General features: G+C 37.8%; 3 protein-coding genes and 1 non-coding gene across 7 annotated transcripts; 2 read left to right on the forward strand and 2 right to left on the reverse strand.

The window, feature by feature from the left end:
* Nucleotides 1-6,296: 6,296 nt before the first annotated feature.
* On the reverse strand, nt 6,297-6,464 carry LOC137057092 (U1 spliceosomal RNA). The gene has a single exon (XR_010900429.1). It is a non-coding gene; the product is annotated as a U1 spliceosomal RNA (small nuclear RNA).
* Nucleotides 6,299-13,183, forward strand: stk19 (serine/threonine kinase 19). 4 transcript variants are annotated; one of them, XM_067429277.1, is made up of 6 exons: nt 6,299-6,521; nt 8,332-8,480; nt 11,019-11,254; nt 11,890-11,987; nt 12,766-12,913; nt 12,992-13,183. In XM_067429277.1, exons 2-6 carry the CDS (start codon nt 8,373-8,375, stop codon nt 13,044-13,046), a joined length of 645 nt encoding a protein of 214 aa, XP_067285378.1. In that variant the 5' UTR covers nt 6,299-6,521; nt 8,332-8,372; the 3' UTR covers nt 13,047-13,183. The 4 variants fall into 4 exon arrangements, with proteins under 4 accessions (XP_067285378.1, XP_067285370.1, XP_067285353.1 ...); XM_067429269.1 differs by having other exon boundaries at nt 8,335-8,480; XM_067429252.1 differs by lacking the exon at nt 6,299-6,521 and adding an exon at nt 6,893-7,251.
* Nucleotides 13,184-16,302: 3,119 nt separating this feature from the next.
* rac1b (Rac family small GTPase 1b) lies at nt 16,303-41,031 on the reverse strand. The gene is made up of 6 exons (XM_067424556.1): nt 40,776-41,031; nt 33,061-33,132; nt 30,232-30,349; nt 30,005-30,067; nt 22,020-22,179; nt 16,303-17,928 (listed from the first exon to the last, which is right to left on the reverse strand). The coding sequence occupies exons 1-6, from the start codon at nt 40,808-40,810 to the stop codon at nt 17,798-17,800; spliced, it is 579 nt and encodes a 192-aa protein (XP_067280657.1). The 5' UTR covers nt 40,811-41,031; the 3' UTR covers nt 16,303-17,797.
* A 724-nt stretch (nt 41,032-41,755) lies between these two features.
* LOC137055490 (small integral membrane protein 10-like protein 3) lies at nt 41,756-50,479 on the forward strand. Its single transcript, XM_067429291.1, has 2 exons — nt 41,756-42,104; nt 49,850-50,479. Exons 1-2 carry the CDS (start codon nt 41,937-41,939, stop codon nt 49,868-49,870), a joined length of 189 nt encoding a protein of 62 aa, XP_067285392.1. The 5' UTR covers nt 41,756-41,936; the 3' UTR covers nt 49,871-50,479.
* Nucleotides 50,480-52,037: the final 1,558 nt, after the last annotated feature.

Consider the following 52,037-nt stretch of genomic DNA (forward strand, 5'->3'; position numbering starts at 1 on the left):
AAAATATGGCAGGACTTTTACTTTCTGACCCCTGGACTTTCCACCTCTGATCAGGACAAAGACTAGCGTTTTCTGCTGGCTAAAAACGCTTTGGTGGACACACGGCCGTATGGTATAATATTATTGCAATAAATATATATTTGGTCTCCCATAAACCATGTGTATATTAAACTAACCATTAATCATAAAAATGCTAACATCAAGAAGAAACGCATCAATAGTGTGTATTATGTATAGTATCTGTAACTCACCTTTTAAAGGGATGCCCTGGTGTTGAGACTTGTATGGCTTAATATAACATAAATGATGTCTCTTACTGAATTATGTAGTAGAAAACCCATGAAAGATCTACATTATTTAAAAAATCGATTTTATATTTGGACCATGGGCGGCGCCATTTTGTTTGCGTTCTAGGTTGATGACGTAGAATGGTTGCACTCCTCAATCAGCTGGCGCTACCCGTAGCTATTTTTACCACAACGCAACTCGAAAATTGTTTCAGAGTTAAACAAAACCAATGAATTGCTTTGTAATTGTACTTAAAACACACTCAAACATACATGTGCACACAAACTCACCTACACAAGTCACAAACATATCGGCGGCCGGGCACACACACCTGACAGACTGCGCTGTCTCAATCGAGATGTTGGGCTGCTCAGTCTCCACGACAGGGGCTGAATCCGAAATCGACCCCCTATACCCTGAAATAGGGCATTATTTGAAGGGACGGCCATTTGTAGTGTTCTCCGACACCATAGTGGACATGTTCGAGTGCAGTCATTCAGTCTCACGTTCACCGCAATAACGAGTGTACAGCCGATTTACAAACAGCTGTCCGACTTCACGCACCCAAACATACATGTGCACACAAACTCTCTCGCTCACACAGACTCACACACACCCCAACAGATCGGCGCGAACACACACACACACCCCAACAGATCGGCGCGAACACACACGCACTGCGTGCGCGCATACATAACCCTCAATCACTATTCCCTGTGTTGATATCTAGACTGTTGATATGCAGTAGATTAACTGTAATGCCTAATGTATCCAGCAGAGGGAAATATCTAGGTAGGATGATGGGATAAGTTAACGTGAGGAGGAAGAGAGGCAGGATGTTTTGGTGATGATGCATGGGATTGTTTGTGCATTAAAGTTTGAGCACAAGCTCAGTGAATTAACCTCAAACTTTCACTTTTAAGACACAAATTACTTTCGCTACTTTTGTTCACTAATACAACTTGAAGGAGTTAATGAAGACGATCGAGTGCGTGAAGTCGGACAGCTGTTTGTAAATCGGCTGTACACTCAGGGCCGGCGCGTGCCTATAGGCGAACTAGGCAGCCGCCTAGGGCGGCAGCTCAGCCAGGGCGGCAAGAGAGAGAGAAGGCGAGAGAGCGAAAGCGAGAGAGAGAATTTTTTTTATAAATTTATTTGTTAGTTTTACATTAGGTAGGTTACAATTATCGCACTTATATCAACAACATTTTTTCCCACTCCATTAGTATGAATTTAAATTAACTTTAAATTTAGAATAAAAATTCCCGCCCGATCGCGCCCCCACCTCACTTAGAGCAGCATCGATTAGTATATGCGTGCAAAATACTCTCGACTGTGCCATCCGTTCCGTGGAAGAGCGCTTTCCGCTGCTTCGAGACCATGGGCGCTTATTTGGACTTTTATATGACATCGCATCTCTCAAAGAAATAGGAGAACAGCCTACAATAGTTCTTCAGGATTGCTTAAGACTGGAAAAGTATGGCGTTATTTCCCTGTCAAATGTCGAGAGCGCAAATCTCTCTCTGCTCGCACGCGGAATGTAATGTGCGAGCGCGAATCTTCCTGCTCGTGCGCGAGAACTCTGCGTGCGCTCTCAGATACGCTGCTCTTGTTAGAAATGTTTGTCTGGGCTCACTCAGAGAATATGCCTGCACTTAAAACGATTATGCAATGTTATTATGTTTGATTATTTAATTTCTGTACCTGAATCACTGTGTCCTGCAGCTTCAACTGTTCACTTGTATTCAATAATGTTTTACATTTATATTATTAGGCTGAGAATTGTGAAATTTCACTGATATCTACTGTTGTGGGTGCTTATTTATTGTTACATATTTAAGGTTACATTGGTCAAAACAATGAAAACAAATAAGTATAACACATGATATTCACGGTCTCTGGACCACCAAAGCAGCCGTGGCCACCCCATGTATAAAAGTCTTGTTCTGCCACTGCCAGTGGATTATTTAGAAATGTATGCCAACTTTTGCGGTGAAAGATAACTTAACTCACAAATTGCAGTAACATTTTCCCAATAAAATGGATTTCATTAATTTAGTAGTCAGTATTTTTAATTAGTTTTATTCTGTTGCATTTGTGTTTGATGCAGTTAGATATATCATAATTTTACTGGGGCATTTTGCCCACGTATCTATTATTACATTATATATGCTTATATTATATCTATTAGGGGGCATTTTGTTCAGATTTTAATTATTTTTGCCTTTTGGAATCTGAATTCGCGATTGCACTGGACACGTTTTAAGTGCAGGCATATTCTCTGAGTGAGCCCAGACAAAACATTCTAACAAGAGCAGCGTATCTGAGAGCACGCAGAGTTATCGCGCACGAGCAGGGAGATTCGCGCTCGCACATTACATTCCGCGCGCGAGCAGAGAGAGATTTGCGCTCGCGCACTATATTAATGTACTTTCGTGCTACAATAATGCGCTCTCGAGTTTGCAATCTTGTGGTGCATATGGTACGCGGTTTTTCGCGTGCATATGATATGCACTTTATGGCGTATTATACATACGAACCGTATTATTAGGGTTATGGCGTATTATACGCATAAAGTGCGTATCTATTTATACGCATGACCATGAGATTGTGTTGATTTTTCCAAATGTTTTTATAGCATTGAGAGTGCTTCTCACTCTCCCCGTCACTGTGAGCTCTGGAGAACGCAGTTTCTCAAAGCTTAAACTGATTAAAAATGATCTCCGAGTCCGACGTACAATGACAAAAGACAGACTCAATGGACTAGCAACAATTGCAATTGAGCATGAACTTGTAGAAAAAGTTAAACTCGAGGACGCAATCAAAGCGTTTGCCGCTGCGAAAGCCCGACGCGCACGCTTCTGAAATGTAGGCTATTATGTGAATCAGTGAATGTCTGTTTGTGTTTATCAGTCAAGAAAAAATCAAAACCTCCAATGAGCTAAAAAGTTGCGTGCATCAGGTCCGTGTATCATCTGATCATTTCATTTCCTGTTAGGAATGGAATAATGAGAACAGATAAATCCGCTTGTTTATTCGTTTTTTTGTTTAGTTTAAAAACGAAAAATTAGATTTTGGCTCGATTTTTCATATTTCGTTTGCGGTTTATAAAACGGTTTATGGGTTCGATATTTCGTTCGTACTTTTATTCTGCTGTGCTTAACTGAGGAAGAGCAGTTACCGCCCATGTGTAGAAATCGAATATTCAAGCTGTTTATTCATTTTCTACCTCTGAACGAAAAACGACAAATCATGCTGAATTCTTGTTTTTCGTTTTGTTTAAAAAATGAAAAAACGAAAAAGGAGCCGTTTTTTGTTTTTGAATACCCGTTTCTTTAAGGAAAATCGAATGGCCAAAATATACACTGACCTATGTTTAGTTTTATTCGGTACACTGTCTATTATAAAACAGAAATTGCAGCTGTAGCACTGTGTACTTTTTTCACGTTGCAGAATGAAAAATAAAATCTGAAAACATGCTTGCATGTTTTTATTTTAGTTTAATTTTATAGATAAAGAAAATATTAATTTGTATGTACATGCATCTTAAGGATACCTAATTGTGAGTGGGGCGGCACGATCGTGCTCTGCCTAGAGCGGCATTTGAGCTTGCGCCGGCCCTGTGTACACTCGTTATTGCGGTGAACGTGAGACTGAATGACTGCACTCGAACATGTCCACTATGGTGTCGGACAACACTACAAATGGCCGTCCCTTCAAATAATGCCCTATTTCAGGGTATAGGGGGTCGATTTCGGATTCAGCCCCTGTCGTGGAGACTGAGCAGCCCAACATCTCGATTGAGACAGCGCAGTCTGTCAGGTGTGTGTGCCCGCCCGCCGATCTGTTTGTGACTTGTGTAGGTGAGTTTGTTTGCACATGTATGTTTGAGTGTGTTTTAAGTACAATTACAAAGCAATTCATTGGTTTTGTTTAACTCTGAAACAATTTTCGAGTTGCGTTGTGGTAAAAATAGCTACGGGTAATGCCAGCTGATTGAGGAGTGCAACCATTCTACGTCATCAACCTAGAACGCAAACAAAATGGCGCCGCCCATGGTCCAAATATAAAATCGATTTTTAAAATAACGTAGATCTTTCATGGGTTTTCTACTACATAATTCAGTAAGAGACATCATTTATTTTATATTAAGCCATACAAGTCTCAACACCAGGGGATCCCTTTAAGAAGATGATCATGTGCGTTTAGCGCCATCACTCGACAACATGTACTTGAAACCAAGTAGAGGTAACTGCAGACTGGAGCAATGGGCGTACCATGAGGTCGGAAAGAAATGGGGCGTGGCGCGAGGTATGGGGCGTGCCGCGAGGTCTTCTCGTCTTTTTACAGTCTATGACCAGGACGCGAAAAGCTTCCTTTATCCGCATAAAAGCGGACTGAATCACTATAACTACACAAATAATTATACAAGACAAAATACATTTCTTTCACTCTAGTGAACTAGGGAGCTGATTGAGACGCAGGGTATGTTACCTTCGAAACCTTCTGTATGGCGCGGGTTACGTGACGTCATCACCACCGCGACTTTTTTAGTCAATCATTAAAAAAACATTCATACTGTTTGTGATAAATGCACTTTTTTAACACATCACTTGAATATATTAAACATTTATTTTTGTATTGCCCTTTTTCTATTTCAAATTGGGACTGACTTTAAAATAGATATTCCTAAAATAGAAATTCCAAGTATTAGATTTTAGAACTTCATGGCATTTTACTTTGTTTCCTAAACCCGTATTTTTCTGGATTTTTTTTAATATAATTAAATTATTTTGCTGAAGTTTTATAAGCATGACACAAATGAAAGAACCCTTCCTATATTACCTTTTAGAAGACTGATCTCACACTTTGAAACGCTTTCAAACATGAGATCACAAGACAATAATTTTTCTACCTTGATTCATAAACTTATATTTGTGTATTTATTTGTATTGTTCATTTTATACTTGTTATTGTTATTCTCTGATTTACACATTTTGAGCTGTATTTACAATGCTTTGTATTCATCGTTTTTATTGCATTAAACTTGAAATGTCTGTACTTGAACTAAATAATAAATAAAAAAACTAATTAAAAAACTAATTATTATTTTAAAGATAAAAATGTCTCCTGACACTATTAAAGTCATACTAATTTTTTACTTTCATTTAAAGTAGGCTACATACAAACTAAAAGTAATATTATTTTTATAATAATGGTAAAGCAAATGTTTTTGCTGTATAAAGGTATATATATATATATATATATATATATATATATATATATATATATATATATATATATATATATATATATATATATATATATATATATATATACATATACATACGTGTTTGATCAAGCACTCATCATATAATATAAAATGAAGTAAAACCGGTTTAATAAACTACTTTTAAGTGACATTAATCAAGTAAGCAAAACAAACAACATTTTATCCAAAAAACATTTATTCAATAGTCATTTTTACAATTAAGTTTTTTAAAATGTCAGTTGAATTTGTCATCAAAGGCTTGTGTTCAAGTCAAAACTCATTCCTCCACCTCCACTGATTCATACGATAGTAAAACTAAGGTTACTGCTGATTGGCCAACGCAGTCGCCAGGAGGAAGCTCCTTTGACCAATGAGAAACCTCTCACCACGCCCCTACCTCCTGCCACGCCCCTACCTCTTGCCACGCCCATTACTCCAAGCTGCAGCTACCCCTGTCTCCTTGAAATTATGTATTGGTAATCGATACAGAAATGCAGGTAGACACGAAAGTCATCACTAAATATGACTAAGTTGGACGGCGACGCTAAATGTGTAAGAGGATTTTAGGAATTCGTGTCGGAGAGAAAATAATTTATTAATAATTGACAGTAAATTAATTTGGTTTCTTAATTTATGCTGGATTCTAAGTGAACGGAGTCAAAATATGATTTAAGTTTATTAGTCAACGTCTGAACTTCTTACTTATCCTCAGATTCTATTTATATTACCGCATGATGAGGGGAGAGCGCGAACGCAGTCCCCCACTACCATAAATTGTGCAGTCGAGATTCCCACATTTGGGGAATTCGCAGAGGTCAGCACACCGCCGATATGTGCAATGGCGGAGCCTCACCCTGGGCGAACCACCTTCTTGATCATGGGGTCACCCCTGCCAGGTAAGTATGAAACAAGCATGCGCCCGGAGAAGAGCTGACTGCGGGACACACGAGTCTCGGTGACGGTAAGCCCAACGGTCGCTCCGCGCGAGTCAACACCATACACACGAAGATCCCGTTAACGATGGTTTTATTTCACAGTCTCGCCACTACTCGAGCTTTAAACGCAGCAGAAACAACTAAACATTTATCGCTTTATTTGGTTGCGGACACTTTCCCATAATGCAACACAAGCGCCCACCAACCAATAGAACAGCAGATGCTCAAAATCACATTTAAAGAACTCAGTTATACGGTTATTAGAACCCAAGTCGAAAGAAAATGTTAAACAATTCTCATTTTTTAGGGTACATGGTTTGAAATATATTGTTTTTCGTCGGTTTTATTCATAGGGTTTTATTAGTAAAAAAGAAACTAGATCTGTCATTTTAACACAGCCCGCCAGAGGGCAGCATATGCACTCGGTTCATCCTCAAATCAACGAAGAAGACTCAGAGTCAGCTGTTGTGTTTGATTAACTGTCTGTGGAACTAACAGGCGAATTTATAATAGCAGACTTCCTTAAAATAGAGTTTGAGGGCAAATCGTGTCATTTCAGCAGGGTACCTTATTACGTAATGTTACCCATATAATCTGCAGTTTTGCGCTATTCTCAGCATTCATAGCAGCTCTATGAGGAGAAACAGACACATGATCTGTGTAAACAACGGTCAGACATGAGCAGGAAGCGGGCGCTGATCGCGGACACCTTCTGCTTACCGAAGAGACGCGCGGCCGGTACCGAAGACAGTCACGGTAAAATCCTGGCGTCATTACCTATCGCTGATTTATATCCTTCAAAAACACACTTAACATTAAACAGACCTTATGAAGTAACGTTTCAGTTCGTGCTCCTTTTAAATATGACTTCCTCTTGGCTCCAGATATGAATTCATGCAATCGATTTCACATTCTTTTCACTGATTGTGTACACTCAGCTAAAATTGTTTAATCTCAAACTTTTTTTGTGACATTTTGAGTCCTGTCACTCACTTGATGTCGACCAATAGCAAACCACCGCTATCCAATCAAGCCCCGCCCTACTTTTGTTCTTGTTCGAGAGGCCGTTTCGGATCTACTGGTGCATTTAATGCCGCCTTCACGCACGGGAAATTTGATAATTCTCACTTCTGAAGGCGTGATTACGAGATCACTGTATTCAAGTTTAAAATGCAATTTTAAACTGCATTCCAGTGCGATTTTTACCTTGTATTAACGATAATTCTGAGAGCATGTAAAGGTAGCACAAGTCATGTTGTAAAGATCGAATTTACGAGTTCAATGCAGATGAACGGCACCATAAAGTCGTAAATACCAGTGGGAAGCTCGGGATTTTCTTTAAGCACCGATCTATACGAGTTAAGGGCGTGTCAGTGAGAAACATGGCAGCAGTGATATTGGCAGGCTTTTATATTTACAGCGATAGCATATGATACCTATGATAGCATTATAATATAACAATATAGCCTAATATATAAGAATAAAGTTTACAGTGACTTCATACACTTTTGATAGAGACTGACCACTGCAGACCGGGAACAGCCCACAAGAGCTGCAGTTTTGGAGATGCTCTGACCCAGTCGTCTAGCCGTCACAATTTGGCCCTTGTCAAACTCGCTCAAATCCTTACGCTTGCCCATTTTTCCTGCTTCTAGCACATCAACTTTGAGGACAAAATGTTCACTTGCTGCCTAATATATCCCACCCACTAACAGGTGCTGTGATGAAGAGATCATCAGTGTTATCCACTACACCTGTCAGTGGTCATAATGCTATGCCTGGTCTGTGTCTCTCATCCAAGAAAGGAAATAACGGTGCCGTGTGGCGTTTGTTCAGCAGATGGAGCCGCTGATATCCGCTCAAGCTTGCAGAAGCTCATGACACTGTTTTCACGCAAACTCTTCAACGACAGCCTGCCTCCGGTGGTCCTAAAGCACCAGCTGTACAGCTTACACAGGGACAAGACCTCAGTGGACAAGCAGCTGGTAAGAGCAGCCTGTGTCAAAAAAAGCAAAGTAGACGCTGTGATTTAATTAATAGATGATTTAATAATGACCGTAGCACATTCATAACTTCTGTGGCCAGTTGCAAATAAAAATAAAAATGGTTATGACATTAGGTAAGTTACTTAAAGGGATAGTTCACCCAAAATGAGAATGTGATGTTTATCTGCTAACCCAAAGGGCATCCAACATGTAGGTGTGTTTGTTTCTTCAGTTGAACACAAATGAAGATTTTTAACTCCAACCGTTGCTGTGTGCCAGTCATATAATGCATGTCAATGGGTAACAACTCTATGAGAGTAAAAAAAAAACATGCTTAGACAAACATGCATAAAAAAAGACCTGTGGCTCATGACGACACATTGACACAAAACGATCAGTTTGTGTGAGAAATCGAGCCGTATTTATATAATTTTTTACCTCAAATACAACGCTATAGCCAACAGTCTGGAACGAGCTTCACTTCCGGTACGGTCAATATACACAATCTGGTGTCGTGTACAAGAATCACTTCTGGCGTTGGTGTAAACTACGCCAGGTCACTAACATAATGAATATATAGGCTAACATAATGAATATATAGGCTAACATAATGAATATATAGGCGAATATAATGAATATATAGGCTAACATAATGAATATATAGGCTAACATAATGAATATATAGGCTAATGTAATGAATATATAGGCGAATATAATGAATATATAGGCTAATATAATGAATATATAGGCTAACATAATGAATATATAGGCTAACATAATGAATATATAGGCTAATGTAATGAATATATAGGCTAATATAATGAATATATAGGCTAACATAATGAATATATAGGCTAACATAATGAATATAGGCGAATATAATGAATATATAGGCTAACATAATGAATATATATGCGAATATAATGAATATATAGGCTAACATAATGAATATATATGCGAATATAATGAATATATAGGCTAACATAATGAATATATAGGCTAACATAATGAATATATAGGCTAACATAATGAACATATAGGCGAATATAATGAATATATAGGCTAACATAATGAATATATAGGCTAACATAATGAATATATAGGCAAATATAATGAATATATATGCGAATATAATGAATATATAGGCTAACATAATGAATATAAATGCGAATATAATGAATAAATAGGCTAATATAATGAATATATAGGCTAATATAATTAATATATAGGCTAATGTAATGCATATATAGCTAATATAATGAATATAGGCTAATATAATTAATATAGGCTAATATAATGAATATATAGGCTAATATAATGAATATAGGCTAATATAATGAATATAGGCTAATATAATGAATATATAGGCTAATATAATGAATATATAGGCTAATATAATGAATATATAGGCTAACATAATGAATATATATGCGAATATAATGAATATATAGGCTAACATAATGAATATATATGCGAATATAATGAATATATAGGCTAACATAATGAATATATATGCGAATATAATGAATATATAGGCTAATATAATTAATATATAGGCTAATGTAATGCATATATAGCTAATATAATGAATATAGGCTAATATAATGAATATATAGGCTAATATAATGAATATATAGGCTAATATAATGAATATATAGGTTAATGTAATGCATATATAGGCTAATATAATGAATATATAGGCTAACATAATGAATATATAGGCTAACATAATGAATATATAGGCTAATATAATGAATATATAGGCTAATATAATGAATATATAGGCTAATATAATAATATACTAATATAATATAGAGCATATATTTAGTGAAAGAGTTTTTCTCTAGTGAAGAAATGTATCTCTCTTAGTTTCATTAACATCTTTCCGCCGCTGAAACACTGATTGAGTTGTAATGTATCCTTACATCCCTTAAGACATTGATTCTTGTTTATTCTTCAGGAAGAGATGATCGCATTCACTCGCACACCGCTTGAACTGACACGTCCATACTATGATCAGTCACGTCACATTAAAGAGCGTCAAAACAACATTTACAGTTTGAATTGCGTGATAAAATGGACTGAATACTTAATGTTCGTGCAAAACAAGCCAACTGATAAAGATTGCATTCGGTACCGTTTACACACATGCACCGTACCGGAAGCCCTGAAGCGAACCGGTGCGGTACGAATATGTGTACGGTTACACCCCTACTTTTTACGCATGCGAGTAATGGCCTTAACCGCTTGAACCCCGATAATTGCTGCTCGCAACTATATTTATTATTATTTTTAATGCGACAAATTGGATTTCTCCAACAGAATTTTGTTGTATAAACATATGCAATGACATTAAAGACCTAACCTAATCAAACATCAATTGGGATCATAAAGACACAGAGTAGCACGTAAGGGTTAGACAGGTAGATTGGTCTAATTTGAATCTAAAAAGTAAGACTGGTTGACTAACTGCTACTTGAGACTAGTTCTTAACTGTGTTTATGCACTGGTCTCTGCGTTTCTCCTTCTGCTGCTCAGAATGAGTTGAGGGCGAGCGGCGAGCTGCTGATGTTCCAGCTGGGCTTCGACTCCGAGGCTTTCGCGTTGGTGTTTGCTGAAGACTACAGGGCCAAAGTGCGGCAGGGGGAAGCCGGTCGAGAAACGCTGGAGACGGTGGAGAAATTCCTGTCTAAGCTCACTCCCGGCTGCTCCGATCTGAGTTTCAACAAAGAAAAGATGCTGAAAGAGTTCCTCTTCACGGACTCTGAGATCACGTAAGAGGACCCGTGAGCTGGCGTGTCTAGTCAACTTTATTTATATAGCGCTTTTACAATGACGATTGTTTCAAAGCAGCTTCACAGTGTCAAACAGGACAATATTGCAACAAAATTAGATTTGGCTGTACAGTTACTCTGGAGAAAACAGTGATGTTATCAGCTTATTTTAATTTATCATATAGTGACTATGTTGGCAAATCAGTATTATAGTTTATAGAATTAAATAAGACCTAATTAATTCATTTTATTTGGATGTTTAGTTGAATAACTTTGAACTAAATTTTAGTGTCCCCAACTGAGCAAGCCAAGCCAAAAGCGATTCGGTTCAATAGCTGAGTAAAATCATTATATGTCCATATATCACTATGTTTTTAATTTGCGACATGTTGGAACATTATGCCAGATAATAATGTCTAAATGTGTATGATTATGCCAGTAAAACAATCACTTTTCTTTAAAACAACAACAACAACATGGACAATAGGCTGGGTATATTACTAAACAGATACTGGAAAATAATAATTCAGTGGACATTTCTGCTCCTTTATTCATGAATACCATAACAGACAATGAGTATTAAACTTGGCTGTGTCGTCCGTTGTCTCGCTCTAAAGATGGTCTGTGTCTTGCAGGCAGCTGGTGAAATCGGGCGTCCTCACGGTGAGGGACGCGGGCAGCTGGTGGCTCTCCATCCCAAACTCCGGCAAATTCATCAAGTACTTCATTAAGGGTAGGTGTGTTTACCACAAGACTCAACAATAACAGTCTCTACTGGATTATATTGAGACAGAGCGTATTTAGGCCACATCCATACGGGGGAGGCAGGGCATCAAATGCTCTCCATTGACTTTGCTCTCCATTGACTGTATTGCGTGAAGCGGTCGCCTCGTCTTTTCTTACTTATAACAAGAAACAGAACAATGTCTCAAAGCTGATATGTGCAGCAAACACGCTTAAAAACACATAACTATGTTTTTATAAGCTCTTGACCCCAAAAAATGAGCGTTTAAGGAGACTAAAGTGGATAAAGACAATAAAATGTGAAGCTTTAGCCGGAAGAATGGGTCCGTTTTGGGATCCTGACACTCAGTGTGGCTCAGTATGTCTACGTGTGCAGTAAACATTTGGTAAAATATCCAAACGTCAGTTTTATATATTTCCTGACGCTGATGACTTTTCCCCTCCAGTGGGCGTAACGTTAGTTCTCAGTGTAGTCTTGCATGTCGTGCTCTGTCTCATTCACTTTTGTGTCCTTAAACGTTTGTTTTTTGGATCAAAAGCTTATAAACACTTCTGGGTTCTTTAGCTTGTTTTCTGTACACCTTCTCACATATCAGCTTTTAGACATTGTTAGATTTTTTGTAATAAGTCAGAAATGACAAGTAGGGCCATTTCCCGCAGTAGAAAGTCAATGGAGACGGTTGATTTGTTTTCCCCTCCAGTGGGCGTGGCTTTCAGATTATGACACGTGTCGCTCTGTCTCTATCCGATTCACAATTTTAAAACAGGCCGCAAAGCTGTTCTTGGCATGGTGAAGAAATCCAAATACGGTGAAATCCTGAAAACTGAACTTGAGGGACGGCGCACGACTTCACAGGTCAAATTCCAGATGAAGTATCACATTCATGATATAGTTGGAGCAGAGCTAGTTGAATGGTAAGACCGCTGTATAAAACTATACATGTGAGTTGTACTCTAATGACTAATTGATGACTGCTTTGTGTGTGTTTGTAGCATACAGACAACATCAGGGACGTTATTACGATATGTGGACGGGAACATCAACTAACGGCTTCACTCGCTTGCCTTGGATTGTACAGAATTCAATAAACTGTATGATGTATTTATGGCCATATTATTTTGGTCACAAACAGCACAAGTAATGGTTCACAATATATTTAATAAAAGTTTGCCAAACTGCATAAATTGACTTTTTTTTTGCATCACAGCTCAGGACAGTCTCACTTGTGAGAGGTTTAAGACTGTGGTTGCGTCTGAAATCAAACACTTCCCTACTATGTAGTAGGCAGGAAAAAAAGTATGTGACAAAAGTAATATGTGTCTGAATTACTTCTGGTGAGATTCTGAAGTGTGGACACTTTGCTATCCCATGAGGCCACAGGAGAGGATTTATGAATGACACTAAAGCGACGCAATGGATGCTAGTAGATCACATGATAATGACAAGATGGCGGATGTAGTGTATCTGGATTATATTCATACTATATAACACACTTTTTTAGCCGTCGTGAGGTACTTATTCCAAATAATGCTCGAGAGTATGTGAAATCTACTAGGGCTGCCCTCGACGAAAGTTTTCTAGTCGTTCATATAAGCAATTAGTTGACTCATTTATATTAATATGCCAATAATGATGATAATGAGCCTTTAAAGGGTTAGTTCACCCAAAAATGTAAATTCTGTCATTAAATACTCTCCCTAATGTCGTTCGACACCCGTCAGACCTCTGTTCATCTTCACACACAGATGAAGATATTAGTGTTGAAATCCGATGGCTCAGAAAGGCCTTCATGACACCAATGTCATTTCCTCTCTCAAGACCCATAAAGGCACTAAAGACGTCGTTACAAAGCCCATCTCACTACAGCGGCTCTGCAATCATTTTATGAAGAGACGAGAATAGATTTAGTGCAACACAAAAAAACTAAATAACGACTTACAAAGTGATGGGCCGATTTCAAAACAGCTTAATGAATCAGTGTATCGGTTCATGATTTGGATCGCGTGTCAAACCGCCAAACTGCTGAAATTAAGTGACTTTGGCGATCTGAATGGTGCAAAAATTATTTCCATATTTTCAATATTTTATAAGTTGAAATTTAGGGTTTGAGACAGCCACCTCCTAATTGAAAATACACAATAAATTATGATTTATATACTTTGAGCTTACAGATATTTTTTAAATGATTGTGGATTTCAATTGTGTGCCGCATGAGTCCTGAAAAGTGAAGCCAAAACCCAGGGCTCCATGTAATCCAACACGAGACAAACTAAACCTAGCCTGACAAGCCAGAGCCACATCAAGATGTTTGGTCCGGAAACTCACCATTGACAGGGCTCAATCCGAGGGGCGGATAAACGGTTGTCTTTCAAACTCCCTCTGCACGCGATAGGATAGCGCTACACCAACCAGAGCAACGAAGGTGAAGCAGAGCTAGTTGACAGATTAAACATTCGCCGTATCCGGTCGGCTAAACTCTGAACACATCTTCCCTTTTTAAGAATGACTTCAGTGCCGTTCTTTGTTCTTTTCTCAGAGAAAAACTTAACTCCAAGTCTTCCAGAGTCACGGTCAAAGCTGATTCGAAAGACCGCTGTTCGCCAGTTTCTGTGTTTACTAGAAGCACACAAACGCAACTCGGCCGTCATTATGGCCCCGCCCACCGACTCTATACACGATGTGATTGGCCCGACCAGAGTTTGGCGTTTACAGCTCAGAAGTGTATTGAGAGTTGCTAGACGACACTCACGGCAGATTAGATTTGCTGCCGCTAGGGTGCGTCTAGATTTCTAGGCTAAACTAAACCAATTACACTTCAATAAATAATTTATTTTCAAATATGGCATGTCATTTTAGGTAGTTTTAATCACACTGATTTCATTTCAAGTGTTTGTTTCTTTAAATAAGTTTGGTTTTAGTTATGTGATGCTATAAAAAGATTGAGATTGACGGCTTCTCTGAGTGAAGCAGTCACTGAGGCACTAACAGACGGGAAATTGGGGCTTTAGCTTTAATTTCTACATTTCCATAACTATTTCACAGTAAGGTCAGTGGCGTGTCATTGATTAGGCAGGAGTGTGGGCAGGACCTTGATATCGCGGCTCCACTTCACATTCACTATTGCACAGACTCGAGACCCAAGATGTCAGAGCCATATCTGAACACTTGCGGCTTCCCTTACGTCAACAGAAGATAGTGAAGGCATGTCGTCCATCTTTTTACACGTGTTTTTGGTTGTGGGAGAACAGTTTGCACCAATTCTGTAGAATGATCCATCTGAAGGGAAGTGTTCGATTTCAGCCGCAGCTTGTGAGCGTCAATCACATGTTTTTTACGGTTCAGATGATTGGCTCAATTTGCAGGTCCTGCACCAACACCACAATCAAATTAACCAAGTCTTTTTAAAGGGGTCATAACACACAATTTCTGCAAGTCTCATGTTAATCTTGAGTATCTGTTGAGTAGTATTGCATCCTTCATACTGTATCTCCAAAGTCTTTAGTTTTATCAGATTTATAAAAGATAGATATGCTGTACCGACTCTTTCTGAAAACAGCCGAGCTCGTGGAGGCTTGCAGTGGGCGGAGCTAAAGAGTCCCAAGTGCACACACACACACACACACATCATGGCATTATCCCTGGATAACTCAATTCATTTTAAATTCATGTTGTTCACATTATATGCACTTACACGCCAATTGCCAACAAAACACACATTTGATGCAGTTTCACCCACCGCCTGCGGTTTCCACTCATGCCCGGGAACAAACACACACTTGCACACTGCATCCACTGTTCCCTTAACGCTGGGTTGTTTGTGAAGCTGAACAAGGTTATCTTTCCCTCACACCATAAACACACTTCTTTAGTGACATTGTTGATTTCGCATCTAAAAACAAAATGACAGCGGCGCCGACGGCTCCCGTAACCCGAACAAAGCTCGTTCATGGGCAGCTCTTGCTCTGGTTGATGTGTGTGTCTGTGTGTGTACTCACCTGGAAGTGCCCAAATAAGGAAGTCTGCTCTTTTATAATTTCATACAGGGCCATACTCTGAAAAAAAAACGTTTGAATCCTGAAGGAGTGAATTTGCCACAGAAATACTGAGTGTAATACATCCAAACTGTTTTTTTTTTTTTTAAATGTTGTCCATGTTTAGCATGAGAATCAACCTTTTAACAGTGTAAATAAGGGAGAATGCATGAAATAGCACTAGTTGTGTCACAATGTCACATTGCTCAGTTAAAACAGGTTGTGTGCATGTGGCAAACTTTTTCATGTCCACCCTATAATTAAAACAAAACAACTTTCTAGGGTTTGATCTAAATTTATTAACCATAAAACAAGTGACATTAACACCCCTAAAAACAGGGTTACAATCTGGCTATAACTGTGCAGACAGAAATCGCTCGATAGGGTGAGCGCGAACAACGCACATTCTGTACCTGTGCCCCGGGACAGTTCAAGTAGGTGCGCCACAATACCATGATGAATCAACAGACAGACAAACGGTAACGTGTTAGTACAGTAAGAAATGTTAAAAATATGAGGACTATAATGGGAATAAAGCGGCTTCACGCAAATTCCTGTAGTGTACGATCTGACAGTAGTCTGTTGCTTTCTGTTACGTTAGCAAATATAAAAGTGTCAAAAAGAATAAAGTTTCTAAAAATTTGTTAAGAAAATATATATATATATATGGCTGTAGAGGGTGAATTTTAAATGCCGAAGAGCATAAAGTTGCTGATATAATGATATATTGAGATTGACACTACATGTCCCGCAGGATCCATTCGATAATTCAGACATCTACAGAGGACGCCGAGACCACAGGAAATCCCCCCAAAAGAAAGAATATATGGAGAAGATAATCTGAGTAAATAAAACAAAGCCTGTTTTTAGGATCATATTTAGGTATTGAATTGTAGTTGCAATTAAGCCAAAAAAAAAATCACAATTAAAGTCCTTGTATATATATTTTTTTACTTGAATAGAAAAATATACATATTAAATTATTTATGGGCCACTTAATTTTGTGAATATTTGTTGTTCTTAAAAAAGTAGTTTTAAAATTATGCTTAGGGAGATTTAATTGTGATGAAAATGGTCCTAAAAACAGGCTTGATTTTCTTTTTATGCAAAATTACGCACATTTCCGATTATGCAAAACATGTTTTCTAAGATTCAGAAGTGAAATGTGGCGTGTTTTTGCCTGGCCTTAAGTTTTATTATAACCCCCCACAACCCCACCACCACCACCACCACCTCCACCAAATGGCAAATAGTGTGCGCACAACCCCATGATGAAGAAATCTTTTGGGACGCCTCATCCAGGTTTCAGAAACAAGCGTGAGGTGACTCAATATCCCTGGCTTCACGTCAGCCAATGGTTAGCTCCGGTCGCATCCCTTTAGGGGGTCGAAAGCAATAAATGTGGTGCGGCCCCATGCTAACGTAGTGCTATTTGGCAAGATCTTCATTTCATTCAAACAAAGACTGTAAACAAACATTTAAGGGGTTCTCAATGGAAGGATCCAACTTCAGGATACGGTTAACCGTCTAAAAGTTAATATCCATTAGTCAAAGGCCGCAGCTCGTCCAATAGCACGTGTCTGTCTAAGGGAGACGGGTCGGGGAAATCAATATTTTACTACTTTATCTCTATTGATAAAAGTTAAGGTATAAAGTTGTACTGGTAATTACAAATGGAGGAAGTGAAAAAATGAAAAGCACGGTCTCATTTCTAACTTCTCCCCTGTAGAAATACAGTTTGGATCGCAGCAATCTTTCGCGGTGGCTCTAGAGGAGGGAGCATTTCCGGCCCCTCTTTTTGACCGGAGGGGGGCACAGGACGGCCCGGATGGCCTCGTCGAACACCGTCTTCAGGCCGCGCTGTGTGAGCGCCGAGCACTCCAGATACTTCACAGCCCCTGGGGAAACACAGACAAAACTTTAGCCCAAACCTTTTCAAATACAGCACATTTTCGGCACTGCAAAATCAATGGCACCAAGTTGCGCATTTAAACTGTGTAATATTGGAATATCACACAAAACGTTTACAAATAAAGCAGCGTTTCCATCCACAAGTGTTCAAGAGAACAAAAGCATTACTTTCTGGAAAACTGCTGCAAAATAGTTTGCAAAAGTTACTGCGATTGGGGAAGTGGTTTGTAGGCCGAGAGAGAAGGGGGGAACTTTTTAAGATGCCCACCCAGACCTCTGCAGCGATTTCTGCCAACTCTGTGCTGACCTTATTTGAGTGTTGCGAGTACGATGTAATGCCCTGGTAGATTTGAAAGTGTGAAATGATGATTGATTGATTTAGGGTTTGTTTTTTTCCTTATGTTTCGTGTTAAAAGTTTCCCCACTGTATTCAGTGTCTGTTTTACCTTGTGTTAATCAAGCTTTTTATTTTATTTCATTGTGCTGTTAATGCATTTTGCATGCATTTATGTGAGTGAGATGCTCTTATTATATTATATAAATGAAGTCAGATGTCCATGTAGGCCTGTCACAAATTTTGCTGGACGATAAATTGGCCAAGAAATTATTGCGATAAACGATAATATTGTCGTTCTGAGACCATTTTCATCTAAAATAATGATAATGGCATAATAATGCAGGTACAGCTTTTCAAAGATCAATAAACTTTTATTTCTAAAGACTATTTAACACTGAAACCGTAAAAAAAAACATTTCAAATATCCACAATAAATGAACAAAACCAAAAACAGTCTGTTTACAAAAAATGCACTTGAATAAATACCAAAAACAATAAATAGAATGGATGAAAACTGCAATGGATGATTATGTTTTAGGAGCATATTAGGAGTGGCACGGTTCACAAAACACACGGTTCGGTTCATGCCACGGCTTCAGGGTCACGGTTTTCGGTTCTGTACGATTCTCTTAATCGTTGACACTCCAGAAATTTACTTCAGCATACGATATATAGCTTAATTATTCACAATTTAGGATACAGTATTATGAAAATGGTTATATCTTGTAATGATGCACAAACTTGACCATCTCTGAGGAAAGCACCAAAGAACCATGAGTTCAGGTGAATCTGGCCAAGCATGACGTCTCATCACACCGGTTCCTTGTCTGCACGTCGAGAATAAACACCTCCCCAAATGAGACGTGCAGTCAGTGAGAGAGACGAGGAAAACAAGCATGCAAATGGAAACTATCGCGGCCAGAAAATTATCAAGCTAATTTTTTTACCGTGTGATTAATTGACTATCGTGACAGGCCTAGGTGCATGTGAAGTCATTTTAGTACCGACTCAATGCGGAAGCACAAGAGCACGAGTAATTATGATGTGGAATCTGTTGACCAATCAAAATCCAGCGGGAGGAGTTCTGTGAAGCTGCTTTGAAACAATCGTCATTATAAAAGCGCTATATAAATAAAGTTGACTTAAACACAATGGATCTCATATTCTGCAATGAGAGGCTACTGGAAGAAACTGTGGCTCTTTTTCCTCCATCATAAATGAGTTGCGCCTCAGAGCAAATGCTGCCGTGTTATACACTCCTGAACAAAATCTTAAGACCAGGGGATTCATTGCTAGTTTTACAAATTTTGCACTAGTGGATCATAACCGGGTTGTAAGCGCTGCTTCAAAATGCCAAAAGAAGAAACAGAAGCAAGAGACAAAAAAATAGAGAGTAGGCAATTTAGTGAAAACTGCATTTAAACTCAAACAGGCCGTTCATCAGCTGATCAAAAGTTTAAGACCATAGCCCAAAAATAAACGCACAACAGTACTAAAAGTGTCAAAAAAGGACTCAGTAGAGAGTAGCCCCACAGTTCTTGTTGATCACTTCAAAAACTCGTTTCGGCATGCTTGGTGCGACTGTTTCCAGGAGGCTGGTGGGAACGTTGCTCCATGTGGTGAAGATGGCTTCCCAAAGGGCATCCGCGGTCTGGAACTGACATCCATTTTTGTAAACTTCCCTTGCCATCCATCCCCAAATGTTCTCAATGGGATTTAGATCAGGGGAGCACGCAGGATGGTCCAAAAGAGCAACGTTATTCTCCTGGAAGAAGTCCTTCGTCAGGCGGGCTTTGTGAATTGCAGCGTTGTCCTGTTGAAAGACCCAGTCATTACCGCACAGACGGGGGCCCTCGGTCAAGAGGGATGCCCACTGCAACAGATCCACATAGCCAGTCGCCGTTTGACGCCCCTGCACAACCTGAAGCTCCATTTTCCCATTGAAGTAAAAAGCACCCCAGATCATAATGGAGCCTCCTCCACTGTGCCGTGTAGAAAACATCTCAGGTGGGATCTCCTTGTCATGCCAGTAACGTTGGAAGCCATCAGGACCGTCCAGGTTACATTTTTTCTCGTCAGAGAATAAAACTTTCTTACACTTTTCAATGTCCCATGTTTGGTGCTCCCTTGCAAAATATAAACGGGCAAGTTTGTGTCGTGGGAGGAGACGCGGCCTTTGAAGACGTTTTTTGTTCTTGAAGCCCTTCTCTAGCAGATGACGTCTTATGGTTATTGGGCTGCAGTCAGCATCACTAAGGGCCTTAATTTGGGTTGAGGATCGACCTGTGTCTTCACAGACAACCTGTCGGATCCTGGAGCTCAGTGCAGGTGAAATCTTTTTGGGTCTACCACTTGACTTTTTTGTCCCATAACTCTCAGGATTTTTTTAAGAAATGTAAAATGACTGTCTTACTGCGTCCAACCTCAGCAGCGATGGCGCGTTGCGAAAGGCCTTGCTTGTGCAGCTCAACAATCCTGCCACGTTCAAAGAGAGAAAGCCTTTTTGCCTTTGCCATCAGGAGATCTTGACAGTATGACTGCTTGAAGGACAATGACATGAAAGCCATATATTTGTGCAGATTTGACCTTTTTATGGCTATGGTCTTAAACTTTTGATCAGCTGATGAACGGCCTGTTTGAGTTTAAATGCAGTTTTCAATAAATTGCCTACTCTCTATTTTTTGTCTCTTGCTCCTGTTTCTTCTTTTGGCATTTTGAAGCAGCGCTTACAACCCGGTTATGATCCACTAGTGCAACGTGTAAAATGCAGTGCATCCCCTGGTCTTAAGATTTTGTTCAGGAGTGTATTGCGTTGGGATGCCGGTGTTTGGGAACAAAATTTACACGAAACGTTTCTGGGGGGAATTTAACCAAATCATTCTGATGTCAGACTTTGCCCCCTTTCACACAAACAGTCTTTACTGGTAAATTACCAGCAATTTCAGATCACGTGTGAACAGGAACTTTTTTTTAGGGCTGGGCAATAAAACAATAATGATATTCATGTTATCTATTGTATAATTTTCCTCAATAAAACCAAATCAAGAGTTTGATAAATGTTTAACACCAAAAGCAAAATGGAACAAACGGTTGAACCGCGCCACACGGACCATTTAACGGTGAAGCACTGAGCTTGAATTGAGATGCAGATAAAGTGAACTTTTATTAACAACAGTAATGTGTACAAAACCTCATGTTTATAGGGGAAATGTAAATATTCTGCTCTTGTTACTAAGTGTGAGCTCCATCGAGAAGCGCTTGAATATATCAAATATATCGATGATTTAAACTAAAGCCAGATGAAACCGCTCTGACAAACAGGAGAAAAACTGCACAGTAGATAAACTGCACAGCAGATACAGTCATAAGGCTTCTCAATTCACAAATCACCATAATTTACCATGGATTTACTGTGGCAGAAATGTGGGAAATACATATCGTATTATAATATATTATTAATGAAGACATGCATTAAAGTAGTAATTGAATATAATTACAGTATTTTTTGTGATTAGGCTATAGCATGTGCATTTATACTCAATTAGCATAATGTAACCATAGTTACATTTTACCATATTGTTATCATGATAATGGATGGATGATCAGTGGTTGATTTTAATCACCTTATTTTTATATGGAAAAAGTTAAATATTCGGAATGTTGTGTAACAATTGTTACAGATTTTTTTTTAACGATTGATTTCAAAGTCCTCCTGTTTTCATGAGGTGTTCAGGCACCTACCGATCTCTTTGGCCATGGCCAGGCCCTGAGGGTAGGTGATGGGAGTGAGCTTCTTCTCCTTCAGTTTCTCAATGGTGTCCTTATCGTCCCTCAGATCCAGCTTGGTTCCCACCAGGATGATCGGAGTGTTTGGACAGTGGTGTCTCACTTCTGGATACCACTGAACACACAAGACATCTCGCATTCAATCTCAGCATCCAGCACAGGTCAGAAATGGACATGCAGTGTTAAGTTCGTCAGACGAGACGAGACTAAATATGTTCGTCAACAACCTTTTTTTCCACGACTAAGACACGATGACGAGACTGCATCAATGTCCAAAAACGCTGAGTAAGACTAAATTAAAATGCATTATTTTTGACGAAAAAAGACGAGATAGAGATAGAGAATTCCAATGCAAAGGGCCAAATTTAGAGACATTTTGTGGCTGGAAATGTAAACTATCTTTTGACTAAAACTAGACTAAAATGAAGAGACTTTTAGTCGACTAAAACTTGACTAAGGTACCTTGAGTTGTCTTTTGACTAAAACTAGACTAAAATGACGAGACTTAGTCGACTAAAACTTGACTAAGGTACCTTGAGTTGTCTTTTGACTAAAACTAGACTAAAATGACGAGACTTTTAGTCGACTAAAACTTGACTAAGGTACCTTGAGTTGTCTTTTGACTAAAACTAGACTAAAATGACGAGACTTTTCGTCGACTAAAACTTGACTAAGGTACCTTGAGTTGTCTTTTGACTAAAACTAGACTAAAATGAAGAGACTTTTCGTCGACTAAAACTTGACTAAGGCACATTAAGTTGTCTTTTGACTAAAACTAGACTAAAATGAAGAGACTTTTCGTCGACTAAAACTTGACTAAGGTACATTTAGTTGTCTTTTGACTAAAACTAGACTAAAATGACGAGACTTTTCGTCGACTAAAACTTGACTAAGGCACATTAAGTTGTCTTTTGACTAAAACTAGACTAAAATGAAGAGACTTAGTCGACTAAAACTTGACTAAGGTACCTTGAGTTGTCTTTTGACTAAAACTAGACTAAAATGACGAGACTTTTAGTCGACTAAAACTTGACTAAGGTACCTTGAGTTGTCTTTTGACTAAAACTAGACTAAAATGAAGAGACTTTTAGTCGACTAAAACTTGACTAAGGTACCTTGAGTTGTCTTTTGACTAAAATGACGAGACTTTTAATCGACTAAAACTTGACTAAGGTACCTTGAGTTGTCTTTTGACTAAAACTAGACTAAAATGAAGAGACTTAGTCGACTAAAACTTGACTATGGTACCTTGAGTTGTCTTTTGACTAAAACTAGACTAAAATGACGAGACTTTTAGTCGACTAAAACTTGACTTAGGTACCTTGAGTTGTCTTTTGACTAAAATGACGAGACTTTTCGTCGACTAAAACTTGACTAAGGTACCTTGAGTTGTCTTTTGACTAAAACTAGACTAAAATGAAGAGACTTAGTCGACTAAAACTTGACTAAGGTACCTTGAGTTGTCTTTTGACTAAAACTAGACTAAAATGACGAGACTTAGTCGACTAAAACTTGACTAAGGTACCTTGAGTTGTCTTTTGACTAAAACTAGACTAAAATGAAGAGACTTTTAGTCGACTAAAACTTGACTAAGGTACCTTGAGTTGTCTTTTGACTAAAACTAGACTAAAATGAAGAGACTTTTAGTCGACTAAAACTTGACTAAGGTACCTTGAGTTGTCTTTTGACTAAAACTAGACTAAAATTACGAGACTTTTCGTCGACTAAAACTTGACTAAGGTACATTAAGTTGTCTTTTGACTAAAACTAGACTAAAATGATGAGACTTAGTCGACTAAAACTTGACTAAGGTACCTTGAGTTGTCTTTTGACTAAAACTAGACTAAAATGACAAGACTTAGTCGACTAAAACTTGACTATGGTACCTTGAGTTGTCTTTTGACTAAAATGATGAGACTTTTAGTCGACTAAAACTTGACTAAGGCACATTAAGTTGTCTTTTGACTTAAACTAGACTAAAATGACGAGACTTTTCGTCGACTAAAACTTGACTAAGGTACCTTGAGTTGTCTTTTGACTAAAACTAGACTAAAATGACGAGACTTAGTCGACTAAAACTTGACTAAGGTACCTTGAGTTGTCTTTTGACTAAAACTAGACTAAAATGAAGAGACTTTTAGTCGACTAAAACTTGACTAAGGTACCTTGAGTTGTCTTTTGACTAAAACTAGACTAAAATGACGAGACTTAGTCGACTAAAACTTGACTAAGGTACCTTGAGTTGTCTTTTGACTAAAACTAGACTAAAATGACGAGACTTTTCGTCGACTAAAACTTGACTAAGGTACCTTGAGTTGTCTTTTGACTAAAACTAGACTAAAATGACGAGACTTAGTCGACTAAAACTTGACTAAGGCACATTAAGTTGTCTTTTGACTAAAACTAGACTAAAATGAAGAGACTTTTCGTCGACTAAAACTTGACTAAGGTACATTAAGTTGTCTTTTGACTAAAACTAGACTAAAATGAAGAGACTTAGTCGACTAAAACTTGACTAAGGCACATTAAGTTGTCTTTTGACTAAAACTAGACTAAAATGAAGAGACTTTTCGTCGACTAAAACTTGACTAAGGTACATTAAGTTGTCTTTTGACTAAAACTAGACTAAAATGAAGAGACTTAGTCGACTAAAACTTGACTAAGGTACCTTGAGTTGTCTTTTGACTAAAACTAGACTAAAATGACGAGACTTTTAGTCGACTAAAACTTGACTAAGGTACCTTGAGTTGTCTTTTGACTAAAACTAGACTAAAATGAAGAGACTTTTAGTCGACTAAAACTTGACTAAGATACCTTGAGTTGTCTTTTGACTAAAACTAGACTAAAATTACGAGACTTTTCGTCGACTAAAACTTGACTAAGGTACATTAAGTTGTCTTTTGACTAAAACTAGACTAAAATGATGAGACTTAGTCGACTAAAACTTGACTAAGGTACCTTGAGTTGTCTTTTGACTAAAACTAGACTAAAATGACAAGACTTAGTCGACTAAAACTTGACTATGGTACCTTGAGTTGTCTTTTGACTAAAATGATGAGACTTTTAGTCGACTAAAACTTGACTAAGGTACCTTGAGTTGTCTTTTGACTAAAACTAGACTAAAATGAAGAGACTTTTAGTCGACTAAAACTTGACTAAGGTACCTTGAGTTGTCTTTTGACTAAAACTAGACTAAAATGACGAGACTTAGTCGACTAAAACTTGACTAAGGTACCTTGAGTTGTCTTTTGACTAAAACTAGACTAAAATGACGAGACTTTTCGTCGACTAAAACTTGACTAAGGTACCTTGAGTTGTCTTTTGACTAAAACTAGACTAAAATGACGAGACTTAGTCGACTAAAACTTGACTAAGGCACATTAAGTTGTCTTTTGACTAAAACTAGACTAAAATGAAGAGACTTTTCGTCGACTAAAACTTGACTAAGGTACATTAAGTTGTCTTTTGACTAAAACTAGACTAAAATGAAGAGACTTAGTCGACTAAAACTTGACTAAGGTACCTTGAGTTGTCTTTTGACTAAAACTAGACTAAAATGACGAGACTTTTTGTCGACTAAAACTTGACTAAGGTACATTAAGTTGTCTTTTGACTAAAACTAGACTAAAATGAAGAGACTTAGTCGACTAAAACTTGACTAAGGTACCTTGAGTTGTCTTTTGACTAAAACTAGACTAAAATGACGAGACTTTTAGTCGACTTAAACTTGACTAAGGCACATTAAGTTGTCTTTTGACTAAAACTAGACTAAAATGAAGAGACTTTTCGTCGACTAAAACTTGACTAAGGTACCTTGAGTTGTCTTTTGACTATAACTAGACTAAAATGACGAGACTTTTCGTCGACTAAAACTTGACTAAGGTACTTTGAGTTGTCTTTTGACTAAAACTAGACTAAAATGAAGAGACTTTTCGTCGACTAAAACTTGACTAAGGTACATTAAGTTGTCTTTTGACTAAAACTAGACTAAAATGATGAGACTTAGTCGACTAAAACTTGACTAAGGTACCTTGAGTTGTCTTTTGACTAAAACTAGACTAAAATGACAAGACTTAGTCGACTAAAACTTGACTATGGTACCTTGAGTTGTCTTTTGACTAAAATGATGAGACTTTTAGTCGACTAAAACTTGACTAAGGCACATTAAGTTGTCTTTTGACTAAAACTAGACTAAAATGAAGAGACTTTTCGTCGACTAAAACTTGACTAAGGTACCTTGAGTTGTCTTTTGACTAAAACTAGACTAAAATGACGAGACTTTTCGTCGACTAAAACTTGACTAAGGTACTTTGAGTTGTCTTTTGACTAAAACTAGACTAAAATGAAGAGACTTTTCGTCGACTAAAACTTGACTAAGGTACCTTGAGTTGTCTTTTGACTAAAACTAGACTAAAATGAAGAGACTTTTCGTCGACTAAAACTTGACTAAGGTACCTTGAGTTGTCTTTTGACTAAAACTAGACTAAAATGACGAGACTTAGTCGACTAAAACTTGACTAAGGCACATTAAGTTGTCTTTTGACTAAAACTAGACTAAAATGAAGAGACTTTTCGTCGACTAAAACTTGACTAAGGTACATTAAGTTGTCTTTTGACTAAAACTAGACTAAAATGAAGAGACTTAGTCGACTAAAACTTGACTAAGGTACCTTGAGTTGTCTTTTGACTAAAACTAGACTAAAATGACGAGACTTTGTCGACTAAAAATTGACTAAGGTACCTTGAGTTGTCTTTTGACTAAAACTAGACTAAAATGAAGAGACTTTTCGTCGACTAAAACTTGACTAAGGTACATTAAGTTGTCTTTTGACTAAAACTAGACTAAAATGATGAGACTTAGTCGACTAAAACTTGACTATGGTACCTTGAGTTGTCTTTTGACTAAAATGATGAGACTTTTAGTCGACTAAAACTTGACTAAGGCACATTAAGTTGTCTTTTGACTAAAACTAGACTAAAATGAAGAGACTTTTCGTCGACTAAAACTTGACTAAGGTACCTTGAGTTGTCTTTTGACTAAAACTAGACTAAAATGACGAGACTTTTCGTCGACTAAAACTTGACTAAGGTACTTTGAGTTGTCTTTTGACTAAAACTAGACTAAAATGACGAGACTTTTCGTCGACTAAAACTTGACTAAGGCACATTAAGTTGTCTTTTGACTAAAACTAGACTAAAATGAAGAGACTTTTCGTCGACTAAAACTTGACTAAGGCACATTAAGTTGTCTTTTGACTAAAACTAGACTAAAATGAAGAGACTTTTCGTCGACTAAAACTTGACTAAGGTACCTTGAGTTGTCTTTTGACTAAAACTAGACTAAAATGACGAGACTTTTCGTCGACTAAAACTTGACTAAGGTACCTTGAGTTGTCTTTTGACTAAAACTAGACTAAAATGAAGAGACTTTTCGTCGACTAAAACTTGACTAAGGTACCTTGAGTTGTCTTTTGACTAAAACTAGACTAAAATGACGAGACTTTTCGTCGACTAAAACTTGACTAAGGTACTTTGAGTTGTCTTTTGACTAAAACTAGACTAAAATGACAAGACTTAGTCGACTAAAACTTGACTATGGTACCTTGAGTTGTCTTTTGACTAAAATGATGAGACTTTTAGTCGACTAAAACTTGACTAAGGCACATTAAGTTGTCTTTTGACTAAAACTAGACTAAAATGACGAGACTTTTCGTCGACTAAAACTTGACTAAGGTACCTTGAGTTGTCTTTTGACTAAAACTAGACTAAAATGACAAGACTTAGTCGACTAAAACTTGACTATGGTACCTTGAGTTGTCTTTTGACTAAAATGATGAGACTTTTAGTCGACTAAAACTTGACTAAGGCACATTAAGTTGTCTTTTGACTAAAACTAGACTAAAATGAAGAGACTTTTCGTCGACTAAAACTTGACTAAGGTACCTTGAGTTGTCTTTTGACTAAAACTAGACTAAAATGAAGAGACTTTTCGTCGACTAAAACTTGACTAAGGTACCTTGAGTTGTCTTTTGACTAAAACTAGACTAAAATGAAGAGACTTTTCGTCGACTAAAACTTGACTAAGGTACCTTGAGTTGTCTTTTGACTAAAACTAGACTAAAATGACGAGACTTTTCGTCGACTAAAACTTGACTAAGGTACTTTGAGTTGTCTTTTGACTAAAACTAGACTAAAATGAAGAGACTTTTCGTCGACTAAAACTTGACTAAGGTACCTTGAGTTGTCTTTTGACTAAAACTAGACTAAAATGAAGAGACTTTTCGTCGACTAAAACTTGACTAAGGTACCTTGAGTTGTCTTTTGACTAAAACTAGACTAAAATGACGAGACTTAGTCGACTAAAACTTGACTAAGGCACATTAAGTTGTCTTTTGACTAAAACTAGACTAAAATGAAGAGACTTTTCGTCGACTAAAACTTGACTAAGGTACATTAAGTTGTCTTTTGACTAAAACTAGACTAAAATGAAGAGACTTAGTCGACTAAAACTTGACTAAGGTACCTTGAGTTGTCTTTTGACTAAAACTAGACTAAAATGACGAGACTTTGTCGACTAAAAATTGACTAAGGTACCTTGAGTTGTCTTTTGACTAAAACTAGACTAAAATTAAGAGACTTTTCGTCGACTAAAACTTGACTAAGGTACATTAAGTTGTCTTTTGACTAAAACTAGACTAAAATGATGAGACTTAGTCGACTAAAACTTGACTAAGGTACCTTGAGTTGTCTTTTGACTAAAACTAGACTAAAATGACAAGACTTAGTCGACTAAAACTTGACTATGGTACCTTGAGTTGTCTTTTGACTAAAATGATGAGACTTTTAGTCGACTAAAACTTGACTAAGGCACATTAAGTTGTCTTTTGACTAAAACTAGACTAAAATGAAGAGACTTTTCGTCGACTAAAACTTGACTAAGGTACCTTGAGTTGTCTTTTGACTAAAACTAGACTAAAATGACGAGACTTTTCGTCGACTAAAACTTGACTAAGGTACTTTGAGTTGTCTTTTGACTAAAACTAGACTAAAATGACGAGACTTTTCGTCGACTAAAACTTGACTAAGGCACATTAAGTTGTCTTTTGACTAAAATGATGAGACTTTTAGTCGACTAAAACTTGACTAAGGCACATTAAGTTGTCTTTTGACTAAAACTAGACTAAAATGACGAGACTTTTCGTCGACTAAAACTTGACTAAGGTACTTTGAGTTGTCTTTTGACTAAAACTAGACTAAAATTAAGAGACTTTTCGTCGACTAAAACTTGACTAAGGCACATTAAGTTGTCTTTTGACTAAAACTAGACTAAAATGAAGAGACTTTTCGTCGACTAAAACTTGACTAAGGTACCTTGAGTTGTCTTTTGACTAAAACTAGACTAAAATAAAGAGACTTTTAGTCGAATCAAACTTGACTAAGGTACCTTGAGTTGTCTTTTGACTAAAACTAGACTAAAATGAAGAGACTTTTCGTCGACTAAAACTTGACTAAGGCACATTAAGTTGTCTTTTGACTAAAACTAGACTAAAATGAAGAGACTTTTCGTCGACTAAAACTTGACTAAGGCACATTAAGTTGTCTTTTGACTAAAACTAGACTAAAATGAAGAGACTTTTCGTCGACTAAAACTTGACTAAGGTACCTTGAGTTGTCTTTTGACTAAAACTAGACTAAAATAAAGAGACTTTTAGTCGACTAAAACTAAGATATGTGACTAACTAAAAAAAAGATATGTGAATGACTAAAACTAACAAGAACATTTAGCACAAGACTAAGACTAAATTAAAAATAGATGACAAAATTAACACTAATGCAGTTTCAGTCCTGAACATGATGAATTGTTATTTCAGGAAGTAAAGCTCTAATAATGTCTGCTAGGTTGGTTCTTCCTTGTACTGTGAGGGCGGGAAAGCACTTACCTTTGCACGGACGTTCTCAAAAGAGGCAGGACTCACAAGGGAGAAGCAGATGAGAAACACGTCCTATGGGACAAAAGCATTCGTGATGAAACAATGGAGATATACGGATGTGTTCCCACTACACATGCAAGTGCTCTTTGTGGTTTTTGAAATGTGCAAGACCTCTCAGACTGACATTTGACAAGAAACGCTTTTGTGCAGAAGTGACATTTGAGGAGTCATGTTACCGTTTGAGGGTAGGACAGGGGGCGGAGCCTGTCATAATCCTCCTGTCCGGCTGTATCCCAGAGACCCAGATTCACTGGTTTCCCATCCACCATCACATTTGCAGAATAATTATCAAATCTGCCAATTGAAAAATGTAATCCTTTTAACCCAGTGCTTCATGTACATGTTCACATTGTAGCAACTCAATGTAAAAACTGCACATAACCAATCAACTTTATTTATATAGCGCTTTTACAACGACGATTGTGTCAAAGCAGCTTCACAGTGTCAAACAGGACAATATTGCAACAACAATAGATTTGGCTGTACAGTTGTTCTGGAGAAAACAGTGATGTTATCAGCTTATTTTAATTTATCATACAGCGACAATGTTGGCAGATCAGTATTATAGTTTATAGAATTAAATAAGACCGAATAAATGAATTTTATTTGTATATTTAGGACCCTGGAGCGATTCTATTGGCTGAAAAAACTTTTAAAGGGTGACCTGTTTAGAGCCTGATTACAATTCGTACAAAATCACATTTTTATTTTTGTCGTTTAAATGGTCTTAAAATAGTCTTTAATATGTCTTCCAAATCATACATTTCATACCCTCCTGGGAAACAGAAAAAAAAAAAGATTTTTGAATTTTATATTTTTTCATGTCATTCGATTGTTAAGAGCATAAGAAACAAATGGACACTTTTTTTTTTTAATTATATTGTATACATATGTTATGATATGTCCTCTGTAGTTGACACCAGGACGCAAAACATTTAATGAAATTAAATTGCATGTATAGGCAAAAACAATGGGATTTATTTTTAATTTTCAAATACATTTTTAAATTAGGATTTTTTTTAAACAGACTTTTTTTAAAGATGATTCTGAGCTATGTTATAAAATATATAACAATGCTTTGACATACCATCTTACTTTATGCAATATGTGGGTAAAATGGCCATACTTGGATTTTCCCATTTAATACAATGTATCGATACACTGCATCTAATTTACATATTATTGTGTTCTTGGTGCAACATGTAATGAAAAAATGAAGTGTATTAATGGGAGTAATAATTGGCAACATTTTCATAATAATATGTAATATTTCATAGGAATGTTGATATGTAATTTATTCCCCTATTTACTTGTGTCTGTGACAAATGCCTGATAAACATGATTTATGTCCTGGTGTCCTCTACAGTGGACATTTATGAAAGCAATGCCTGGTTTTGTAACAAGCATATAACAGCATTTTCCTGAGATGTTGATTTATAACAAACAATTTGAAAACTAAACAGATTTAAACTGTAATGACAAAATATTATCATATTTCTATAAGTGCTAAACATTAATGTCAGCCATTTTTAAAGACCAAGTTGTTGCTGTTTTCCTGGTGAAACCTCCAAACATTTGGTATCTGTGCAATGCCCTGAATGTGCTCTATAAAGGACATCCTGACTCAAAACTGTGATGTGTACATCACAGAAACTCACTAAAATATAATGTCCACTACAGTGGACAAAGGTCTATTACTGGGTCCCAGGAGGATACACCAGTTTGTATATAACTGAAGCTGTAAGTTGTGAAATCAAGCATATTTCGTTCTTAATGTTTTTTTTAGTTAGCGTATGTTCTAGCACAGCATACAGCTACCCGATTATCTTAGTTTATACACCACGGTTGCACTTACCCTACATATTAAAAGCCCTAGCCCCGCTTTAATGTTTATACAATTTTTATGTTCTATATATTTTGTGCACCTGTTCTGTATATTATTGCTTTTTTATTCTTTATTATTTACATTATAGGTACATTACTATGTTATGATTTTTTCTATTTGTATTATTACTTAGTTTATCAATTGAAATAATATACAATATGTTAGGCATGTTATTGCTCCCATTATAGCAATCAATTACATATTTTATAGCGTTTTATAGCATTTATAAGCATTTAGCTTTAGCTACAGCAGCTCGATCAGGCATTTAAAACGGCCTCATTGGTAATCAATTACATATTGTTATAGCATTTAGCTGGCTAGAATAAGCTACAGCAGCTCGATTAGCCATTAAACAAAACATCACGATAACAGCTTTTGATCAGACATTTAAAACAGCTACCACGTTGGGTCCTAAGCGGACACTATTTCACAGGGGGGCAGGATTTCTCATGACACCGGTCCACTTGTGCAACGCCTACAATGCGTTGATTATTGTAGCCAATCACAGGCAGATCCGATGAGCGCAATGGCCGGTCAGAGGTGTTAACGATTACAGCTCAACAGCGCTCAAAGCGTCACATTTTTTAAATTTCAGCACTGATTTGGTATCGCAGTCAGTACTTTTGACAACACTAAGGCACTAATTGACTTATTAGCCATTTCATACATGGAAATAGTAGGAAAGTCTTTCATCTAATCGTGAATGAATTACACAGAGAGCAAGTAAAGAGCGCTCCTTTTATAATCTCTGAAGCTGTCAGTGTGAGACTATAGAAGAACAATGGTACATTAATGAGAGCAGAATATTACATTTTCCCTATAAAATTAGGTTTTTGCACATTACTGTTGTTAATAAAAGTTATTTTTATCTGCATATCAATTCAAGCCCAGTGCTTCACTGTTACATTGCCAATAAACAAACATGTAATATTAATAACGGCACTTATTAATGAAAAACAATAGTAGTTTTATGATTAAATAACTTCATGATTAAAGATTACCAAATCACAGACGCCACCTGATCTCAGAGCCCTGTTTGTGCTGAACTCTATCAGCTAATCTGCACGTCATGAAATGATTTCTATGTGAATGTTGGATACTTGAGTAAGGACACACTCACACTGTGGGGATGTATTCTCCAGGAAAGGCATTGGTGGTGTAGCTGATCAGGAGGCATGTTTTACCCACAGCCCTGGAATAAAGGAGATCAAAACACGTCATGGGGATGGCAAACAGAGAAACATTGCATGATATAGGATCGTGTCAGAAACCGGTTGAAAAACTCGTCTGTGAGTCATTCTGTCGGAAAGACTCATCGCTGTAGGGCTGAAGTTTTATTTTGTGCTGTTGACTTCCTCTTAAAACTGAAAGCAACAACCTTTCTCAAACCTTTAAAAATGTAAAAAAGAAAAGCTTTACACATTAAACTGAAATGTCCACCACATGCATTTTAATGGTTAACTATGAAGAAAAATATTATAATTCAATGTTTTAACCATGTAAAGCATGGTGATGGAAAAAAAAAGACAAGGAAAAAAGAGGCATATTTAAGATGCAGTGAGAATATGAAGAGGGGGAAAAAACACCCCAATTTTACTCAAACTGAGCAAAATAATGCAATCTGGTGCAGATGCTGATATTTAAATGGCCAAAGCAAGATTAAAGTCTGATCGCTTGTTATGCAAATCATCTTTATAACAGTATAATATCAGTTGTCACTCTACACCGACCAGGAATAACGTTATGAAGTGAATAGCGCTGATGATCTCTTCATCACGGCACCTGTTATTGGGTGGGATATATTAGGCAGCAAGTGAACATTTTGTCCTCAAAGTTGATGTGTTAGAAGCAGGAAAATTGGGCAAGCGTAAGGATTTGAGCGAGTTTGACAAGGGCCAAATTGTGATGTCTAGACGACTGGGTCAGAGCATCTCCAAAACTGCAGCTCTTGTGGGCTATTCCCGGTCTGCAGTGGTCAGTCTCTATCAAAAGTGCTCCAAGAGGAACAGCGGAGAACCGGCCACAGGGTCATGGGCGGCCAAGGCTCATTGATGCAAGTGGGGAGCGAAGGCTGGCCCGTGTGGTCCGATCAAACAGACGAGCTACTGGAACTCAAACTGCTCAAAAAGTTAATGCTGGTTCTGATAGAAAGGTGTCAGAATACACAGAGGATCGCAGTTTGTTGTGTATGGGCCTGTCCACCACCGTATGGTATATCTGCCAATAATGTCTTAATAAGATAATATTATTTAAATGCTTAGTTTTGAATGAAATAAAAGCCTAAATTAAAGGCAAAATATGTACGAATTTTTTCTAGTTAAAAAAAAAACTAGAACAATGTAATATATTTTCTTGACTTGTGTACTTACATTATCCCAAAATGTTTCCAAGAAATGTTTAAATCCAGAAAAATAAGCGCTTTTAACCAGGACACGGACCATGTGTCACGTATCAATGACATCATACATGCGTTACCCATGATTTCCGGATTTATTTAAGAAATAGTTTGACCAAAAAAAGCAGCTTTTATTTATGAACTCAATGATTATTTCACACATCACGTACTTTATGACTACTAGAAACGCACTGATTGATTTGCCGATCAGTCACGTGTCGCCGATTTTGAGCCGATCCGTCTACAACGCGGCTGTGAGTGTGAGCACGAGCGTGGCCGCGACGTAGACAGCTTTGAGTGTTGTAGCCAATCACGTGCACTTCTATTGAAAATAATAACCAATCTAGGCATGTGCCGATATCAATTTTTCATGTTGCGATTAATTGCTGAAGTTTTATCACGATATTGAAATAAGTTGCAAAAAAAGTGTTGCCATAGCATAACAGCTTTAAGAACTATTTTTATGATAAAAATAACTGAATGTTTAAATACAATAAGGCACCAAAAATATATACAGCTCTGGAGAAAAAATTAAGAGACCACTTAACATTGAGAAACAATGAGAAATCAATGTTAAGTGGTCTCTTGATTTTTTTCAGAGCTGTAAAAGTAAAATTTTCAAACAGATTAAAGTGCAAAAGAATTAGGCTATAAAGAACAACAGGTAGGCTTACAAATTACAATAAGGTCTCATTATTTAATGCATTTACTAAGATTGAGCAATAGATACATTCGGTACAGAAAGTAAAATGTTTTTGTTAATGTTAGTTAAGAAATACTGATCATTGTTAGTTTTATCTTAGGTCCATTAAAAAAGTTATTTTGATTTTAATGTTATTAAACAGTAACTAAGAAATAACATTACTTAGAATAATTAATTATTTATAAGTATTTTTCATTGTCAGTTTGGTAATAATTAATTAACATGTTAACTAATGAAGTCGTATGTCTCAATGTTTTACTGAACAATAACAAATAATCAGAACAGTTCTAATCATTAGGGCATGTTGTAGTCCAGATTAAAAAAAAGTTTGAAAATAAATAGCCTAATAAGTCTTTAAGTATTAAGTATTTGGTGTTGTGATGAACAACATTGAGATTACAAAAAACGAATGGCTGTTTTAAAAACTACGCGGTTTGTTTTGTTTGCGGGGTTTCCGGGGTAACCGCAGCATTCTGCAGTTCATCAGCGCCCTCTGCTGTCACTGAGCGGCACTTCAGCAGCGCGTCTCCTTCACTCGTTCATGTGCTTCTCATTTACACCTGAGCGCTTCCCTTTGACGCAGAATACAGCGGCGTTGAGCATTTATACGGTGCATGGGCAAAGTATTCTTGAGTGCATTGTTAAAATGTTAATAAATTATTATTTACGATATTTTAAAGTGCCCACGATAACAATATTTTGCATATTCATTATCGTGATAAATCGCATTATCGAAAATCGGCACGTCTAAACCAATCATATGTTTAATTTACCGTGAATGAGAATGGTCTCAGTATCGATCAAAACAAGTTTCATACAGTCTCAAAACGCTAAAAAAAGTTTTACTCGAATCGTCCCACTATCTACAAATCCTCTCATCATGACAAACAGCACAGACATGATTTAAATAAAGATTTATCGTGAAGTAGTCAGATATTTTTGTTTTCCATTAGACTTTGTAATGTTCCCTAATTAGCCAATTATTTAACATTTCAGTACAAAAAATAAAATGCCCAGTTTGAAGAAGGTAAGTTAGTAAAGGTAAAGCTAGCCAGAGCTCAGAGCCAGCCACAGATCAGTAGCCTCTCATATCTTTCCTTGGTATAAGCAGAGAAAACACCATAGCATGAATGCATTTAAAAATATATATATATTGAATTCAACGCATAAACCGTCACTTCATGAGAATTTGCCGTTTTATTTGGGAAAACTGTCGTCATATGAACACAGACACTCCAAGGTCTTCACGGCAACCCGTCAAAATAAAAGTTCACTTTAAAAAATAAATAAATTAACAATATATTAGGATAGATTACCTTAGCTACATTTCTATGTAATAATAATACGTCACTAGCCTACTAATATAATAATAATGCCTAGATGGTTGATTATTTTCCTTTTTTTATAAACAATGTTTACTTTTATACAGCCTTTAAATGTTTATGTATTATTTACGTTTAATGATTATCATCATAAATAATAAACGTAATACTTTCTTTTTAAACGGTTAAATAAAAAATATATTAAAAAAACATTTAGCTGTGGTACTGAAATTGGTACAGAGTACCATAAAAACGTTATGGTATTGGTACCAACTACTGGAATTTTGGTACCCTGACGTCCCTAGCTGGCAACATTTATTACCCAATTACTGAACTAATATTTGGAGGAGTATTGTACACTTCAGTTTTGTTCATTCATAGGATCTTTTGACTTTTGTAAGACAAGTAAAAAAGAGAAAAAGGTCAATTTATAATGTTTTGTTTCATAAAGCAACTGATTTTCAATTATTCTTTCCTGGCACAGAACACTTATTTTTGAGAGTTGTTTAAGTGAGAGAAGATCCTATTGTAATGTTTATGTATTTATTTTATAATAAAAATAAAAAAATGATTTGAAGAAAAAGTGGGTTTTTGTTTGTATATGCTGGCTGTCAATTATGCTGCTCTAAAAGGCAGTAACTACGCAGAGTGCAGAACGGAGAAAAATGACTTTAAAGTTATCCTGTCATCCAGCCCAAGTAATTTTAGGATTACTGGACATGTGGCTGTTTTGTTACTTTATATTAGCTTATTCTTTGTACATATCAATCCTCATTTTTTATTTGATATTTTACCCCTACTTTGTAGTTACTGTATTCTTGCTTTGCAAAATGTGGCACCATACCAAGGAATAAGGCAGTAACTACAGATTGTCCAAAAACTATTTTGCCGAAACTTGGGCTCTGGGTCTGATAGATACTCTGTATTTGAAATAATTGGAACCATTTGATTTCCTGAACATGGATATACCAAACCCAAACTAATCTGACCATTTTAGGTCAATATTTTTCACTCTGATCAATATATGTATATCATAATATTTCATTGTATAGGGAATAACTTCAATTAGGTCCATGACAAAATAATGCATGAATTAGGCATTAATATATATATATAATACATATAATATAGTAATAACACAATAATAAATTAATAATTTTGCACCCTTAATGAAAATGTCAGTTTTGCTCACAACTCGCTAATTTCTCTAAACAGCGGACATAGTCTTCAAACAGTGGCCGCGAAGAGACTGTTTTAAGTTGAACAGACAACTGTCAAGTTAAAGAATAACTCTTGCACCGATAGCTGTGTTTATGGACAGTTATATTCTATTCTATTCTATATTAAGTGTGTTCACCATGGAAACAGTAACTTCACTGTGCGGCAACACAGTTATTTTTTGTTAGGTAAAACATAACAAGAATACAGTGTTGGATGTTACTGTACTCATGCTTTATTTTACTAGGGCTTTTTGCAATTACTGTACAAACGACTACCATTTTTCTCCAAAACGACACGCATTTGAGATAAGATGTTTTGTCACATAAAGGATGCCTTGAATGTCATGAAAATGATAACTAATTTTTGACCAAAAAAGCAGTTACTGCCTTTTTGTTTTGTAGGGCAGTATAGTTCATAGAAAGAAAATCGGTATCGGCCGATCTCACTAACAAAAAATCGGAAATCGGACAAGACAATTGCAACCAATGCATCTCTAATGACTACCTGGACACAAACACGCAAGTCTGTTCTTAAACTGGTTGAAATGTGTAGCGTAGTATTTTAACTGTTTTGCATTTTAAGCTGGGAACAAATGATACAATTTGCTGACTTAGTACTTGTTTTTCAAATTTGAAATGGTTATGCTCCACCTGTTTTTAAGGATGATATTGCTCAGATAACAGGACGGTGTACACAAGCCGGTATTAGGGGGAGGGTTTCCACTCTTGAACACCAGAATTAAGGACTTTTTCAAGCACCATTTATTTTATATTAAGCACCTGTCAGATTCATAACCCAGCATATGTAGCATCACCTCTTAAAGTAGGCTACTTAAAGGAACATGCCGACTTTTTAGGACTTTAGCTTATTCACGTGTCCCCCAGAGTTAGAGAAGTCCATACATACCGTACTAATCTCCGTGTGTGCCTTAACCCTAGGCGTTTCTCAATGTCAAGGAAGGATCCTCGGAAGCCAAAATTCTAAGGATGCTACTTCATCGACATCCGATGAAGGACTGTTCCAATGTCGAGGATCCTCGGAATTCAACCAAGGACTGAGTCCTTCGTTCGAAAAATATGTCATATACAGGAAAGGATGCATATAAGTAGCCTTCGCGCTCTTCGCGTTCTCAAATCACCCACAATCCTATGCGCGCAGCTTTGCTATCAGACGTTCCTCCCGGAGTCGGACTCGGAGCGCGAACGGGGCAAATATGCTTGTATCGGGGTTTGTAGATGGGAAGGAAGGAGGCGGGAACCGGCAAACGTTCAACAACTTTATAATAGCCCCCTCACGGGCGACTGCCCGCACACACATAATAAAACATAAACAAACCATAACAAAAAGTCCAGGCCTAGTCCTCTCTCGTCTTCCACGCTCCTCCAATTATACTCCCGTCACTGCCGTGAGCCGAGACCGGTGTGGCGGCGATCAGCTGCCGCTCACTCCACCGGCCCGCTCTCACGGTCCCTCACCTCGCTGCTTGCCACAATGCTTTTATTTACGTTACCAAACATTTGTTATAACCGTAGTAAATATAAGTAATACCGGTACAAATTACTACTGTATTGATATTAAAAAAATACAAATAACGTTACACATAACGTTATTGATGGCCAACGGACCTTTTCACTGACGTAATGACGCAATGACATGCACTTGCTAGCCTGTTCCATTTACGTGTTCTCTGAATGCTAAAGAGGAGCCTCGCCTAGCCTCTGAAGGAAGTGACTTGGAAGGATCAGTCCTTCCAAGGAAGCATCCTTGACATTGAGAAACACCTCCTGTCTGACGCACACTGCTAGCCTAGCTTAGCACAAAGACTGGAGGTAAACGGCTCCAGCTAGCCTACAGCTCAATAAGTGACAAAATAACACCAACATTTTCCTATTTACATGTTGTGATGTGTATCGTTTCATTGTGTACTAAGACCGACGGAAAAAGAAAAGTTGTGTTTTTCTAGACTGGCATGGCTAGAAACTATATTCTCATTCCTGCGAAATAATACACGAATTTTGCTGCCGTTAGTTACATGCACGTTACCACTAAAAATAGCAGTATACGTGTTACAGTTTGTAGCGTCTTACTCCCAACACTGTTACTAGCCATATTGGCCTAGAAAAATCGCAACTTTTCATTTTCAGCAAGCGTATGTACTTATCTCCATCAGTGCAAGTTTTTTTCCCCGCTACCCCTCCACTCCCCAAACATAAGCAACGTTTCGTTCTGTCTTTGATAGCGCATATAGACCCACTGTAGGACAATTTCTGAAATAACACCATTCTAAACAAAAAAATATGTAATAATTTAATTCAAGCACTTTCAAGGACCTCTATTTGCTTTCAAGTACTTCCCAGGCCTTGAATCCATGTGTCTGAAATCCAAGAACTTTCAAGAAGAGTGGGAACCCTGTAGGGGTGATTGTAATGTACCATTGCGAAGAGCTCCTTTTGGTCAGTTAACTTTAGCTTTCAGAGGAACACATGAGTGGAATAGACTTACAAAAGAGTTGAAAGAATTAAAACATATAACAGGTAATTGTGGTTTCTCAAAAATCTTAAAAATGGTTACTGTTAAATCAAATGTGTGATCATTTTTAGACACCATAGTATAATATTTTTGTTTTTTGTTGTATATATTAACCTGCCATGGGGCTACAGATGAACATTAGCCAGTGTTGGCTAAATCTGGTGCATTTTTACATATGTCATGTATTATTCATGTGTATTGTCCCTGATTAAATAAAATGAAAAGAGTTTGATTAATGTTCTTTAATATTTAATGCATGTATGAATAAATGACAGTCATAATTTTACTGTTTATATTTTAAAAAACGAATTGGAGTAAAAATACGGTTGTTATTGTAAAGTGAAATTATAACTATTATTATAAAATGTGTAATTTAGGTGTTTTTATACAAATCAGTTTTTCCTTGTTTTGTACCTTAATTATTATACTTGGCAAATGTAGCAACTTACTTCCATAGTTTACAGCATTAGTGAAGAGATTTGTTTTCCTGAGAAAATCTGCCGTGTATTGTCATTTATATTGAAACGAATCGTGAAATTTGTGTCAATACCCAGCCCTAGTGTATACTAAGTTTATCTGGCTAATATATATTTTAAAAAACGCGGTATTTTGTTTCTAAAGCAGGCTTTGAGACAGGCAGTGTAATAAAGCGGTCAGTCACTCACCCGTCCCCGACGACCACACACTTGATGGCCTGCATGACTTCAACTCGATCTTCACTCTCCCTCCGCGCGAAACTACACGAGATCAGGCAAACAAGCGACGCTGTTCAAACAACACTTATTACGGCTGTAAATTACGACGCTTTTTTAGATTAGGTTCTCTTCTTCCTCTCATTCCCACACACAGGAATGAAGTCGAGTAAGAAAGTTTGAAGCCACCACCCAAGACAGGAAGTGACTCCTACAGATTTACTAGCGCACTTCCGCTCGATTCTCTCCAGAATAAAAGTCCTCCGGTTTTCTTTCTTTCTTTCTTTCTTTCTTTCTTTCTTTCTTTCTTTCTTTCTTTCTTTCTTTCTTTCTTTCTTTCTTTCTTTCTTTCTTTCTTTCTTTCTTTCTTTCTTTCTTTCTTTCTTTCTTTCTTTCTTTCTTTCTTTCTTTGCTTATTTCCTCCTATATTTACAAGAGGTAGCAGGTTATTTAAATAATATCACTCATGATAGGACGTCAAAGGGGAACAAATAAATAAATAAAAAAAAAACAGTTGAAAGCTGGAAATGTGATGTGAAATGTAGAATTTAACCCAAAACAAGCTGAGTGAGTCTAACTCAATGAAAGGATATAAGGATGTTTCTGCATATAAACCACAAACGTACAAAATGTAATAATATATCACATATATTTTTTAAAGAGGGTATTTATTTATGTTAAATATATAAAATATTTTAACACGAGTTTACAAAAATGTCTGTCATATTTATATGTATGTCATATTTTTTGTCATATTCGGGACAGTGTATATTCACTGGAGATTCATACAGCTATATATTTATTTATTAATTTATTGGTTTTCAGCTAGGTGGCTTTATTATTTAACGGTAATGTTTTTATTTTTTATTGAACGTATATTACGGCAAATATTTAATATTAACGTTAGGGACTTAAACCACGGTTACACCGGGTTACACTGATGTTTACAGGAAGTAGAGGTTGACAACATCCGGCCGCGAGTCCAGCGGCAGCAGTTGCAGTTGCAGCATCCCTCCCGTGTTGGAATAATAGCAGGGTGGTGGAGGATGATTTCGGCCGGTGCGAGAGGACCGTCAGATCAGTGTCGCTCATCATGTGTCGGTGTCTGTGAGAGTCGGTGAAGCGTCTCTTCTTATGGCGGGACTGTCGCATTTAGTGCTGCGCGTGTCGGGCTCGTACGGGGTGTTCTCCAAAGGGCTCAGCCGGACTCTGCTCATCTTCTTTGATCTCGCCTGGAGACTCAGAGTCAGATTCCCCTACCTCTACGTCATCGCCTCCATGATGTTTAACGTGCGACTACAGGTGCGAGTCTATCTATCTATCTGTCTATCTATCTATCCATCCATCCATCCATCCATCCATCCATCCATCCATCCATCCATCCATCCTTCTGTATATCCATCTGTTTGTCTGTTTTTACGTCTGTCTGTCTAACTATCCGTCTGTCTGTCTGTCTATCCATCTGTCTGTCTATCTAACTATTTGTCTGTCTAACTATTCATGCGTCTGTTTGTCTGTCTATCTATCCATTTCTCTGTCTGTTTATCTGTCTGTTTGTCTGTTTGTCTGTCTATCTAACTATCTGTCTGTCTAACTATCTGTCTGTCTGTCAGTCTATCTTACTATCTGTCTGTCTGTCTGTCTAACTATCCATGCGTCTGTTTGTCTATCTATCCATCTGTCTGTCTGTCTATCCATCTGTCTGTTTGTCTATCTATCATCTGTCTGTCTGTTTGTCCGTCTGTTTGTCTGTCTATCTAACTATCCGTCTGTGTTTGTCTGTCTATTCGTCTGTCTGTCTGTCTGTCTGTCTGTCTGTCTAACTATCCATGTGTCTGTTTGTCTATCTATCCATGTGTCTGTTTGTCTATCTATCCATCTCTCTGACCGTCTATCCGTCTGTTTGTCTATCTATCATCTGTCTGTCTGTTTATCTGTCTGTTTGTCTGTCTATCTAACTATCCATCTTTCTGTCTGTCTGTCTATCTGTCTGTCTATCTATCCATCTGTCTGTCTACTCAGCCACCATGGTAGTGCTGTTCTAGCCCTAGACCATCACAGTGGTCAAAACTGCAACCGTCACAGCCCTACTGTCTATCTATCCGTCCATCTGTCTGTCTATCTATCCGTCCATCTGTCTGTCTGTCTATCTGTCTGTTTATATGTCTATCTATCCATCTGTTTGTCTGACTATCTATCTGTCTGTCTAGCCATCTGTTTGTCTGTCTGTCTGTCTATCTAACTTTCCATCTGTTTGTTTGTATGTCTATCTATCTAACTATCCATCTGTCTGTCTATCTATTTATCTGTCGGTCTGTCTATCTAACTATCCATCTGTCTGTCTATATACCTGTTTGTCTGTCTATCTGTCTAGCCGTCTGTCTGTCTGTCTGTCTATCTATCCATCCATCCGTCCTTCTGTATATTCATCTGTATATCCGTCTGTTTGTCTGTTTTTACGTCTGTTTGTCTAAGTATCCATCTGTCTGTCTGTCTGTCTGTCTGTCTGTCTGTCTGTCTGTCTGTCCGTCCGTCCGTCCGTCCGTCCGTCCGTCCGTTCGTCCGTCCGTCCGTCCGTCTGTCTGTCTAACTATCCATGCGTCTGTTTGTCTGTCTATCTATCCATCTCTCTGTCTTTTTATCTGTCTGTTTGTCTGTCTATCTAACTATCCGTCTGTTTGTCTAAATCTAAATTTCTGACTGTCTGTCCGTCCGTCTGTCTATCCAACTCTCTGTCTGTCTGTCTAACTATCCATGCGTCCGTTTGTCTGTCTATCTATCCATCTCTCTCTGTTTATCCGCCTGTTTGTCTGTCTATCTAACTATCCATCTGTCTGTCTGTCTGTCTAACTGTCTGTCTATCCATCTGTCTGTCTGTCTATCTAACTATCTGTCTGTCTGTCTAACTATCCATACGTCTGTGTGTCTGTCTATCTATCCATCTCTCTCTGTCTGTTTATCCGTCTGTTTGTTTGTCTGTCTGTCTGTCTACTCAGCCACCGCGGTGATGCTGTTCATGTTCACCGCCACAGCCCTATACCACCACCACAGCCCTACTGTCCATCTATCCATCCGTCCTTCTGTATATTCATCTCTATATCCGTCTGTTTGTCTGTTTTTACGTCTGTTTGTCTAAGTATCCATCTGTCTGTCTGTCTGTCCGTCCGTCCGTCCGTCCGTCCATCTGTCTGTCTGTCTAACTATCCATGCGTCTGTTTGTCTGTCTATCTATCCATCTCTCTGTCTGTTTATCTGTCTGTTTATCTGTCTGTTTGTCTGTCTATCTAACTATCCATCTGTTTGTTTATCTAAATTTCTGACTGTCTGTCTGTCCGTTCGTCTGTCTATCCAACTCTCTGTCTGTCTGTCTAACTATCCATGCGTCCGTTTGTCTGTCTATCTATCCATCTCTGTCTGTTTATCCGCCTGTGTGTCTGTCTATCTAACTATCTGTCTGTCTAACTATCTGTCTGTCTGTCAGTCTATCTTACTATCTGTCTGTCTGTCTGTCTAACTATCCATGCGTCTGTTTGTCTATCTATCCATCTGTCTGTCTGTCTATCCATCTGTCTGTTTGTCTATCTATCATCTGTCTGTCTGTTTGTCCGTCTGTTTGTCTGTCTATCTAACTATCCGTCTGTGTTTGTCTGTCTATTCGTCTGTCTGTCTGTCTGTCTGTCTAACTATCCATGTGTCTGTTTGTCTATCTATCCATGTGTCTGTTTGTCTATCTATCCATCTCTCTGACCGTCTATCCGTCTGTTTGTCTATCTATCATCTGTCTGTCTGTTTATCTGTCTGTTTGTCTGTCTATCTAACTATCCATCTTTCTGTCTGTCTGTCTATCTGTCTGTTTATATGTCTATCTATCCATCTGTTTGTCTGACTATCTATCTGTCTGTCTAGTCATCTGTCTGTCTGTCTGTCTATCTAACTTTCCATCTGTTTGTTTGTATGTCTATCTATCTAACTATCCATCTGTCTGTCTGTCTATTTATATGTCGATCTGTCTATCTATCTATCCATCTGTCTGTCTCTCCGTCTGTTTATCTATCTATCTGTCTACCTGTCTGTTTGTTATCTATCTATCCATCTGTCTATCTGTCTATCTGTTTGTTTGTCTGTCTATCTATCTATCTATCTATCTATCTATCTATCTATCTATCTATCTATCTATCTATCTATCTATCTATCTATCTATCTATCTCTTTCTAAATGTCTGTCTGTCTATCTAACTTTCCGTCTGTCTATCTAACTTTCCGTCTGTCTGTCTGTCTGTCTGTCTGTCTGTCTGTCTATCTATTTATCTGTCTGTCTGTCTATCTAACTATCCATCTGTCTGTCTATATACCTGTTTGTCTGTCTATCTGTCTAGCCGTCTGTCTGTCTGTCTATCTATCCATCCATCCGTCCTTCTGTATATTCATCTGTATATCCGTCTGTTTGTCTGTTTTTACGTCTGTTTGTCTAAGTATCCATCTGTCTGTCTGTCTGTCTGTCTGTCTGTCTGTCTGGTCCGTCCGTCCGTCCGTCCGTCCGTCTGTCTGTCTGTCTGTCTAACTATCCATGCGTCTGTTTGTCTGTCTATCTATCCATCTCTCTGTCTTTTTATCTGTCTGTTTGTCTGTCTATCTAACTATCCGTCTGTTTGTCTATCTAAATTTCTGACTGTCTGTCTGTCCGTCCGTCTGTCTATCCAACTCTCTGTCTGTCTGTCTAACTATCCATGCGTCCGTTTGTCTGTCTATCTATCCATCTCTCTCTGTTTATCCGCCTGTTTGTCTGTCTATCTAACTATCCATCTGTCTGTCTGTCTGTCTGTCTAAATGTCTGTCTATCCATCTGTCTGTCTGTCTATCTAACTATCTGTCTGTCTGTCTGTCTAACTATCCATACGACTGTGTGTCTGTCTATCTATCCATCTCTCTCTGTCTGTTTATCCGTCTGTTTGTTTGTCTGTCTGTCTGTCTACTCAGCCACCGCGGTGATGCTGTTCATGTTCACCGCCACAGCCCTATACCACCACGGTGGTCAAAACTACCACCGTCACAGCCCTACTGTCTATCTATCCATCCGTCCTTCTGTATATTCATCTGTATATCCGTCTGTTTGTCTGTTTTTACGTCTGTTTGTCTAAGTATCCATCTGTTTGTCTATCTATCCATCTGTTTTTCTGTCTATCCGTCTGTGTGTCTGATTATACGTCTGTTTGTCTAAGTATCCGTCCATTTGTTTGTCTGTCTATCTAACTATCCATCTGTCTGTCTATCCGTCTGTTTGTCTGCCTATCTATCCGTCTGTTTGTCTGTCTATCCATCTGTCTGTCTGTCTGTCTATCCGTCTGTTTGTCTGTCTATCTAACTATCCATCTGTTTGTCTATCCATCTGTTTGTCTGTCTATCCGTCTGTTTTTCTGTCTATATAACTATCCGTCTGTTTGTCTGTCTATCAGTCTGTTTGTCTGCCTGTCTATCCGTCTGTTTGTCTGTCTGTCCGTCTGTTTATCTATCTGTCTGTCTGTCTAGCCGTCTGTTTGTCTGTCTATCCATCTGTCTGTCTATATATCTTTGTCTGTCTGTCTATCAATCCATCCGTCTGTGTATCCATCTGTTTGTCTGTTTGTCTAAGTATCCGTCCGTCTGTCTGTCTAACTATCCGTGTGTCTGTCTGTCTTTCTAACTATCCGTCTGTCTGTCTGTCTATCTAACTATCTGTCTGTCGGTTTGTCTGTCTGTTTGTCTGTCTATCTATCCATCTGTCTGTCATCTATCTATCTGTTTGTGTCTAGCCGTCTGTTTGTCTGTCTATCTATCTAGTCATCCGTCCTTCTGTATATCCGTCTGTTTATACGTCTGTTTCTCAAAGTGTCTGTCCGTCCGTCTGTCTGTCTGTCTGTCTCTCCGCCTGTCTGTCTGTCTATCTGTCTAACTATCCATCTGTCTGTCTATCTAACTATCTGTCTGTCTGTCTTTCTGTCTGTCTATCCGTCTGTCGTCTATCTATCCGTCTGTTTGTTTATCCATCTGTCTATCTGTCTGTTTATATGTCTGTCTATCTTTCCATCCATCGTCTGTCTGTTTGTCTGTCTATCCGTCTGTCTGTCTGTCTGTCTGTGTCTATCTGTCTGTCCATCTAAATATCTGTCTGTCTATCTGTCTAAGTATCTCTCTGTCTATCTGTCTGTTTGTATGTCTATCTATCCATCTTTCTATCTGTTTAGCCATCTGTTTGTCTGTCTATCTAACAATCCAGCTGTCTGTCTATCCGTCTGTCTGTCTATCCGTCTGTTTTGTTGTCTATCTAAATATCCGTATGTCTGTTTGTCTAAATATCCATCTGTTTGTCTGTCTATCCAGCTGTCTGTCTATACGTCTGTCTGTCAATTTATATCTAACTATCTGTCTGTCTCTCTGTCCATCTAAATATCTGTCTGTCTATCTGTCTAAGTATCTGTCTGTCTATTCATCTGTTTGTCTGTCTATCTAAATATCCATATGTCTGTTTGTCTGTCTGTCTATCCATCTGTCTGTCTATATGTCTGTCTATCCGTCCGTCTGTTTGTCTATCTATCCGTCTGTCTGTTTGTCTGTCTGTGTCTGTCTGTCCGTCTATCTGTCTATCTATCTATCCATCCGTTTGTCTGTCTATCTGTCTACCCATCTGTCTGTCTTTCTGTCTGTATACGTCTGTTTGTGTGTCTGACGATCTTTCCGTCTGTGTTTGTCTGTCGATCCGTCTGTCTGTCTGTCTACCCATCTGTCTGTCTTTCTGTCTATCTGTCTGTCTGTTTGTCTGTTTATCCATCTGTCTATCTGTCTGTTTCTATGTCTGTCTATCTATCCACCCGTCTGTTTGTCTGTCTATCCATCTGTCTGTCTGTCTATCTGTCTATTTATGTCTGTTTGTCTAAGTATCTGTCTATCCGTCTGTCTATCTGTCTATTTATGTCTGTGTTTGTCTGTCGATTCTATCTGTCTGTTTGTCTGTTTATCTACAGTATCTGTCTGTTTTTGTCTGTTTATCTATCCATCCGTCTGTTTGTCTGTCTATCCATCTGTCTGTCTGTCTATTTATGTCTTTGTCTAAGTATCTGTTTATCTGTCTGTCTATCTGTCTATTTATGTCTGTTTGTCTAAGTATCTGTCTATCTGTCTATTTATGTCTGTTTGTCTAAGTATCTGTCTATCCGTCTGTCTATCTGTCTATTTATGTCTGTTTGTCTAAGTATCCGCTTGTCTGTCTGTTTAACCGTCTGTCTGTCTGTCTGTCTATCTATCTATCCATCTATCATTCTGTCTATCCATCTGTTTGTTTGTCTGTTTATCCATCTGTTTCTGTCTATCCGTTCATATGTCTGTCTATCCATCTGTTTGTCTGTCTATCTATCTATCTGTTTGTTTGTTTGTCTATCTATCCGTCTGTCTGTCTGTCTGTCTGTCTGTCTGTCTGTCTGTCTGTCTGTCTGTCTGTCTGTCTGTCCATCCAAATATCTGTCTATCTGTCTTAGTATCTGTCTATCCATCTGTTTGTCTATCTAAATATCTATACGTCTGTTTGTCAAAATATCCATCTGTCTGTCTGTCTATCCATCTGTCTGTCTATCTGTCTGTCTATACATCTGTCTGTCTGTCTATCTAACCGTCCTTCTGTTTGTCTGTCTATCCGTCTGTCTGTTTGTCTATCTGTCTGTCTGTTTGTCTATCTACCCGTCTATCTGTCTGTATATCCATCCATCTGTTTGTCTGTCTATCCGTTTGTCTGTCTACCATCTGTCTGTCTTTCTTTCTATCTGTCTGTCTATACCTCTGTTTGTATGTCTGTCTGTTTATCCATCTGTCTGTTTGTATGTCTGTCCATCTATCCATCCATCCGTCTTTTTGTCTGTCTATCCATCTGTCTGTCTGTCTATCTATCTGTTTGTCTATCTGTATATTTATGTCTGTTTGTCTAAGTATCTGTCTGTCTATCTGTCTATTTATGTCTGTCTGTCTATCCATCTGTTTGTCTATCTATCCATCTGTCTGTCTGTCTATACATCTGTTTGTTAGTCTGTCTATCCGTCTTTCCGTCTGTCTGTCTGTCCATCTAAATATCTGTCTGTCTATCTGTCTAAGTATCTGTCTATCCATCTGTTTGTCTGTCTATCTAAATATCCGTACCTCTGTTTGTCTGTCTATCTAAATATCCGTACGTCTGTTTGTCTAAATATCCATCTGTCTGTCTGTCTGTCTGTCTGTCTATCCATCTATCCGTCTGTCTGTTTGTCTCTCTGTCCGCCTGTCTATCTGTCTGTATATCTATCCATCTGTTTGTCTGTCTATCAGTTTGTCTGTCTACCCATCTGTCTGTCTTTCTGTCTATCTGTCTGTCTATACCTCTGTTTGTGTGTCTGTCTATCTATCCGTCTGTGTTTGTTTGTTTATCCATCTGTCTATCTGTCTGTTTATATGTCTGTCTATCCATCCATCTGTCTGTCTGTTTGTCTGTCTATCCGTCCGCCTGTCTGTATATCTATCCATCTGTTTGTCTGTCTATCTGTTTGTCTGTCTTTCTGTCTATCTGTCTGTCTATACTTCTGTTTGTGTGTCTGTCTATCTATCCGTCTGTATTTGTCTGTCTACCCATCTGTTTGTCTGTCTGTCTATCCATCTGTTTGTCTGTTTTATCTATCTGTCTGTCTATCCATCTGTTTGTTTGTTTGTCTATCTATCCGTCTGTCTATCCATCTGTTTGTTAGTCTGTCTATCCGTCTGTTTTTCTGTCTATCTATCCATCCGTCTGTTTATCTAAGTATCCGTCCGTTTATCATCTGTCTCTATCTTTTTTCTATGTGTCTGTCTGTCCGTCAGATTCAGACCAAGTTGTTTGTTTTTATGGCCATTATTTGGTCAACTTCAGACCGACTGTTTAAAAAGTAAGATATTTATTTGCTGTTTTAGTTTAGGATCATGTTTTTATGTCCAGTAACTTGAGCTGCATATTTCTGAACCGTCCTCAGTGTTCAGATCTCATAGTTCTGGCTAATCTCATCTTTGTCCCTGTTTCAGGTTCACATTGAGATTCACTGATTGACACGGAGCGGCTGCCTCATCGAAACCTGAGCTCCTGGACACAAAGCCCAGTAATGGCACTCCACTCTATGATCACCACCACAGACTTCATCAATGCAGCTTATGGATCTCATTTAACTGGGAGACACACTGACTGGAATACCAGTGGGAGTTATTCATACGATATGGACAGAGGCTTCATCGGAGGAGAGGAAGAGCAATGTACGGTTTTGTGTTACTTTCTTTATGTTATGCAAGTAAACAGCTCGTGCTCACCTCGAGCGGACAGTGATTTACCCACGAGGCTCAACATGACAGAAATGACGTTTGGAGTGCATGATTAAAAACTTCAGCCCAGCCGTGTAACGATGTGTTTCCCCCTCTCCGTCATTTTTGCATATACTGGTTTAGTTAATTTGCATGACAGCTCACAGTGGGACAGACTGCACCGCACACCTCCATCATGCGCTCACTGACACACAGAACTACAGGGATTTCCACACATAGCTGTATTTATTTGTCTGTGCTTTTGTTATTGTTAAATATGTGCATTATTGGGCAAGTGCATTTCGGAAGGATGCTGAATGTACTGTGATTTTAACTTTGACAATAAATTATGAAGGGATATTTTGCCTTGCTTTTTACTTTATTAACTGTGTCAAGTTCAATATATGATGCTGTTTTAAAAGTTCATTATTTTGTATATTGGGTGCAACAGGCTTTATGCCGAGCGTCCCATGAACAAGCAAAGACGGCGATATCTATATGCACGTTTAAAGGTGCAGTGTGTAGTATTTGAGGATCTATTGACAGAAACACACACACTCACACATACATACTCTCACACACACACTCGCGCATACATATGCACACGCTCACTCATGCATACATGCACACTCGCATGCATACACACTCACATTTGGGCACTCAGGCATACATACACACTCACGCACATACACTGACATGCTCATGCATGCACACACACAATCACACATACATACACACATACACATGCTTACACACACTCACTCAAGCATTCATACACAGACTCACTCGCGCACACACACCATCCAGCAAGCATACACACACTTACACATACAAACATGCACGCACACACACAATCACGCATGCATACACGTACATACATACACACACACACACACACACACAATCACCCTTCCATACACATTCACACACACACCCTCTTACATATGCATAACAATCATGCATACATACACACACACGAACATACACACCCCTCACACACATGCACACATACTCACACACAATCATGCACACATACACACACACACACACACACTCAAGCACTCACACATACACACACACACAAGCACACACTCACAAACACGCATACACTCTCCCACACACTCACGAAGACACACACACACTCACAAACACACACACACCCTCTCACACACGCACGAACACACACACACACACCCTCTCACACAGTCACTAACACACTGACACACACTTTTGTGATGGAAAATGTTATTGCACCCAGATAAAAGCTTCCAGAGTTCTCTTCATCAGAAGGGTGTAGTTTAGTTCCTGACACATGAGGGCACTATTTCATCCTCTTTTGAGCCATTTCAGTATTTACAGCGTGAAAGTGGTGATCTTTATTCTTAATAAAGACTAAAACACCTGAGCAGAACACTAATAATGAGCATCTACACAAAACATGCAACAAACAAAGGGAAAACACACACTTCACAATTAAATACAATAGAAAACACAATAGAATACAATAGAAATACAATAGAAAAGTAGATTAAACTTCATCAATAACATCACCGGATCTTCTTTATTATTAGTTTAATAAAGAGATTTCGGAGTTTCTATTATGAAAGTGAATTTAAAAATACATGTTTATGGATAAATGAAATAAAACATAGTGAACAAAATAAATAAACTGAGGAAATAGTGTTTGTTTAGCAACAAATATTATATTTCAAATTGAAGGAATGGGCAATGATATTGGTAACACTTAGGGGAACACATATTCACTATTAACTACGACTTTTGCCTCAATAAACTCCTAATTTACTGCTTATTAATAGTTAGTAAGGTAGTTTTTGTAGCATTTAAGTTTAGGTATTGGGTTGGATTAAGGGATGTAGAGTAAGGTCATGCAGAATAAGGCATTAATATGTGCTTTATA

The sequence above is a fragment of the Pseudorasbora parva genome, chromosome 2 (assembly GCF_024679245.1).
Source record: "Pseudorasbora parva isolate DD20220531a chromosome 2, ASM2467924v1, whole genome shotgun sequence".
In the NCBI taxonomy this organism is placed as follows: domain Eukaryota; kingdom Metazoa; phylum Chordata; class Actinopteri; order Cypriniformes; family Gobionidae; genus Pseudorasbora; species Pseudorasbora parva.

What these genes read in the sequence shown, in the direction of transcription:
- stk19 (XM_067429252.1), top strand. Translation starts at nt 7,173, where the DNA reads ATGAGCAGGAAGCGGGCGCTGATCGCGGACACCTTCTGCTTACCGAAG. An exon ending in TTCACGGACTCTGAGATCAC is followed by an intron (nt 11,255 to 11,889) that starts GTAAGAGGACCC and finishes TGTGTCTTGCAG; the next exon opens with GCAGCTGGTGAAATCGGGCG. An exon ending in CATCAAGTACTTCATTAAGG is followed by an intron (nt 11,988 to 12,765) that starts GTAGGTGTGTTT and finishes ATTTTAAAACAG; the next exon opens with GCCGCAAAGCTGTTCTTGGC.
- rac1b (XM_067424556.1), bottom strand. Translation starts at nt 40,810, where the DNA reads ATGCAGGCCATCAAGTGTGTGGTCGTCGGGGACGG. An exon ending in TGTGTGGTCGTCGGGGACGG is followed by an intron (nt 33,133 to 40,775) that starts GTGAGTGACTGA and finishes CCTTTATTCCAG; the next exon opens with GGCTGTGGGTAAAACATGCC. An exon ending in GGAGAATACATCCCCACAGT is followed by an intron (nt 30,350 to 33,060) that starts GTGAGTGTGTCC and finishes TTCAATTGGCAG; the next exon opens with ATTTGATAATTATTCTGCAA.
- LOC137055490 (XM_067429291.1), top strand. Translation starts at nt 41,937, where the DNA reads ATGGCGGGACTGTCGCATTTAGTGCTGCGCGTGTCGGGCTCGTACGGG. An exon ending in TGTTTAACGTGCGACTACAG is followed by an intron (nt 42,105 to 49,849) that starts GTGCGAGTCTAT and finishes TCCCTGTTTCAG; the next exon opens with GTTCACATTGAGATTCACTG.